Source organism: Dipodomys spectabilis, unplaced genomic scaffold, assembly GCF_019054845.1.
Source record: "Dipodomys spectabilis isolate Male_0828 unplaced genomic scaffold, ASM1905484v1 ptg000712l, whole genome shotgun sequence".
NCBI classification, from domain to species: Eukaryota; Metazoa; Chordata; class Mammalia; order Rodentia; family Heteromyidae; genus Dipodomys; species Dipodomys spectabilis.
The window spans coordinates 72,199-140,000 of record NW_024871389.1 but is presented as its reverse complement, the minus strand read 5'-3'; the positions used below and the strand labels follow the sequence as shown (position 1 = coordinate 140,000).

Sequence of the window (67,802 nt, the reverse complement as noted above, 5' to 3'; positions counted from 1 at the left end):
CCCCTTAGTGCTGAGCCATGCCTCCAACAGTTTTTTGCCCGGCCTCACTTCCTGCCGGGGTGCAGCCTGGGAGTGAGCCCCGTGTCCAGCGTCCCATTGTAGGTGGACAGGAGGTGCACTGCCACACCCAGTCTCAGTGGGAGCAGGGTCTGGTGGAGTTTTCTGCCCAGACTGGCCTCCAGCCTCCCAAGTCGCTGGGCCACAGGTACAGACTACTGGCATCCGGCTCCTTGCTGGCTCCGCAGTCAGGAGAAGGCTGGACGGCAGGGCGCTGCTTCTTTGTGGCTGGGGCTGTTTCCAGGCTGCGTAGCCACAATGATGAGGGCCTAGCGCCGAGCCCCGCGCAGGTTGCTGTGATATCTTCTAATTGTGGCCCCAGATGGTGCCGGACAAGGCACACCACCTCTCAGCTCTGCTCTGTTTCACAGGATAAGGTCAGCCGGTGTGAGAGGGTTCACTTGACTCCTTTCAGATACAAGATTCTGCTTAACCTGGGTGCCCATGGCACGACCCACTGCTCTTTCCGTATTTCCACCATCTGAGACAGACGGACGGCTGCGGAGAAGACAGACTAGAGCCCTGAACACGATGTCCAGTGCTTGTATCTTCCCTAATAAAATAATGAGCAGGCGATTCCTCCATGCGTAGGGTTCCCCTTGCTGGGGTAACTGAGCTGGTGGTATTGTACCAGCAGGAGGAGATGGTGGGACTCCACGTCCCCCCTTTGTCTGGCTGGCCACCTCTACCCTTTGGTAGCCATAGCAACAAGGATGCTCCATGATACTGAGGAGGGAGGCGGATGCCCACCGTGGTGGAGGAGGGCTCAGGAATGTCATGGGGCTAAAGTGAGCTGCGTGCCGGCCTCCTGCCTCCTCTGGGCACAGACACCTGCACGGAGGAATGCCGGCCAGCGCCTGGCAGTGGCATAGAAAACCAAGATGTTCACCGCTTGGAGAGCCCAAGTCTCTCAACTTTGGAAAATAGCACATACGAGCCCCAGAACCCACTTAAATAAAATAGAACACTCAAGCCCCAGAACCAGCTTAATAAAATAATAGCACACACATATCACTTTATTTTGTTGTTTTTGTTGTTCGGCCATGGGTCTTTTGAACTCAGGGCCTGGGTGCTGCCCCTGAGCTTTTGCACTCAAAGCTAGCACTCTATCACTTTGAGTCACAGCGCCACTTCTGATTTTCTGGTGGTTCATTGGAGATAAGAGTCTCACAGACTCTCCTGTCTGGGCTGGCTTTGAACCCAATCTGCAGATCTCAGCTTCCAGAGTAGCCAGGATTACAGGCGTGAGCCAATGGCACATGGCTTCTATTCGTTTTCTTTAGGGTTAAATGAGATGTTGGCAAGGTATCTGACAGTTTGGCTACTACAGACTGGTCATAAATACTCGGTTTATTACATAGATCATCCATTACTAGCATCTATACTAATAATATAATGACGACATCAATAACCCGTATCTTCTGTGAGGAAATTGAGTTAAACTTTTAACTCAGATCTAATCCGATTCATCACAGTGCAATCTCCCATGGGACAGTGGGGCTCCCATATCACTGTAGAAGCTGCCAGAAGGATTTTCTAACCTGGCCTGTTCATGCCGTGCCATGCCCCAACTCCCTCCAAACTTCTTGGATTTGCTTGAGTTTAATGGGACAAAACAACAAGGGCCCCAAGCAGGGCTGGGAGGGCCATGGAGCTGGGCCCAGCTGACCGGCCTCGCCAAGGGGCTAGCAATCAAAGATCTGTTTTGTTTTGCCTCATTTTGTGGTGCTGGGGGTTGGAGCCTGCGTCTCGGTCTCACTCACGCTAGGCAAGCAGAGCTACACACTCCCAGGCAGCAGCTCCCACTCACCGAATATTCCCATGGAGGCCGCAATAGACCGATGTCATCAGGGGTTCACGTCTGTCATCCTAACTGCTCAGGAGACTGAGATCTGAGGTTCACAGTTTGAAGCCAGCCCTGGCAGGAAAGTCTGAGACAAATCTCCAATTAACTCTCCCAAAAAGCCAGAAGTGAAGCTGTGGCTCAAGTGGTAGAGTGTTAGCCTTGAGCAAAAAAGCCCAGGGACAGAAGCCAGGCCCTGAGTTCAAGCCCCAAGACTGTCACACACAAAAATTTACTCCTGCCGGGCACTGGTGGCTCACGCCTGTCATCCTAGCTACTCAGGAGGCTGAGATCTGAGGATCGCGGTTCAAAGCCAGCCCAGGCAGGAAAGTCCATGAGACTCTTATCTCCAGTTAACCACTAGAAAACCAGAAGCGGCGCTGTGGCTCAAGGTAGAGTGCTCAACTTGAGCTGAAGAGCTGAGGGACAGCGCCCAGGCCCAGAGTTCAAGCCCCACGACCAACAAGAGAAGAAAAAATTACCCCTAACCCCACTTCCTGCACCCCTCTCCTCCCCCGGTGTCTGCGCCATCTCAGGTCTCATGCAGCCTGGCCAGAGCAGCAGTGTTGGCTAACCTGGATGGAAAATGCCATGAGGAAAGTGTCCAGAACGCACTCCACGGTATCAAGAGGCAGCCTCCCAGAAGCGGCCAGCTCTAGTCCCGGGAGGAAGGAAACTTCAGACTCTGCCGCTGGCCAGAGCCGCAGAGCCAGGCCGGCCCTCCGGGAAGCCTCGAACCCTCCACCACCTCTACTCCAACCGCTGCCCGGGGTGGCGTGCGAGCTGGGGAACAGTGCCGTTCTACCACCCCAGGCCGTTCCTCTCCAATTAATGCGACCCACTCCTGTTTGCCCCAAGAATTTGCACGTGCTTTCAAGTAGAAGCTCATTGGCACTCAACATGAAGCATGTCCTATCATCGCCCTGGCATGCGGCCTTCGTTTAAGTAGACTCATTTCAAATGGCGACTCTTCACGCTGATCGCCCACTGATGAGAAGGCGTTCACAGCCAAGACTGAGGGGCTTTATGAAACTGGAGCACTGTTAGCATTGAATGCTACCAAACATGGGCCGGTCACTGGCCAGCCAAGGCTGGATCTCGCAGACCAGGTCAGGGGTGACACTGTCAGTGCTAACTCCCAAGGCCGCCCTTGCGGAGAGCCCACACGGGCACACGAAGCAGACCCCTGCCCCAGCCCGTCGCATGGCTGACTTGCCAGCGTGGCGCTCCCCCTAAAAAAGGTCAAGGCTGGGCTCTGAGTCAGCACTGAACTCGGCTCTGCCTGGTGTGAATGTGTGCCACACAGCCAGTCTTCAGTAAGAATTGTGTGATTTAGATGCCAGTGTCCTGGTGTATTTCTTTGTCTCCTCTCTCCGGCAGCTCTAGGCAGAGCCTCTGGCTCAGGTAGATATTCTTTTCAGTGTTGGGAGCTCTTGATTGTCTAGAAGGTGTTTTCTAGGTGGGTCCTCCAGCTGCTGCTCCAGCCTCCTGTGCCACCTGTGCAGCCAAGCAAGTGCATGCTCTTGGCTCCCAGGTGTGTGGAGTCAGCTGGTGGAGGGACCTGCATGGGGCCTCGTGCAGCCCGCCCCAGGCTCTGATGGGGTGTGGGTGCAGCCAGGCTTAGGCAGCTCTTGGCTCTGTTCTCTTTGGTAGTGCCTTTAGTAGTGATGGTTTGTTTTTCCACAGGCTTTTTAAGTTCTTCTGTAATTCAGTCTTAAAGTTTCCTTCCATAGGGGCTGGGAAGGTGGCTCAGTGGAAGAAAATTCCTGGAGTTAAAGACTTAGCAATAGTGTGATTTCTATGTTATATAAAAATGTACGGACTGCATCAAATCCCTCTACACACTTGCATTCGTGCACAGTCCCACACACTCACATTTGGACACTCACATAAGTGCTCAGGCGTCTTCACAGTTCACACACCTTCAAGTGTGAGCACTGTTAGAAAGAGCCCTTATCTATTTCATTTACATGGCATGAAAATCTGAACCTGTGGAAGCACTGGTGGCTCACGCCTGTAATCCTGGCTACTCAGAGGCTGAGATCTGAGGATCATGGTTCAAAACCAGCCCAGGTAGCAAAGTCTATGAGACTCCTATCTCCAATTAACCAGCAAAAAGCCATAATTGTGAGCTGTGGCTCACAATTGAGCAAACAAGCTAAGGGACAATGTCCAGGCCCTGAGTTCAGGCCCCAATACTGACAGAGAAAATTTAAAACAGAGGTAAGGAAGGAGAGGACAGAGGGAGAGAAGGAAAGAAGGGAGGTAAGGAAGGAGGGAGGGAGGGAGGGAAGAAAGGAAGGAAGGAGGAAGGGAGGGAGGAAGGACAGATGGACAGACAATTTCTAACAAACATCTATAAACCCCAGTGCCTAGAAACTAAGGCCTGGCCAGGTATGTGCAAAACAATCACACACCAGGTGCCAGGGGCTCAGGGTGGCCATCCCACCTACCCTGGAGGCTGAGGGTGGAAGGACTGAGATTCTAGGCCAGCCTGGGAAGAAACATGACTCCCAGTGTCAAAAATAACCAACAGGGGCTGAGAGGGCGGCTCAGAGGTAGAGCGCTTGCCTAGCATGCATGAAGCCCTGGGTTCGGTTCCTCAGTACCACATACACAGAAAAAGCCAGAAGTGGCGCTGTGGCTCAAGTGGTAGAGTGCTAGCCTTGAGCTAGGAGTTCAAGATCAGCCTGAGCTACATAGCAAGACCCTGTCTAAGAAAGAAAAGAGCAGCGCCCAAACTCCCCCAGCCCAGTAGTGTCCTGCAGAAGAGGGAGGAAGCACGGGAATGAAAAACAGAAGACAGACCTCTAACACCACCCTGTCTGCCTCAGGATTTGAATGTGTAGGGGTTTCCTCTAGTTTAAAAAAGAGGGGGGCCGGGCACTAGTGGCTCAAGCCTGTAATCCTAGCTACTCAGGAGGCTGAGATCTGAGGATCAGCTCAAAGCCAGCCTGGGCAGGAAAGTCTGCGAGACTTATTTCCAAAGAACCACCAGAAAACTGGAAGTGGAGTTGTGCCTGAAGTGGTAGAGCACTAGCTTTGAGCTGAAGAACTGAGGGACAGTGCCCGGGCCCAGAGTTCAAGCCCCAGGACTGAAAAAAAAAAAGCGGAGGTGGGGGGAGAGGAGGGATATATTAGAGAGAGAACTTCATTTTTGTGTGTATGCCCATATTAGGCTCGAACTCAGGGCCCTGAGCTCTCGCTTGGCTTTCTCCACTCAGGCTGGTGCTCTACCACTTAAGGCACAACTCTACTTCTAGCATTTTGCTAGTAAACTGGAGAAAAGTCACACTGATTTTACCTACCCAGCCTGGCTGTGAGCTGTGTTCCTTAGATCTCAGCCTCCCGAGGAGCTAGGATTACAAGTGAGCCACCAGTGCCCGCAAAAGTAACTTTTCTTAAAAACTGAACCGAATGAATCTAATTACATAGAGAGTTGATGGTGTAATTAGGATAATTGCAACACAGAATTATCTCAAGTGGTTTTAAACACTATTATTTTGACTGTGGACCAACAAAACACACGCAGAAATACAGAAGTACCTTTGCTGGCACCGGCCTGAAAGGGAATGCTGGTATGTGGTATTTGCAAACTAGGATGTGTAGTAGAATAAAGAAATGAAGTAACTAGCTGGGTGCTGGTGGCTATGCCTGTAATCCTGAGGGTCGTGGAGGTATGGCTCAAGTGGTAGGGTGTCATTCTTGTGCAGAGAAAGCTAAGCAAAAGCTTGAGTTCAAGTCCCAGCACTAGCACCAAAAAAAAAAAAAAAAGGAAGAAAGAAAGAATTATATTGACATTGAAGACAGAGATTTCTTAACATTAAGACATTAAGGAAAAGCTAAGTATTCTAAATCTGTGATTGGAAATATAGCATGAATCGAGTATTTATTATTTCCTGTAGGCTAAGCATTCAGGTTTCCTGTCATCAACCAAGTGGACTGGCAGTGGTGACAGGCCAGCGCAGCCTCTGCCCGGGAGGAAGCATCTCTCTCTCACCCACTGCACACAAGGTCTGAACCAGACAAGCCCAGGACTTTTTGGATGCGTGAGAGCAAAAATTGTATGAAAGGGGAAATAAATAGGTCAGCCTGACAGGTTGCTACTGGCCAGAGTGCAGCTGGCCATCAACAATGAAATAATGATAGGACTGCACAGCTCTTGGTGAGTTGTATTCAGTGATGAAGCCCGGCCTCTTTCAGCTGGCATCACGTTCATGGTGCTTATCTTCATGGTTAATACTCCACGGTGCCGATGCACCACACTCCCTTTATCTGTTTGCTGACGCTTTGGGGTTGTTTCTGCCTCTTGACTGCTGTAACAAGGGCTGCCACCGACTTCCACACACAAGCGTCTGTCTGAACGCCTGTTCCTGTCTCTTGGACACAGGCCTCGAGGCTGGGTCTTACGGTCACCCACGTGTTTTGGGGGCATAAAACCTGCCCTATCAGTCAGCGGGGATTCCCTGCCCCTGGCCCATCTCTTCCTGCCCGCTCTGGTGTGTGCTGGGCTCACACGCCAGCACTAGGGCTGGAAGACACCTCAGAAGGCAGGTACTCTGGGCCCTTGACTTACCTGGGGCTGGCGGCTAGCTAACCCCAAGGCCGGCAAGGAGCTCATCAGCTCCCGCAGGAGACCTGCTCTGCTTTTGGACTCCTGGCATTGCCTGGTTACGTGCCTTCCTAACAACCATTTCGTGCAACCACTGTCCCTTAGGTTTTGCCCTTAGAAATCTACTTCCAGCCAAATCCATCAATATCGCCTGGGTTCCAAATGAGAGCCTAAATATGGACAGTGGGAGAAGGGGGCATCTCACTGTGTGCGCCTCAGAGCACAGGAAGCACTTACCCAGCGGCCTCACCGTCGTGTCCACGCAGCATGCTTTCTCTGCACCGCTGCCCACTGCCCCTCCCCAGACCTCCCAAGCAGACATTGCTAGATTTTGGAGATGCTTCCAGTGTCTGCTCCTGCCCACCAGAGTTCACTTCAGGTACCACCAAGCTCCCTGCACAAGGCTGCCCAGCTCTCACCCAGGACAGCTCCAAGCGGACCAAAGGCATAAACTGTCTATGTTGCACTAGGACTTCAGTGTTCTCCTGAAGGCAGGAACTGTGATCTTTACTCATGGCTCCTGTAGCTAAACCTGAAGCATCCCATGCCAAACCTACCTACCAAGAGCATGGGTTTCCCTTTGAGGTCCGCCTGGCCAGCTTCCTGACCGTCCACTCAACTCTCCTGAGACAGTAAGCTGGGACAAATGAGCAAGACAGTGTGAACTAAAACCCCCAGCATGTCCTGTCACCATGACTCAGTCACAACTTGGCTGGCACTGTCATCTTTCCAGGCCCCCACCCCACCCATCTCTAACCTCAGTTCTCTTCCTGAGGTCCACAGTAAGCACTGGGGATCGGATCTGCAGACATCAGCCAGGTGTGGAGGGATGGAGAAGCACTGGCAGGTTTAGAGGGACATGAAACCATTGGACCATAGATCCCACAAGCCCAAAGGGCAGGGGGCAGCTAAGCGCAGCTTAGTGCAGCTGTGGGGTGGGAATCTATGCCACGTGCTTCTGGAAGAAGCTCATCTCCTCACAACTCAAACCTGGCCTTCGTGTCATTTCTGTCAAAGAACCTAAAAGTCCCAACTGCTACTGCAGGTGTATGTAACCAGAACACGTCATCTTTGTGTCTCCACTTTCTGGAAAGCTCTATGCTTTCCTAAGTGTTGCATTCTACTTTACACCATAGATTCTCCCAACTGCTCCACAAAGCAAGACTCAAAGACTCCCCACTCCCCGAAGACACCATATTGTTACTAAAAAGTAGGAAGAATCTTTCCCACCTAACTGGATAAAATTCGTATCCTGCACACACCCAGGACCAACTCTACTAATTGGCCATCAGGTCTAACTCCCATAAACCCAAAGATCTATGCTCACAATTACTAAAGTCTAAGAGATAAATTAGAAAATACAGGCAAAGTAGAAGCATTATATTTTGCAACAATTCCTTCTTCCAATGGGACTTCAAAGTCCCTGCCCGCCCCATGTTAAAGGTGAGCAGCATCCCATAACTGTTTCAACATGTACAAGAACGCAAGGTACTTGCACTTACAGGTTACAAACACATTTGCTTTATATTGGAAGTAAAAGGTCTTGATGGGAGGTTTCATCTCTACAATGGGAAAAAGTTCAGATCATACAGACTCCTAAGACCTGCTTGTGAAGGTAGCAAGCATATACGGCCAGTCTGTTTAGGCCAGTACATACAGTAAGCTCTTCCTTGTGACTCCATTCTCTGTCCTGTAGGACCAGGAACCATGCCATCTCTAGGCATCCAAGCATGTATGATACAAGGGGCAAGTTGGATGGGGACACATCATACATATGGTAATGACACATGGAAACATACTATGCTAGAAAAAATGTTCTCTAAAAAAATTGGTTACTGCTGGGCGTCTGTCACGTCTGTCATCCTAGCTACTCAGGAGGCTGAGATCTGAGGATTATGGTTCTAAGCCATCCATTCCAGGCAAGAAAGTCTGTGACACTCTTACTCCAATAAACTACTCAGAAAAAGCCAAAAGTGGTGCTGTGGCTCCAGCAGTGGAGCGCTACCCTTAAGCAGAGGCTCAGGAACAGTACCCAGGCAGAGCTCAAGCCCCAGGACTGGCCAAGAAAAGAAAAAAATTGGTCACCATAACACACGGTGAGAGAGCGTCCATTCATTCTGCCTGTGGGGCGGTGGTCTCCCCTTTCTACACTGCTAAAAGAAAAACCCTTTCAAAAGCTGAAGGTCTCATTCTCAACACATCTTTGAAGGCTGAGAGTTCTGACTGGAGCCAGTGGCAACCCCAGCCATCCTCCCCGAATACTGACTTATTAGGCACCCCCCCCACACACACACGGAGATAAAAGCTAGTCTAGTACAATCCCCTTATGCTGTCTTTTGAGGAGACATTTAACCAACGGGGATCCCTTTTACCATAAACTTTAATCCTTAAGCTGCCAGTCAGATGTAAAGGTCAAATGTCACCACTACTAACATGACTACACTTTAAAGCAGCTCTTCCCTAGGGGACTGATTACCTGACCAAAACAGAGACGGGACAGACTGTTTTGTATTTACTCAGCTCAACTTCGGTCACTGGTGACAATCCCAACTGACATGAAAGTAAGACACAAGGAGGAACCGACGGAACAAGTTAAATCATCACCAGTGAAGGCAGCCTAAGCAGTCCCGTGGCACAAGCTTTCCTATTCTAAAACACATACAAACAAGGGATGAGTTCGCTTGCTTAGGTACTTGAAATACAACTTTATTCTGATTCTAAACGAAGGGAATGGGAATGACAGTAACAAACAAGGTTTCACCACTGGATATTGTGATGTGACTGTAGCAGTCTTATCTTTGAAACTCAAGAAGGAAACAACTGCTTTCCAAACAGCTAAGTATGCAAGTCCAAAAAATGAAGGTATTTAACTGCCACATTCATTCTGAAGCCCATTCATCTCCTTCAGCATCCCAAAGATGAAGCACATGTTCTGCTTAGCTAGGTAATAAAGTGGCACACGCGCGGCACCGCTGACATCACAGGACAGTTGCCTATAAAACTAGACTTCTGACGCCGGCTCCAGCTTCGCCTTCTCACAGGTCGTCATCCTCATCCGGGAGAGCGGTGGTCTGAGCAACCTAGGAGGAGACAAAGGGCAGCGCTCCAGAGGAAACCGCCATGACACCCGCGGCGGCCCCCCACCCCCACAACAGGCCATACCTCAAGGTCATGCTCATACTGCGCGGCCAAGGCTGGATCCATGACCACCTCCGGTGGGGCGAGAGCAGGCATGGCGACAAACTCCAAGTTAGGGTCTCCAATGAGCTTTCTAGCGAGCCAGAGGAAGGGCTTTTCAAAGTTGTAGTTACTTTTGGCAGAAATGTCGTAGTACTGTTTGAAACAAAAGGAAATGAACCTTTGCAGTAAGTCTCACAACTGAAGCAGTCATTATTGAGGGCATTTAAACCGACACATAAAACCCATCCGTCAGCTTCATGGAAAGGGTCGTAACTCAGCATGGCTCTAAAAGCTACACACCTGGAGATTCTTCTTCCGGTGGAAGACGATAGACTTTGCCTTCACTTTCCTGTCCTTGATGTCCACTTTGTTGCCACACAACACAATGGGGATGTTCTCACATACTCGCACCAGATCTCTATGCCAGTTAGGCACGTTCTTGTAAGTAACTCTTGATGTTACATCAAACATTATGATGGCGCATTGGGCTGAAAAATATACATATCAAACATTACGATGGCGCATTGGGCTGAAAAATATTTATAGCTATGTGAGGTTTATCACACCAAGAATGCATGTGGGTGTGCATTAGGCCCAAGTCATCCAAATCTAGCCACTCAAAGATCTGATGCTAAAAATGCTCAATTATTGTTGTTAATACAAAGCATTCACCACCATCACGCTTCTATTAACACAATATACTGATTCAAATGCACTTCGTATAAAAGCTTGAACAAGGGCTGGGAAGGTGGTAGAGCGCTTGCCTTGCATGCACGAGGCCCTGGATTCAATTCCTAAGCACCACATACACAGAAAAGGCCAGAAGTGGCACTGTGGCTCAAGTGGTAGAGCGCTAGCCTTGAGCTAAAGAGCTGAGGGACAGCGCCCAGGCCCAGAGTTTTGGTCCATGAACGACCAGAAAAAAAAAAAGAAAAAAAAAGCTTGAACAATCTATGCTGCCTATCTCAGTGCTTTTCCCAGTTCTCTAATACTGCCTCACCCCCAGGTAATCATCAGTTGGCTAGTTACCAATCATCAGGAAAGAGAACCTGCCTGTCTTCTTGTGAACGGGCGCCTATTCCTGAAGGGCCTAGGGGGCTGTACCGGGGTAGGCCACCTTGCTCCAGACTGCTGGGGATGGCCCACAAGAGCAAGCCGGAGAGCACGCAGCGCGTGGTGTTGGCCAAACGCCTCGGAGGAGGTTAGTGAGCCCGCGGTACAAACGGGAGGCCCCCAGCGGGCTTCTGGGACTCTCCCACCCGGCTTGACAATGGGAGTGCCGGCCACCGCGGGCAGCCTTCCTCCGCGTGAGACCGCACGGCCGAGGGCTGCGGCCAGCGTGCTCGCCGCCGCCCCAACGTGACACAGCACGTGCTCCGCGTGTCCCCGGGCCCGCGCGGCCGCCCGCCCCCCCCCCCCGCCCCGGTGCGGTGCCCGCCCCCCCCCGCCCCGTGCGGTGCCCGCCCCCCCCGCCCCGTGCGGTGCCCGCCCCCCCCGCCCCGGTGCCCGGCACCCCCCGCCCCGTGCGGTGCCCCCCAGGCCGCCCCGGCGCACCTTGGATGTAGTAGCCGTCCCTCAGGCCGCCGAACTTCTCCTGGCCGGCCGTGTCCCACACGTTGAACTTGATGGGGCCTCGGTTGGTGTGGAAGACCAGGGGGTGGACCTCGACGCCCAGCGTGGCTGCGGGGACAGCGGCCGTGAGCCCGCGCCCGGGGCCCGCGCCCCCGCCCGGCCGGCGCGCACCTACCTACATACTTCTTCTCGAACTCGCCCGTCAGGTGACGCTTCACGAACGTCGTCTTCCCGGTCCCGCCGTCGCCCACCAGGACGAGCTGCGGGGGGGGGGGCACGCGGCCGTGAGCCCGGGGGGGGGGGGCCGCGTCCGCCCGCCAGCCCCGCACGCACGCCCCGGCCCAGCCCGGCCCAGCAGCCCCGCACGCACGCCCCGGCCCGGCCCGGCCCAGCAGCCCCGCACGCATCCACCCGCCCGGCCCGGCCCAGCAGCCCCGCACACGTCCACCCGCCCGGCCCGGCCCGCCGGCGTCCGCACGCCAGCCCCGCACGCCCGCCCCGGCCCAGCAGCCCCGCACACATCCACCCGCCCGGCCCGGCCCGCCCGCGTCCGCACGCCCGCCCCGGCCCAGCAGCCCCGCACCGCCCGCATCCACCCGGCCCGCCGGCGTCCGCACGCCCGCCCTGCCGCCCGGCCCGCGCGCGCTCCCGCACCGCCCCGGCCCGCACCTTGAACTGGACCTGCGGCTCTCCCTGCGCGGCCATCGCGGCGATCCTGCGGGCGGACAGAGCGGGGCTGCGGCACGTGCGCCGTACAAAGGCCGCGGCGCCACGGCGGCGGCGGCGCGGGGCCGCGGCCCGGCGGGACCCGGCCGGGGGACGGCGCGGAGGAGGGCGGGGAGGACGGCGGGGGAGGGGAGGAGAGGGGAGGACGAGGACGACGAGGACCCGGGGCCCGCTCCCCGGCCGGCCCGCCCGCCGCCGCCCGCCCCTCCCCTCCCCGCGCCCGGCCCGGCTCCCGCCGCCCGCCGCCGCCCCGGGGTCCCTGCCGCCCGCCGCCGCCCGCGCCCGGCCCGCCCGGCCCCGCCGCTACCTTCCAGAAGCGTCTCCGCGCCCGTCCGACTGAGGCTGGAAAGATGGCGGAAGCGCGATTCAAATGCCGGAGACGCAGCCGACGCCGGCGCGCGGGAGGCGGAGCCTCGCGGGGCGGGGCAACGGCGCCGCGCCCAACCACGCGGCCGGCGCGCGCGCTCACGCGCGTACGTACGCAGTACGTACGCACGTACGCACCGCCCGAATCCAGCGGCCGCTTCAGCGGGCCAGCGCCGGGCGGGGCGGCGCGTCGGGTCACGTGCTGCTGAGCCGGCGCGGGGACGCGCACGCACCGACGGCGGTGAGACCTCGTGCGCCGGCTCTCAGGGCGGGCTCGAGGCGCGCATGCGCAGACGGCGAGCGGCGCGCCCTGCTCCCGCCGATCCCGCGCGCCGCGGTCTAGCTGACCGCGCCTGGGCGGGAAAGGCTGGAGCCGCCGTTCCCTCACCCGCGGCTACGTCCGTTCGGCGCCCACCCAGCACCTGCCCGGCCGCCGCCGGTCGCTGCTCGCGGTCGGGTCCCCAGACCCGCGGGACCTCCGGGGCGGGGCCGTCACGTGGTCGGCGCCGCGCGCCCGCAGAATGAATGGGCGAATGAATGAATGAGTCGTCCGGCGGAGCCCGGCCGCGGCCGCCGCGTCCCCCGCACCCTCCGCACGCCGCGCCGCCCCGCCCGAGGGGAAGGCCGGGGAGCGGCGGGCCCTCGGCGCCCCCGGGCCTGGGCCGGACCCCGCCGCCGGCCTTGGCGGCGTCTGCTGAGGACTCGAACCCAGGGCCCGTGCTCGCGGGGCGAGCGCCCCGCCGCGAGCGCCGGTGAGGCTGACGCACCGTCGGTCCGGCCGGCAGGCCCCGCGTGCGTGTGCCCGGGCGCACGCTCCCGACGGGTCACCCCTCCAGGGACCCCCCCCGCGTGTGCCCGGGCGCACGCTCCCGACGGGTCACCCCTCCAGGGACCCCCCCCGCGTGTGCCCGGGCGCACGCTCCCGACGGGTCACCCCTCCAGGGACCCCCCCCGCGTGTGCCCGGGCGCACGCTCCCGACGGGTCACCCCTCCAGGGACCCCGCCTGTGCCCCGGTGCACGCTCCCGACGAGTCACCCCCGGGCAGCGTGAAGCGCAGAGGGCTTGGCACCCCGCCGGCCCGAGGAAGCCCTCCACACCCGCTCGGTGTGTTGCGGAAGTGGGCGCCGGCATGTGGGCCGTTGGGAGAGGTCCGGACCCCAGCCCCACACCGCCGGCCGGCCTGGGACAGCGTGCTTCCGTTGGCCAGGTGGCTGTTCCCGGGGGTAAGGAACAACTTCCCAGCCACCTCCGTCCGCTGGCAGCCCTGCTTCCCTTCTTCACACTTATTTCTCAGCACAGAGCATTTTTAATACACTCATTGTAGAAAGCAAACTGACGGTCTCCAGCTTACCACCAAAAAGCCAGAAGTGGCCGGTGCTGGTGGCTCCTGCCGGTCCCTAGCTACCTGGGGGGCTGAGATCCGAGGATCACAGTTGGAGGCCAGCCCAGGCAGGAAAGTCCCCTGAGTCTTTATCTCCAATTAACCACTCAAAAACTGGAAGTGGTGCTGTGGCTTCCGCGGTAGAGCGCTAGCCTTGAGCACAAAGAGGCTCAGGGACAGCACCTAAGCTTTGAGTTCAAGCCCCACAACTGACCAAAAAAGAAAAAGGGCAGAAGTGGAGTTGTGGCTCAAGTGACAGAGTGCTAGCCTTGAGTAAAAAGCATCCGGAGGAGAATTCTAGATGGCATAGAGTAAAGCTGAGCGGGTGTCCGGCTCAGCGAGGAGCCATGCCAGCCACCCACAGTCCTCACATCTGTTTCCTGTTGTGATTTCAGAGGACGTGCCGTTGTGCCCAGCTCAATGTGGCTCCTGCTATGTGGGAACTAGATGTATGGCTCCTTTATGCAGCTCATGCCTACCACCAGCAGGGCTCTGTGCTCAGGGCAGGAGCTGTAAAGGTGCCCTCTCTACTCATTCCCCGCCCGCCCACAGTTCTGGGGCGGGGTATGTGTCATTATGGATGCCATAGGCCCTAGGCCCAACAATATACCCATAGTCTAGGAGCTAAATACCTAGTTGCCTTCAGTGACTCCACTTTTTGTTCCGTATCACTGGGGTTGCACTCAATTTTGTGCTTGGTTGGCACAAAGCTCTACCATTTAACTCACACCCTCAGCCCTGCACCTGTGCTTTGACCCTGCTACTGTGATCTGTGTTCCAAAGACAACTTGACCACGTATGTATTGGTGGAGACACGATGATAAACTATCAGTGTTCACAACCTCCTTCCTGAGGCAGGATAAGGACAGTGTTGGCTGTCAACTCAGCGCTGTCCCCCTGTGGCCCTTTTACCCTGCACGTTGGAAGCGTTGATGGGGGCGTGGAGAAACCAGGTTCGGGCCCTGGTGGCTGGAAGTACTGGTCAGGGGGGTGCAGGCCTGTGACCCCAGCATCGGGACACAGGTAGGAGGATTGTGAATTTGAGGCTAGAGTGAGCTACATAGTGTGCTCCTGTCACAAAACAAGGATTGGAATGGCTTCGAGGTGCGTTTAATTGATTTGAACGAGGCCCAGCTCAGGCTCCCAGAGAACATTTATGACCAAATGTATTTGGTCAAATGCACATGGTAGCAACAAGTTCTCATTAAGTGAGAACTTTAGAGGAATCTTCATAAGGCCCTAGAAGATTTCTGCACAGGGCAGTAGAGAGGGTCCATGTCTTCCTCATAGTCTGCTGAATTGCCCTTTTCCACACATCACTGTGTTCCCTTCCCTGCCAAGGCCTACCCTTTCCCACACCATCTCCGATCCAGGAGTTATTCTGTTACAGGCCAGCGTCACTTGGGTTATTTGGCCCAGGTCTGACCTGTTACAGCCCACCAATCCCCTGACCAGGGATTGGCTACTTGCTAGGCTTACCTAACAGAGTTGAAACCATTCATTTGGTGGAATCTGGGGGGCAAAGCCGTAGCTAGCTGGAAACCAGGCTTCTTTCCGCTTTCCTTGGGACTTAACAGAGAACGTGAGCCTCCTTATACCTCCTTATATATCTGTCTCCATCCCTAGCTCAGGCTCAGTAACTACAGGGAAACCAGTTCTTTCCTGTGTACATTTTACAGCAAGTTTTCATTCAGGGATGGGTTCATCAGTCAAACCCTAATTCGTTAGGGTTTTGAGCCTGGAGGGGTGTTCAGCTGTGTGCAGGTTGATGCGCTTGCACTGTTCTAGTCTTTCATCAGCTTTTAAAGTCCACGCTGATCCTGCAGCATGCAGTTTTACACATAGTTAATTTTATATTGTTGATTCTTTCCTCCAAGTCTGATTTTCCTAGGCAAGTTTTCTTGTTTCTATTACTAACACGCTATAACTTTCAATCTATTTTTTAAGTTTGTAGCAAGCTTAAGCATGTGGAGTTGAACTGTTTTTAAATTGTACCTTATTTCTAAGGATAATAGCCATAAGTTGATTAAGAACTAGTGATTTGTATCTACTGTTTGTAACTGAGAGGCCACAGTAATAGGTAAATCACAGCCTCTGAGCACAATAAGGTTGAAGTGGAAGAGTCAAGAGTCTTTCAGACTGAGGGCTTGATTCTCACCACTTCACAAATTGGGAAAGCTGAGGCCAGAGAAATGAATCTTCAACTGAAGTTATACAGAGTGTTACTAGCAGGACTGGGATTTGAAGACAATCTGAACATCCATTCTCTCCTATAAATACTTATTGAGTGCCTACAATGAACAAAGCAGACTAAAACCCGGGTCCCTTGGGCCTTACAATTTACAAGTAGCCTACTCACAGCCTGTAATCTGTAATGTTGTTTATTTTTATACCCACAGCAATGGATCAGAGCTTTTTTATTCTAGATAAAAACACTAAAAAAGAAATTTATTGGCTAATAAAAATCATGGGATGTGTTGGTTTCAGAAACTGCTTGACACAGAGGTTCAATGCATTTCAATCCCTCCATTTTACTTGTTTATATTTAACACCAATCTCAGGTAAGTTTGGTAGCTGCTGCTCCATTTTCGTAGCTTAGTCAAAATAGGAAATTTAACTCACATCCATCAAATTATATTTGGTTTAAATTACAAAAACTTAAAGTATGGCTGAGAAGGTAGCTCAGTGGTAGAGCGCTTGCCTTGCATGCATGAGGCCCTGGGTTCCATTCCTCAGCACCATATAAACAGAAAAGGCCCGAAGTGACGCTGTGGGCTCAAGTGGTAGAACACTAGCCTTGAGCTGAAGAGCTGAGGGATAGCACCCAGGCCCAGAGTTCAGGACCCACGACCAGCAAAAATAAATAAATAAGGTAATAAAGTAGAGAAAGGCAAGTATGCTTCTAATATACCCATGTTCAAGACATTACCTCTTGTCTCTTAGTATGTCTGGTCTCTGTTTTCCTGACTCCGTAACTTTCCTGTTATAAACTGATTTGTGTCCTCCCAAAGTCTTAGGTCGAAGTCTTAAGCCTCAGTTTTCAATGACTTTGGGGGGCTTAGTGCTCCAAATGTAGATGAGGACTTATGGAGGTTAAATGAAGCCATAACTCTTGAGGTCCTCATAAGAACTGGTGTCCTTAGAGGCACAGGAAGAGACACAGTCTCTCTGTGTCTGTCTGTCTCTGTCTTGTCTCTCTTGGTAAAGAGAAAGACCATGTGAAGACACATTAAGAAGCTGGCTAGCTACTATGTTCACTAGAAACCAAGTTTGCTGTACCTTGATCATGAACTTGTAGCCTTTCCTGAGAGTTCCCCCTACCTGCCTGTTCTTCCTCTCTCTCTCTCTCTCTCTCTCTCTCTCTTTGTGTCTCTCTCTCTCTCTCATCGTCTTTCCTGCCCGGGCTGGCTTCAAACCGAGATCCTCAGATTCCAGCCTTCAGAGAAGTGATAATTTAATTAAAATAAAATGAGCTATGCCATGCGGTGGTGGCTCACGCCTGTCATCCTAGCTACTCAGGAGGCTGACATCTGAGGATGGAGGTTCCAGCCCGGGCAGGAAACCGTGAGACTCTGATCTCCAATTATCCACTAGAAAACTGGGAGTGGCGCAGTGGCTCAAGTGGTAGAGTGCTCGCCTTGAGCTGAAGAGCTGAGGGGCAGCGCCCAGGCCCAGAGTTCAAGCCCCACGACCGACAAGAAAAAAAAAAGTGAAAGGTCAGAAAACAAAGGCAAAGGGCACGACCCCTACGCCTACCTGGTGGACCTGTCCGAGCGGCCCCGGCCCGGCCCCGCCCTTCGGCCCCGCCCCCGGAGCATGGCTCCGCCCCGGACCAAGGGCCCTCCGGACCACGCCCACTCCCTCGCCCCGCCCCGGCACCCCGGCTTCCCGCTGGAATGCACCAATGGGAGAGACGGGGAGGGCTGCGGCGCGCATGCGCCCAGGGCTCAGGCGCGGTTGCCTTGGCAGCGCCGGCCCGAGGGAGGGCGGCGGCGCCGGGCCGGGACCCCGGCTGGCTGAGGCGGCGGCGCGGCCACCGGAGAGCGTGCGGTCCAGCCGGAGGCGGCACCGGGCGGGCCTGAGCGTCGGGGCGTGCCGCCCGGCGGCCGGCGGGGATGCGGGACCGGCTGCCGGACCTGACGGCGGTGAGCGCCGCGCCGGGTAGCGGTCCGGGCCGGCGGGGCGGGGCGGGCGGCGCTGCGGGCCGGCGCGGCCCCAGGGCGGGGCCTCCGCGCCGTCTCCGGGCGTCCTGAAGGGGCCGGAGGGGAGCGGGCTCCGGACGGGGTCCCGGGCGGGGCGGGGCTGCGCGGTGGGGGGTCCCGGGCGGGGCGGGGCTGCGCGGTGGGGGGTCCCGGGCGGGGCTGCGCGGTGGGGGGGTCCCGGGCGGGGCTTCGGGGGGGGTCCCGGGGGGGGTCCCGGGCGGGGCGGGGCTGCGCGGTGGAGGGTCCCGGGCGGGGCTTCGGGGAGGGTCCCGGGGCGGGGCTTCGGGGGGGGGGTCCCGGGCGGGGCGGGGGCTGCGCGGTGGGGGGACCCGGGCGGGGCTTCGGGGAGGGTCCCGGGGCGGGGCTGCGCGGTGGGGGGACCCGGGCGGGGCTTCGGGGAGGGTCCCGGGGCGGGGCTGTACGGTGGGGGGTCCCGGGCCGGGCTTGGGGGGGGTCCCGGGGGGGTCCCGGGCGGGGCGGGGCTGCGCGGTGGAGGGTCCCGGGCGGGGCTTCGGGGGGGGGGGTCCCGGGGGGGTCCCGGGCGGGGCGGGGCTGCGCGGTGGAGGGTCCCGGGCGGGGCTTCGGGGAGGGTCCCGGGGCGGGGCTTCGGGGGGGGTCCCGGGCGGGGCGGGGCTTCGGGGAGGGTCCCGGGGCGGGGCTTCGGGGGGGTCCCGGGCGGGGCGGGGCTGCGCGGTGGGGGGACCCGGGCGGGGCTTCGGGGGGGGGTCCCGGGCGGGGCGGGGCTGCGCGGTGGGGGGACCCGGGCGGGGCTTCGGGGAGGGTCCCGGGGCGGGGCTGCGCGGTGGGGGGTCCCGGGCCGGGCTTGGGGGGGGTCCCGGGCGGGGCTGGGGCTGCACGATGGAGGGTCTCGGGCGGGGCTTCGGGAGGGGGGGGGTCCCGGGCGGGGCGGGGCTGCTCGGTGGAGGGTCCCGGGCGGGGCTGCTCGGTGGAGGGTCCCGGGCGGGGCTGCGCGATGGGGGGGGTCCCGGGCGGGGCTTCGGGAGGGGGGGGTCCCGGGCGGGGCTTGGGGGGGTCCCGGGCGGGGCGGGGGCTGCGCGGTGGGGGGTCCCGGGGCGGGGTTGGGGGTGGGGGTGTCCCGGGGCGGGAGGGGGGGGTGTCCCGAGGCGGAGCTGCCGGGGCGGGCGGGGGGGGGGGGTGTTCCGGGGTGGGGGGCTGCGAGGTGGGGGGGCTGAGGCTTCGGGGCGGGTGGGGGGGGAGGGTCCCGGGCGGGGCTGCGAGGTGGGGGGTTACCGGGCGGGGCTGGGGGGGTCGGCTGGGGCTGGGGGGCGGGGGGTGTCCCGGGGTGGGGGGTCTCCGGCCGAGGCCCACCTTGTGTCCTGTGCCCGCCCTGGCGCCAGCTGTCGTGGCCCCATCTCGCTGCAGGTGGACTCAGGCGCTGCAGGTCAACAGGTGGACACCAGGCGGTCGGGAGTGTCCGGGAGTGGCCTGGACCTCCTGTCCAGAAACACCGTCCACCCCGCCCCGGGACCGCTGCTGCCGAGCAGACATGGGGCTGGGGGCTGGGTGCTGGGGAGCTGGGTGTTGGGGGCTGGGGAGCTGGGTGCTGGGGAGCTGGGTGCTGGGTGTTGGGTGCTGGGTGTTGGGGGCTGGGGAGCTGGGTGCTGGGTGTTGGGGAGCTGGGTGTTGGGGGCTAGGGAGCTGGGGGCTGGGGAGCTGGGGGCTGGGTGTTGGGGAGCTGGGTGTTGGGGGCTGGGGAGCTGGGGGCTGGGGAGCTGGGGTTGGGTGGGTCAGTCTTCAGTGGCATCCTGAGTGTTCACCTAGTAAAAAACCCTGGGCAGGCACTCAGCACTCATCCGTGGTACCGACCCCAGCACTGACAAATGTATTTCAAAACGTATTTCCATTGGTGACTGACACCTAGTCACTGAGCTTACTTTGGGGTGCTGTGTGACTTTATATGCGTTCACTATGTAGTCATCAGAGATGTCCTCACTCTGGAGGTTCGCCCTTTGTTTGTGTTGGGAACACTCAGCATCCTGTGTCATGGGTGTTTAGCACTGTCACTGATACCTCTCCATGCTCTAAGACAGAGGTTCCTCTCCTGTCAGACTGAGCCCTCAGCCCCTTCATCCGTCCTCATCACTCTTTTGTCTACTCCCCTGTGCTTGTGGGCACCTGCCATTTCTCTCTGTGCCTGATGTAGTGACCCATTCTACCCACATTGCTGCAGGAGACAGCATTTCATTCTTTCTAAGGCTGAGTAATGGTAAAAGTGGATCCAGTTTTGCTCAGTTTTACGTAAATGAGGCAGAGATGGTGACATTGTGGATGTTTGCAGAATGTGTAAGGGTGCAGGAGTCATGACCCTTTTGCCCTTAAAAATACAAGTCCTAGCCAGGCTTGGTGATACATGACTGCAATCCCAGCACTTGGGAGGTAGAGACAGGAGGATCACGTGTTGAAGGCTATCTGGGCTAGTTACTAACTTGTGCTGGGTGTTTATGGTTTTGTTTTTCTAGCACATAGCTTAGCCTCTGACCTACTGCTCCAAGGTGTCGTGCATGTGATGAATTCTCTTCCTTCCTTGGCTCTGTACTTGGCCTTGGCACTGTGATTAGGGGTCAGAAAAAGCTATGAAATGTTATGAATTGTCCCTGTTCTGTGTGTATGGCAAGGCCCCCTGGTTGAGGAAGACAGTGCAGTCTCAGAATTGTGAGAATTATACTTTATATTTCCCCTACTTCAGCTTTCTCTCCCTCAAGTAATAGAAGAAATGCTGCATGTCCCAGAACACAAAACAGCTTTTTTTTTTTTTTTTTTTGGGTCTGGTCGTGGGGCCTGAACTCTGGGCCTGGGCGCTGTCCCTCAACTCTCCAGCTCAAGGCTAGTGCTCTACCACTTGAGCCACAGCACCACTGCCACAGCACCACTTCCTGCTTTTTTCTTTTTTGCTTATATAGTGCTGAGGAATTGAACCCAGGGCCTCATGCATACAAGGCAAGCACTCTACCACTGAGCCACCTTCCCAGCCCCACAAAACAGCTTCATATTAAGAAGGATGCCAGCAGGTAATACCATCTTTTCTTTTGCCATTGGCAGAGAATGAAGGAGTTATCTGTTATTTCCTATCTCAACCCTCAACTAATAAGAACATGAACGTTGGTTTCATGATAGAACTTTGGTTCTAGGAGTGACTTACCTAGTTCCCTGTCCTCTGTTTTTTTTTTTTTGGTCCGGTCGTGGGGCCTGAACTCTGGGCCTGGGCTAAGCTCTTCAGCTCAAGGCTAGCGCTCTACCACTTGAGCCACAGCGCCACTTCCGGCTTTTTTCTTTCTGCTTATGTGGTGCTGAGGAATCAAACCCAGGGCCTCAAGCATGCAAGGTAAGCGCTCTACCACTGAGCCACTTTCCCAGCCCCCCTGTCCTCTGTTTTAAATGAACAGACTGACCAATCAAAAGGGTTTCTGGAAATTTCTACCAGGGAATTGTCTAATCTTGGGCAAATAATTTGTAAACCTTTCACTACTCTGACTTTCTGGGATGTAAAATGGAATGTTAACGTCTCTCTTGCCACCTCACAGAGGGAGTTGTGAAAGTCATCTAACAGGCAACACTCTAGGAGAAGGTGGGGGAAGCTAGTGCTATGCAGGGGCTCTGAGTTTCGCTACTTTGTGTTCTCTGAGCCAGGCCTGCCCTTCTTCCTGGTATTCAGTAGTCAACAGCTTTCAGTATTAAAAGCTACCACATGTAAGTTTATTTTTAACTTAAGACATTTTTTTTTTCTTCAGAAATGTGTCCTGAGGACTGGGAAGGTGGCTCAGTGGTAGAGGGTTTGCCTTGCATGCATGAGGCCCTGGGTTCGATTCCTCAGCACCACATAAGCAAAAAGAAAAAAAGCCGGAAGTGGCCCTGTGGCTCAAGTGGTAGAGCGCTAGCCTTGAGCTGAAGAGCTGAGGGACAGCGCCCAGGCCCAGAGTTCAGGCCCCATGACCGGACCCATAAATAAATAAGTAAATACACAGAAATGTGTCCTGAGTAGCTTTTGGTAGTTGAATATTTGTTCATAGCTATGTTTCTATACATATCTTTTTCTGCATATTTTTGTAGATGAAGTTTAATTTGAACCATTAAAATGGCTCTCTGTGTTACACACACTAACAACCAATGTTCGATTCCTCTAGGAAGTTTTATTAGCAGTGCTTTTTCCTGAAGAAAAAAAGAAGACACCACAGATAACTACTTGGAAAGGTCTTAAAATTAGTTTGCCTAAATGGGTGTCTGAGGCCAGCTTGGCTACATAGCAAGCCCCTGTCTAAACCAATTAATTTAACCAGTGCATGTCCACAAATTATGTATCGACAGATTAACTGCTCCTAAGCTACAGTTCTCGGTCCAAGCAGCTGCTCTCTGACCACATGGGCTTAAGTAGTTTGCCTAAGAGCCAGATGAGTGTAGAGCCATATTGATTCTGATTTGCAAGAGGTGAGAGTAAATCCATCCAACAAATAGCTTCAGTGCCACATCTCTGCCAGGTAATGTGCCGGTTGCAGAGAGATAAGACATAGTGGGTCAGAGCTCTCCCTTCTCAATGTGACCCCTCTTAACGGGGACCCCTGCTGGCCCCTGATTTGGCTCACATGTGGAGGTCCTGTGGGCAAGGACTTCAGCACCTGCTTTGGGGATATAGCTAGTCATCCCTGGCCTGTTACCACTCAGCACAGTAGGTTGTGTTCAGTAGCATCTTTCTCGGGGGAGAGCAGTGGTGATCCAGGGTGGTGGCTTTGCCTGGAAAGCCACCCCGTCGGCAAGACCGCCCTCACCGAGTGAACAGAAGGTGCAGTGGTCCTGAGGCCGGCCAGCTGCCCTCTGCCCTGGGGTGCACAGTCTCCCCCTTCCTAAGCGGGCCTGGCTGTGCTGTGTGTGGAGATCCACGCCCTCCCTTCCCTCACTATCTGAGCGCAGCACATGCCCTTCCCTGCCCTTAACTCGCCCAGAAGTCTGGGCGCAGGGGCACGCCGAAGTACATCCTCAGGGCAGGAAGGAGTTATTGTTGATATCTCGGCCAATTGGTTTTCTTAGTGACAGTCTAGATGTTGCAGAGGAAGGGAAGGTCTGCTGCTGTTGCTTGACACATTTGTGGAATTTCGCAGATTTTTCCTCGCTAAATGTTAGAATTTTGTTTCTAAATATTCCTGGGTGGCAGATCAGTGGCCCTGAGAGCTCCCGAGCTTCTTTGCCCATCAGCTCCTTTGAGGTTGGAACTGTGCTTACAGGCTGGCCCTGGGGAGAAGGCTGAGCTGTGTGTGTGTGTATGTGGGTGTGCCGCATAGCCAGTCTTCAGTAAGAATTGTGTGATTTAGATGCCAGTGTCCTGGTGTATTTCATTGTCTCCTCTCTCCGGCAGCTCTAGGCAGAGCCTCTGGCTCAGGTAGATATTCTTTTCAGTGTTGGGAGCTCTTGATTGTCTAGAAGGTGTTTTCTAGGTGGGTCCTCCAGCTGCTGCTCCAGCCTCCTGTGCCACCTGTGCAGCCAAGCAAGTGCATGCTCTTGGCTCCCAGGTGTGTGGAGTCAGCTGGTGGAGGGACCTGCATAGGGCCTCGTGCAGCCCGCCCCAGGCTCTGATGGGGTGTGGGTGCAGCCAGGTTTAGGCAGCTCTTGGCTCTGTTCTCTTTGGTAGTGCCTTTAGTAGTGATGGTTTGTTTTTCCACAGGCTTTTTAAGTTCTTCTGTAATTCAGTCTTAAAGTTTCCTTCCATAGGGGCTGGGAAGGTGGCTCAGTGGTAGAGCGCATGCCTTGCATGTCAGAGGCCCTGGGTTTGATTCCTCAGCACCACATAAGCAAAAAGAAAAAAGCCGGAAGTGGCGCTGTGGCTCAAGTGGTAGAGCGCTAGACTTGAGCTGAAGAGCTTAGGGACAGCGCCCAGGCCCAGAGTTCAGGCCCCATGGCCGGACCCAAAAAAACAAAGTTTCCTTCCATATTAAAGTTTTCACTAAACATAAACATGACGGGGAGAGGGGGTGCCTGCCCATTTAGGAAAAGTTGGAAGTTCTGGGAAAGTTCTCATGTACTCTAGGAAAGTCAGCTAGCGGTATCAGCATTTTAGTCTTTATAGGAAGTATAAATATGCAATGCAGGCAGTTTCAGAGCTGGAAGACAAAAGTTTGAACTTTAGTGACTTTCATGGTGAAAGTGCATGATTCTGAATTGTTCAGTTCTGAAAAAACCCTCCTTCCTTTTCCCAGAGCTCCACCTTCCCCTCAAGGCTTTTCCTGCAGCGCCCCTCCCCCGCCCTGCCTTACATTGTAGTTCTAGCAAGTGAAGATCTTGGGGGTCCTAAATTGCTTCAGGCTTCTTACTTTCCTACATAAGAATTTTAAAAATCTGAATTTTCACTTTATATTTCTATTCTAGTGTAGGAAAAATGATGATGGAGACACAGTTCTTGTTGTGGAAAAGGACCATTTTATGGACGATTTCTTCCATCAGGTGAGGTGAACACTTACACTTTCTTTCTTGAGCTTTGCTGTAGTCATGAAACCATGTTTCTGCCCGTGAGAAGGTGCAGCAATGGACACAGTCCCGGCCTTCAGTGCTGAGGCTCCTGCGGTCCTGTGAGTTGCTGGGGTGCTCTGAGCACACTTTGGGGAGCCCCTGAAGCCAATGGCCTCACATCTGAACTTGTCCTGCTGTGTGTGACTGTAGTTTTTGTTTGTTTTGAGAAAGGGTCTTGTTTGCTATGTAGCCCAGGCTGCCCTCAAACCTTTGATCCTCCTGTCTTTACCTCCCGAGTGCTGGATGACTGGTTTAAAAAGTTGCTTGGAAGATGTAAGTTTTCTGGGGCTTTCCGTATTGAAATGTTATTAAGACAGAGGCTTTTGTATATGTCTTCCGCAGCCTCACGCCGTTCCCCGCAAAGTGCTCTCTTGGGCCACAAGGTGTGCACAGCTTTTGAAAACCTTTCATTGAATGCCTGTGTGTTTGCCGACTTCTGGGATGTGTCACGGTGATGTGGCGGAGCACGTTCACGTTTGTGTGTGCTGAGGAGGCTCTGCCCGAGTCCCAGCCAGCGGGCCCTGGCAGCCACGCTGTGACCCTGCAGGTCTAGGCTGCGCTCCACCATCCTTTCCCTGGCCTCCTTTGCTGTACTCCCAGAGGCCGACACTGTGTTGACATATTGTGCTCAAAAAAAAATTTTTTTGGGGGGTCTGATCATGGGGCCTGAACTCTGGGCCTGGCCGCTGTCCCTCAGCTCTTCAGCTCAAGGCTAGCGCTCTACCACTTGAGCCACAGCACCAGTTCCGGCTTTTTTCTTTTTGTTATGTGGTGCTGAGGAATTGAACCCAGGGCCTCATGCATGCAAGGCAAGCTCTCTACCACTGAGCCAACTTCCCAGCCCCATGCTCAAATTTTTTGAAATTGATTCAGAACAAATGCTTTGACTTGGTTAAGCATGAAGAAAGGAAATGTGTTGGGTTTCTTTTTCATGATGAAACTTGATGTGTTGCTGGGCATGGTGGCACATGCCTGTAATTCCAGGTGCTCAGGAGGCTGAGGCAGAAGTATCTCACAGGCCAGCTCGGATAACTTAATGAAACGAGACCCTGTCTCCTGATAAAGCTGGGAATGATGCTCAGTGACAGAACACTGCCTCATATACAGGAGGCCCTGGGTTTCACCCTTAGCAAACAAAAAATAAAAATAACACAAAAAACCACCTTGTATGTAGAACTTGTATTGGTTATGCTGACTTTAGTGAATGCTTTCATTTAACTCCCAAACCACTCAATGCTCTGCGTATAACCATCTTACCAGAGCGTGGATCTGAAAATATTTTCAGTTTTCATTTGTTGGTTAGTTTGCCACTTATTTCTGTGAAATGACTTCTTAGGCAAATAGAAACAAATGGTACTCACTTTTAGAAGGGAATTTCAGGTGGTCTCAGTATCATGGATGTCATACTGCACAAGGTTGGGTTTTGCTAGTGACCCATGTTTGGCTAAAGACAAAAATAGTGCTCTTCAGGGCCTAGGAACCTCCCTATGAGATGAGGTAACAGCCAGGAAATGTCCCTGTGCAGCTCCACTGAGGGCTAGAGGAGTAGGGAGGAGAGGAGAGCTGAGGAGAGAGAGGCTCTCCCTTCTCTTTGGGAGCCTCCATGGGCTTCTGCTCAGTGATAGATTCTGGTGGAAGGCATCCCAGACCATACCCCCTGCTATCTGGCTGGGGTGCCATGGAATTTCCTGTAGGAATGCAAACAGCCACAATGTCAACTGTGTACTGACCTCAAGTCCTGTGACTTATTTCCTAATGACATAGCAAAAGTTGTAAAACAATCAATTTGCATTGTACGATTCTTACATGAGTAATGGAGTTAGTGTACAGAATAGCGAATATACTGTGTGTAAATGGAAATGACACACAGACCAGATGGAGTAGCCATCCCTGTTCTATAAAAGCAGAATTCAGTGTTGGACTGTACTTTAACATGTTTGGGGTGTCTCTGAGGCCTTTCCGTGAGGTTCATGTGGTCAGAACTACCCTCTTTATCCTCCTCTCCCCTACTCTCCTCAGCTCGTCCTCCTAAGATGTTGCGCGCCTTTTTTCTTTTGTCACCGTGAAGACCAGCAATAGAGGTTTCCAGAGGCAACACACCAGTCACCCAAGGGCATGTGAGAGTCACTCTGCCTTCCATTAGGCAAGAACCTAGATCTATAAGAAATGTAAATCATGGCTCCTAGTGCCTCTAATTTTTGGGAAAAATACTCTTTTCCATAAAGATGTTTGTTAACATGTAATAGTTTCTGTTGGTTGCCATGACAAGTTTTTGCAACCATGGGGACTTAAAACAGTGCCCGTCCATTACTGGAAAGCAAGAGTAGATGTGAGTGCAGGCCAGAATCAAGGCAGGACAGGGCAGGGCAGGGCAGGGCAGGGCAGGGCAGCACCCCTTGAGCAGCTGCAGAGGAGGGCGCCCCCCCAGCTCTGGTGGCTGCCTGTGCTCTGGACTCCAGCCTCTGGTTTCATCTTTCTCACATCAGCCCTCTCATACCTGGTTTACAAGGACTCCTGTGGTTGCCTCAGGCCCACCAGGATAATCCAGGATAATTTTTCATCCCCAGCCAGAATCACATCTGCTCTCTTTTGCCACCATAGGTAACATTCCCAGTGCTGGGGCTGGGATGTGGACCTCGACCACAGCAGGTTGTAATGGCTACTTGAAATGAGCGAAGGAGAAGCAGTCCTCAGTGGCCACTTTTCCTTCTGTAGCGAGATCTCCTCCACTCCTCTCGAAGACCCTTCTGATTGTACCCAGGCCAGCAGAGCTCATCTTAAATTCTTAGTGGATGGGCTGGGAAGGTGGCTCAGTGGTAGAGCGCTTGCCTTGCATGCTCAAGGCCCTGGGTTCGATTCCTCAGCACCACATAAGCAAAAAGAAAAAAGCCGGAAGTGGCGCTGTGGCTCAAGTGGTAGAGCGCTAGCCTTGAGCTGAAGAGCTGAGGGACAGCGCCCAGGCCCAGAGTTCAGGCCCATGACCGGAAATAAAAAAAAAAATTCTTAGTGGAGTCATGTGCAATGTCCTCACAGAAAGCAACGCTAATGGGAACCCAGTCTCCACTGAGATTGTTGAGAGTGTCTAGAATTTACCTGGAGAAACGGTGCAGCTCTATTGTGTTTTGAAATGTTGACTAGAGGTTTACAGCAGTGGTTTGGACAGCCCAGCCATGTGGGCGGTAAGCGCCCTGTGAGAACACTGCTGCAGCGCCTTCCCAGACACGCTGTCACCTCAGCGCCTTCCCAGACACGCTGTCACCTCAGCGCCTTCCCAGACACGCTGTCACCTCAGCACCTTCCCAGACACGCTGTCACCTCAGCGCCTTCCCAGACACGCTGTCACCTCAGCGCCTTCCCAGACACGCTGTCACCTCAGCGCCTTCCCAGACACGCTGTCACCTCAGCACCTTCCCAGACACGCTGTCACCTCAGCACCTTCCCAGACACGCTGTCACCTCAGCGCCTTCCCCCCAGACACGCTGTCACCTCAGCGCCTTCCCAGACACGCTGTCACCTCAGCACCTTCCCAGACACGCTGTCACCTCAGCGCCTTCCCCCCCAGACACGCTGTCACCTCAGCGCCTTCCCCCCCAGACACGCTGTCACCTCAGCGCCTTCCCAGACACGCTGTCACCTCAGCGCCTTCCCCCCAGACACGCTGTCACCTCAGCGCCTTCCCCCCCAGACACGCTGTCACCTCAGCACCTTCCCCCCAGACACGCTGTCACCTCAGCGCCTTCCCAGACACGCTGTCACCTCAGCGCCTTCCCAGACACGCTGTCACCTCAGCACCTTCCCCCCCAGACACGCTGTCACCTCAGCGCCTTCCCCCCAGACACGCTGTCACCTCAGCGCCTTCCCAGACACGCTGTCACCTCAGCACCTTCCCAGACACGCTGTCACCTCAGCGCCTTCCCCCCAGACACGCTGTCACCTCAGCACCTTCCCCCCAGACACGCTGTCACCTCAGCACCTTCCCAGACACGCTGTCACCTCAGCACCTTCCCAGACACGCTGTCACCTCAGCACCTTCCCAGACACGCTGTCACCTCAGCACCTTCCCCCCCAGACACGCTGTCACCTCAGCACCTTCCCAGACACGCTGTCACCTCAGCACCTTCCCCCCCAGACACGCTGTCACCTCAGCGCCTTCCCCCCCAGACACGCTGTCACCTCAGCGCCTTCCCCCCCAGACACGCTGTCACCTCAGCACCTTCCCAGACACGCTGTCACCTCAGCGCCTTCCCCCCCAGACACGCTGTCACCTCAGCGCCTTCCCAGACACGCTGTCACCTCAGCACCTTCCCAGACACGCTGTCACCTCAGCGCCTTCCCAGACACGCTGTCACCTCAGCGCCTTCCCCCCCAGACACGCTGTCACCTCAGCGCCTTCCCAGACACGCTGTCACCTCAGCGCCTTCCCAGACACGCTGTCACCTCAGCGCCTTCCCAGACACGCTGTCACCTCAGCGCCTTCCCCCCAGACACGCTGTCACCTCAGCACCTTCCCAGACACGCTGTCACCTCAGCGCCTTCCCCCCCAGACACGCTGTCACCTCAGCACCTTCCCAGACACGCAGTCACCTCAGCGCCTTCCCAGACACGCTGTCACCTCAGCGCCTTCCCCCCCAGACACGCTGTCACCTCAGCACCTTCCCAGACACGCTGTCACCTCAGCGCCTTCCCAGACACGATGTCACCTCAGCACCTTCCCCCCCCGCCAGACATGCTGTCACCTCAACAGGCTTCTTGCTGCCATGGCCAGCCTGATGTTCACGCGTTGACTGTAGGGATTTTTACAACCTTGCTTGTGAATGTTGACTGTTGCTTAAAAATAGGAATACTGATAGGGTACATTTCTCTCTTTTTTGTTTTGGTTGGTTGTGGGGCTTGAACTCTGGGCCTGGCACTGTCCTTGAGCTCTTCAGCTCAAAGTGATCACTCTATCACTTGAGCCACAGCGTCATTTCTGGTTTTCTGATAATTAATTGGAGATAAGAGTCTCACGGACTTTCCTGCCTCAGCTGGCTTTGAACCCTGATCCTCGGAACTCAGCCTCCTGAGTAGCTGGGATGACAGGCGTGAGCCACGGGCGCCCGGCTACATTCCTCTTTTACGATGATGTCAGTGTGAGAATGGGAAAGGCGCATTTCTTTATGAGGTGGTTATGTTTCCCTCTATTCTTCCTGTTTTCTTTTTTTTTTTTAAGATAATATAAAGCAATAACACATTTGAACTTCTGACTCTCTTACCTCTCCTAGGTGGAAGAAATTAGACACAGCATCGCCAAAATAGCTCAATATGTGGAAGAGGTAAAGAAGAACCACAGCATCATTCTTTCTGCCCCAAACCCGGAAGGAAGTATGTTGTCTGTCTATCCATCTGTCCATCTGTCTGTCCGTGTTTCTCTCTGCCTGCAGCACAGGTCATAACTCTAGTTTTATCCTAGATGGGCTGTCCAGTTTGCCTAGATGTTGTGCCTGGGGCAGCCCCTCGACCTTCCCAGCCTCCCATGGAGTGTTTTGTGGCTCCATGCACCATCTCAGTGTTCAGGCAGGGTGAGGACCACGAGGCACATGATTCTCGGGGCACATAGGGCTGACTTTGCAGAACTTTGGGAGATAACTGGTTAGCCAGAGCCATATCGTGTCTACAGTGTCTAAGCAAATGTCAGATTTGGATAGAGACTAGTACGAGATAAGCACTTGTTAGAGCTGGAGACAGACTGTGAGGTGGTCCTACCTTGCCAGGGAAAGTGTGTCGGTGCGCCGTGCGCAATGCCCGCTGTGGATAGCATGCAAGCAGATGCATTTGAAGGAAGCACGTGTGCAGTTGGGAGTGCGAGGCAGTTTGCTCAGTCTGGAAGGATGGACCTGGAGATCAGTGCAGGTTAGATGGGGTCTGCACCGCCAGGGTTACAAACACCTCAGTTGGGGACAACTGTTATCTTCATGTTGAGTCTTTTACTCCACGTATGTATGCGAATACATAACGTAACTGGGTATGATTAAGATATGTGTACATACAATATACTGGTACCCATGACATTGGTGGTTGAGAATTTTTTGTTATTATGAAGGTGATGTACAGAGGGGTGACAGTTACATGTCAGGTAAAGAGCACATTTCTTTTTGGACAGTGTCCACCCTTTTCTTGCTTTCTCCCAGTTTCCCCTCCCCATAAGCTGTAAAGTTCATTTTCAGTGTCGTGTCTGGTGAGTACCATTGTTGCCTTTGTCCACCCTCGGTCCCTCCCTTTCTGTGCCACCCTTATGCTCCCAAAGACATATAATGAACAGACAAAACAAAAAGGCAAGAAAAACAGCAAAAAATTAAAAAACCCTTGTTTTAGTACTGTTAATTTTACTCTGTGTCTGTGCGGGGTCTACAGCGGTGCGTTGGGGAGGGGGCCCTCTTCAGAGAGTGATGGGAACTGTACTTTGTTCCTCTAGGCTGGCGCTAGAGATAATGGTACTAGGATGCAGTGTTGGTTTTGGATCTAGTCAACTAGTTCATCAACTAGTTATAGTGAACCAGCAGTTCCCAAACTTGTGTGGCTCCCAGAATCACCAGAGGACAAGTGTTCAGTAGGGCAGGCCGCGGCTGCAGAGAGCTGCTGCCGCTCCCGTGCCCCACCTGCTGGTGAGGTGGGCCGGGGCTGCAGAGAGCTGCTGCCGCTCCCGTGCCCCACCTGCTGGTGAGGTGGGCCGGGGCTGCAGAGAGCAGCCGCCGCTCCCGTGCCCCACCTGCTACGCAGTTGGCTGCCCTGGGCCACACCTGGAGACCCGCTGGGAGACGCAGATTTCCTATGGAAAAAGACTAGGGTATTTGTGCTGTTTTCTTTAAATTTAGTAGACTACTTATATTGACAGTTATGGCTCAGATGCCTTATTTTTATCTTTTAAAGAAATAAAAGAAGAGCTTGAGGACCTGAACAAAGAAATCAAGAAAACTGCTAACAAAATACGGGCCAAGTTAAAGGGTATGACTTGTTTATTGATGGTAGGGATTTGGGAATTATTTTCTTCTTTATAGTTGCTATTCTCTAGCCTTTCCACATTTACTTCCTACAAATTCTCCATGTGTACTTGGGAGTGCTGATTCACATCCAGCAAGTGGGCTATCTACTGCCCTTTGACCCTGGGGACAGTGCTTCAGTGGTTGAGCAGGTGGAGTTGCTGTGCCCGCTGTCCTGCAGTCCCAGCCGGGAGGGTTTCATGCCGCTGCCAGGCGCCATGTGGAGCGCAGAGCGCGCTGCTCTGGCCTGTGCGCTCACACTCCACCTGACCCAGCTGAGACCCCAGAACATGCAGGCCCATCAGTGTGCTCCTCAAAGGACCATCCTCCCCAAACCCAACTACATTCACATCTCATCAGTTAATTACAATGATTTCTTTCTAGTACTGCAAAATATCTGGGGTTAGGAAGTGGCGCTGTAGCTCTAGTGGTAGAGCGCTCGCCTTGAGCAGAAGAGCTGAGGGACAGCGCCCAGGCCCAGAGTTCAAGACCCACGACTGACAAAAAAAAAAAAAAAATCTGGGGTTTATGTTTTCCCAGTGAGCTTACAATTCTGGGGGGTCTTGGGCCCCAGTTTAACCCCAAACCCTGCAGTTGGTGGCTGTGTGTCTAGACTTTTTGGGTCAGATCCTCAATATCTCTTCCTCTAGCCCTTTTTTCCTTTGGTTGAACACCCAGTTCTTTCATCCTGTAGAATCAGCATTGCTGATCAGACCCTGTGGGTTTTAAGCAGGCCTGCTGTCCTCTGTGTTTAATATTTTGCTTGAAAGATCCAGATTTTTTTTTTCCTGCTCATTGGATTTGAGCTCAGTGTCCTCTTACTCAGTTTTCTTCCATCATGGCTGGTACTCGATCACTTGAGCTGTGCCTCCTCTTCAGCTTCTTGCTGGTTAATTGGACAGGACAATCTTTCAGATTTGTCTGCCTAGGCTGGTTTCTAACTTTGATCATCAGATCTCAGCCTCTTAGCTAGGACTGAAGTCATGAGCCATCAGCACCCAGCTCCACCTGGTTTTGTGGATTAAGATAAGAAGCTGGTCTCAGGTGCTATGATGTCATAAGGTTGCATAATATGTAGCCAAGTGCTTTTTTGTGACACCATCAACAACTGATGACTGTTGCCACGATCCAAACCCTCCCTCTTCACCTTGTTGCCCCAGGTGTCTTGGCCTGGAGAGATAGGGTTCTGTTCTTGTACAGTTTCGTGGTTGGTTCCCGAGCACTCCAGAGGTGACCAGCGCCAGTGTTGCTGTTTCTTGTTTGCTACCTTGAACACCTGATAGGGACTAGCTGCTTCTCTGAGGACGCTTTCCATAGATAGTGACGTTCAGAACCAAGACATCCACATGTTGCTATCCATGGCAATGGTGTGGTGACAGAGCAAGGCCTTTGGCACTTTTTTCTTTAGGGTAAAATGAATCATAATGTCTTTTTTTTTTTCATTGTTTCATGTAATTTTATTTTATTTTTTTTAATTTTAATTTTTTTTTATTGTGAAAATACTGTACAGAGTGGTTACAATTACATGGCAAGATAATAAGTACATTTCTTTTTCTTTTTTTTTTTGGGGGGGGGGTCCGGTCGTGGGGCCTGAACTCTGGGCCTGGGCGCTGTCCCTCAGCTCTTCAGCTCAAGGCTAGCACTCTACCACTTGAGCCATAGTGCCACTTCCGGCTTTTTTCTTTTTGCTTATGTGGTGCTGAGGAATCGAACCCAGGGCCTCATGCATGCAAGGCAAGCCCTCTACCACTGAGCCACCTTCCCAGCCCTAATGAGTACATTTCTTATCAAGCATTGTAGCCTCCTCCTTTGTTTCCCCTTCCCATCTCTTCCCATCCTCCCACCTAATCCTCCCCCCCCCATAATGTCTTCTTGATACTTCAAACTAAGAACTAAGAAAGGATTTGATTTACTTAGTCTAAGAAACAATTCATTTTTTTTTAATGTCTTGGGGGGTATTTGAATTCAGGGCCTCATGCTTTGGGAGATATTACATCCTAAACCCCTTTCTTCCAGCTGTGTTCTCAATCTTGGTTCTTCCTGATGCACTGCTTGTGGACACTCTGGCGCTCCAAGCGGCCTATCAGTACTGGCATGAGAGCACAACTTCCTAAAGCAGCTTACCTTTGTCCCTCAGTGTAACCCAGCTGTACCTTCAAACTTTGGGTCTCAAAGTCAGTTTGACTAGTTCTTATTTGTATAGTTATACCATTAACTCACTTAATCTGTAGGAAGTTTCTTCCTTTTTTTTAATTTTAGAGATTGCTCTTTTCAGTGTCTGATTTTGTATTGTAGTTCTGTGAGACATTTCTGTTACTCTAAAACAGAACATACTCAAAAGCTTTGGCTTCTTCCTGTGTCTATCCCCATCTTACAGTATCGTCAGCCCCTCACAGTCGCCTTCCATCTGCAAAGTTAGTGGATTATTTTTCCATTTTCCCTAAGAGTAAATAAATATATGTGTGATTCGTTAAGATCAGCAGAAGAACCCTCGTGATGGATGGGCTTTCAAGAGGATTACTTATTGACTTGAGGTGTGGCTCTGTAAACTTCGGTTTTTAGATTTGAAAGGTAACTCTGTCCTGTTTTTTCTAGCTATTGAACAAAGTTTTGATCAGGATGAGAATGGGAACCGCACTTCAGTGGATCTTCGGATACGAAGGACCCAGGTTTGATTGGCAGTTTCTTTCAGACTGGAGTATTGGGGAAGAATAAATCTTTTTACTTATTCCAAGTTTAGAATGATTGCATTTTTTACTGTCATATCTGTCTACACGATGTTCCTTCATGAAAGGACATTGTATTTGTAGATTGCCTCTCTTTCCATGAAGAAAATATCTATTCATGCCCTCCATAGAGTTCTATTCTGAGGAGCAGAGTAACAGCTGTATTAATAAGGATGGGATGGGGACCCTGGGACAGGGACCCCAGATTGCCCCCTTATGCTGGTGTGGCCCAGACCTCCTTGTGCTTTGTGCTATGGTAAAGGCAAATGCAGAACACTTAGCTCTGTGTGGCCATGGTGACTCATTGTGCAGCCCGGGAAGGCTGCTGGATCCCCATCCCAGGTCCCTGTCTCATCCTTGCTAATAGAGCTGTTCCCGGAGTCTGGCCCACTGTCAGTCATGGGTACAGATGGCCGAGGAGGTCACTGTGGCCGAGGAGACAGCGATGCCGGGGGCTTGCATCCAGGACTTATTTCCTCCGCACAGCCATTCTTGCTGGCCACTGGAGAGATAGAAGTTTATTAGTCTGAGATTGAGGACTGTAACCGTGGTGGAAGCAGCGTTGGAATGTGTGCTAACGTCACCCTCTCCCATGTCATTAGCATTCAGTGCTGTCTCGAAAGTTCGTGGAAGTCATGACGGGATACAATGAAGCACAGACGCTCTTTCGGGAGCGAAGCAAAGGGCGCATTCAGCGCCAGCTAGAAATAAGTGAGTACGAGTCTCCGGTTTCTTCCTCGGGCCTCCCTCTGTGCTGTAGCGTCACACCAGACATAGTGTTAGCAAAAACATCTCTGTCTTACCAGTGTTGTAAAGAGTCAAAGTCTCTTATAGCATCAACCTTGAGTGAACCAAAACTGTCAGTATTTATCTCCTAGAAAAATTCTCAGTGAGGGGCTGGGAAGGTGGCTCAGTGGTAGAGCGCTTGCCTTGCATGCCTGAGGCCCTGGGTTCGATTCCTCAGCACCACATTAGCAAAAAGAAAAAAGCTGGGAGTGGCGCTGTGGCTCAAGTGGTAGAGCGCTAACCTTGAGCAGAAGAGCTGAGAGACAGCGCCCAGGCCCAGAGTTCAGGCCCCACGACTGGACCAAAAAAAAAAAAAAAGAAAAATTCTCAGTGAGGTGACTTGAAGTTACCAGACTTTCAGACATTCCTTCTGTACCCTGTGGCCTCTGCTGCTGCCCTGGTCAGGAGATGGTCTCGCATTCTGCTCATTGATACGTGCCATGCCAGCTTACCAGGTTTAACCTTTTGTCCAGAAAGCAGGGTTATTTTTGTAGGTGTTCGTGTTAATACCGTGTCAGGTTTGATGACTTGTTCTAGTTACAAGGTGTCCCTGGCACTGTCAACCCTTCTTGCCACTCAGCTTCTTTCCTAGCAAAAGTATATTTAGCAGGGAGAAAACATTGTTTAAAACATTCACCACTCCTTTGCCTTGTAGTTGATAACTTAGCGTCACAGAGCTCCGGTTGTAGACGGCGCCCTGTCCTCAGTACAGTTTGCTTTTTGTCCTCAGCTGGAAGAACCACCACGGATGAGGAGCTGGAGGAGATGCTGGAAAGCGGGAAGCCCTCCATCTTCACCTCCGATGTGAGTGCCAGCGCTGCACACGCGCTTACGCAGAGGACCCTATCTTTCACTTCCAAACCAGCAGCAGCTCAGTAACGGTCTTGTGCTTTTGTATTTCACAGATTATATCAGATTCACAGATTACTAGACAAGCTCTCAACGAGATTGAGTCACGTCACAAAGACATCATGAAGCTGGAGACCAGCATCCGAGAGCTGCATGAGATGTTTATGGATATGGCCATGTTTGTTGAGACACAGGTAATTACATCTCCATGTAGATGCCAGCCATGGGGAAAATCATACACATGGGCTCACTGTCTAGAAAAAGTTAAAATTAAATTGTTGATTGCAGTATTGAATGTAACACTGAAATGCTGCGAAGTGCTTAGCCTCTCATCAGTCAGGGGCTGGCCCCGTTAAATGAGTCATGTGTATAGGTCAGCCAGGCTCACAGGCAGCCATGGGCAGCATGTATTTTTTGTTCATAGAAAAATTTTAGTGAACTACATATGTTTATGGTACAATTTTAGGTTAAAAGGCAATACAAGTTTTACATAGATAGCTGTACCTATAAACAAGTGCACACAGAAAACACCTATGGAGTGGGCTCAGCTCTTTTCCCAGAGAGGGAAATACACGCAACATTGTATTCATGGTGGGGCTACAGGACATTACTTTTCCTCTGTCTGCTTTCAAGTTCCCTACAAGGGAGAATATTCCAGTAAAGACTGGGGGGTATCCCGGGGGCGAGCCTCCAGGCCTCCATGGCTCTGACACTGGGGACAGGTGCTGCTCCTCCGTGGCACTGTCAGGGAGGCCTGGGAGGCTCCACCATCACAAACGCACAGATGGTGCGTGATCTCCTGTGTGGGCTAGCTCAGCCCCGCCTTGCTGTGCAGTCCTGTGTGGGGGGGGGGGGGGTGCTGAGACTCTCAGGATGGAAAGGTGCTGGGGTCAGGATGATCTGGCTAGAGTTGGCTTCTGAGATGATTTTTGTGCTGCTTCTCTAGCCTGTAAGGCTGGTCAGGAAGTCAGCCCATGGGTGGATTTTGTTCCCATGGGCTTCTCTAGCCTTGTGAGAAGTGAGGCATATTTTGAGGAACTTCTTCATTCAGAAAAACAAGTCAACTGCAGCAGTTTTCTGGATGTGACTGGATGTGGGGGTGCTCCTTTTGGGTCTTGGGTGGAGTAGTCGCCCTCAGCGTGAGCACCCGGGAGCAGGGAGTCTGGTGGTGGCAGGAAGTGTCCAAGGGAGCCCAGGATGCTTTGCAATCCCTGAAGACTTTATCCCGTCCCAGGCTTTCATGGCAGTGTGGCAGCCCTGCTTCATTTGCAGCTTGGCCTCTCTGCTCCCTTCTAGAAGTCTCAGCGCCACCGTACATTGACTCCTCTGATCACATGTGTGTCCAGCGAAGGCTGGGAGAGTAAGTTTGTGAATGATAAGTTGCTTCTCTGTCCTCTTTGAATGCTTTGCTGCTTGGGCTGCAGACTGTCTCCTGGCGGGCAGAAGCCAGGTAATGTGTTTGCTCCCCCGCGCCAGGCACGGCGGGCCATCCCCTTGCACTCTTCTCAGTACAGTCACCCTGACGCCACCCAGAAGCTGTGGCGGCTTACTGACCGCTTAAAGAAATAGCAGTGACTGTGTACATAGGAGACAGGATGTCATCCTTTGTGTTAAATGCCTTGCACACGAGTTCAGTGCAGGGCTTGTGGCCAGCCTTCACCGTTCATCTGTCAGGTCTCCCCAAGGTGTCTGAGCACTGATGAATGTGCTCCCACTAACGCATGCCTCAGGACCGATGGATGTGCAGGTCTGTCAGTGCTGCCACCCATCACTTTAGCAGTCTTTAAGACACAAATTGAATTTCAGTTGCTTCCTGTTGGCACACCTTCCACCTTCCCACACAGGTGAAAGAAATTTACTACTCATTCCATGCCCATTATGTTTATATAAAAGCTTCATGTTGTGTTGTTGTCAAGATATGTCTTTAAATCATTTGAAAATGTCTGCTAAGGTTGAAACTTTTTGTTTGAAGGGTGAAATGATCAACAACATCGAGAAAAATGTTATGAATGCCACAGATTATGTAGAACATGCTAAAGAAGAAACTAAAAAGGCTATTAAATATCACAGCAAAGCAAGAAGGGTGAGTTTGGCTTTTAAGAATTAAGTGTTTTTCCTTAGTTTGTTTTCAAGTTGTCATAGGCTAACATAAGCCTGTTGGAAAGATAGTACCTCCAAATAAAAATTGCTTAAATGTTTCATCTTAAAACAAAAGTCATTCTTTTTGCCTAATAAGTTGAAGGCTTTTCAGATCAGTTGACTAAAAACCACTTTGTATTCTAAGTAGTCAGACCCCTTCACAGCCTCCAGTCTGTGCTGTTTCCCTGTTTGGTTTGGGGTTCTGTTCCCAGGGGGCTGGTGGATGGGGACGTTTCCTGAAAACAACAGGCTACCTATTTTATGCAGTAGATGTTTCTGCTCTGCTTATTTGCTGGTTCTTTGCTTTGGAGAGGGAAGGGAAGTCACTGGAGGTGGGGACCTGGCGTCTTCATGTAGCACCCACGGAAAGGCATGTCCCAAAACAGGAGTCGTGTGCCCTATGACTGTGGACTGTGTGTGCACACAGAGAAAGGGGCCTAAACACAGGAGTCAGCGCAGGGCATGTGTGTGTGCCCTGCACGCACGCGTTTGTGTGCAGCAGTGCAAGGGTGACAGTATGAACAGCTCACAAGGACGGAAGCTCTTCCAGAAGATCACGGGGCAAGAGGGGGCAGGGCTGCCGACAGCAGACCGGAGGTGAGAGGCAGGGCCTTCCCACCCCTCGTTCTTGCTTCCCAGTCACTGTGCGGTGACACACCTCAGTCCCTCGTCATGTCCCCCTGCGCCCCACTGCTGAGACACATGCTGTCAGTGACCCGTCACCTGTCCTCCGGGCTGACCTTGAACACCGAATCACCCTGAGAACGCAGGACTCAGCATGTTGGCCACAGGGATGGCCCGTGTTATTCCATGACAGATGTCGTCTGTGGCCTGGCGCTATTGGCCGCTATAATCCACTTGCTTTCCTTTGACAGAAGAAGTGGATGATTGCTGCTGTGTCAGTGGCTGTCATTGCCCTGCTTGCTCTAATTATTGGCTTATCCGTTGGCAAATGACGGTGTGGATGGCGCTGGGTGCTTGCCGCTGACAGGGCAGCAGTAAGTAACTAATCAACTAATTTACTTGTTAACTTTTTCAATCAGCCAGGAGGAGTGTTTGCCCGGTTCTTCTACACTTAGCGCTCACTCACTGAGCCAGTCCCCTGAGCTCTGTGTGTCGTCTACGCTCGTCCCCTGAGCTCGATATGGCACTCACCCAAGCCAGTCCCCTGAGCATGGCGGGTCATGTTTACTGAGAGCCACACTGGCCTGTCTGGCTCAGTTTCTCCAGCAGCCAGCCCTCATGCCCCGCAGTGTGGCTTGTGACAGGCGGCGCCCTGGGACACCCCAGTGCACAGTGAGGGCTCAGAAAATGCCAGTGGGGGGTCAGTGGGGCACACCCTCCATGAAGAGGCAGTGTTTGGCACGGCCGTACCTCTGCAGCTCACCTTCAGTGTGGTAGCGAGCGCTGCTCTCCTCGGGGTTCACTGGGGGCAGCGTCCACTCTCCTCATTGGATGGATGCCTGCGTGCATCCGGTGCTGCCGGCTGGGAGCTGGTCAGCTGACAGGCAGCATCTCCGTCTGTGTCTGTGTCTGTGGTGCCCCCCCCAGACTCTGCTTGTCTTGTGCATGGAAGCACCTTCTGCATTAGCCGTAAGTTGGGGTACCGATCCCCGATACTGCTTCCCAGTGCTTGTGGAGAGAATGTGTGAGGTGCTGGGGCGCCTAGAGCATTAGGGCAGCCCTGCTGATCGCGTTCTGTTAGGCAGAGCCTCATACCAACAGCGCTTGCCACCTGCACACTCTGTCCTGGGGGCAGCGCCTGCCGTGCTTCGCTTCAGTCAGTGGTAGTCAGGTGGGGGCGTCCCGACGCCCGCGAGCTCCACAGGCTTGGGGGGCAGCCCGTCACCAGCGAGCGCCCATTCCCGGGCACTTCTGCACGGGACCTCCAGCCCTGGGGACAGGACCTCACACCCTCTGCCCGGCAGGATGTTTTCGGTGTCTCTTAGCGTTTTCCTCTTAACTTTGCTTAACTGAAAATACAGCTTACGAGGTTACTCACTGCTGAAACACGGTGTTTCTCAGTGCTTTTCTAATCCTCTCTAAAATAAGCCTTTTCTTTGTTTTTTCTAGTGGCCGTCACATGGCCAGTGCAGTGGTAATACCAGAGGTGGAGTTGCATTCAAAGCTGGGGCCCGGTGGGGTGTGTTGCTTATTGTGGTGCTGCTGGGTGTTGACATTGACTGAGAGAAGCCTCCCTGTGCCGTACCCAGGGAGCACAGGGTGCCATGCTCGGTGCCTGCGACGGGTCATCTTGGTGCCCATAGACACGTGGGAACGACCTGTTTTTGTAAAACCAAAGTACATGCCAACTCCTCTTGAGCCCTGCTCCCAGCCCCTTCTGCTTTTATTTTTCAGGTAGGGTCTCCTGTTTTTGCTTGGGGTGGCTTTGGGCCTTGAGCCCCCCACCTGTGCCTCACAGACACGCATTCCCACATGTGGATCAAGATGCACTTTCTCTCAAGGCCTTGTCTGGCCTCCTGAGTAGCTGGAGTCCGGCGTGAGTCGCTGCTTTGATCACACTCTGACAGACGCACTCTTTCAGGCCAAAGCAGACCTGTGCTGCGTGTCCACTGTGCTGCAGCTGCGCTCATCCTCGTCCCCAGGACGCGGCTGTGCACAGGGCTCCCGTCTTCGTGAGGAGACGCAGACCCAGGGTTGTGCAGTGGTTGACGGTAGAGCTGTCATCACTCGATGACTTGAGCTCATCCAGCTGACTCCACAGACACCTTTACTACGGGAGAGGGTGGTGGTCAGGTCTGTGAAACATGGGGTGCAGGCGTGACACCCTACATGCCACATATCCCACAGTTCTGGAAGCTGCTGAGTGAGGGTCACGCACTCAGCGGGGAGCACGGGAGCAGGAGCGGAGTGGAAGGGCGGCTGCTGATGGCAGAGGTCCTGATGGGCCAGGAAGTCTGGAGGAGGCACCTGGACCGCAGGGAATCAGTGCTGTGGGGATGAGGAGTGAAGACGCTGACCCAGGACTCACCTGGAAGTCACCAAGGGCCTGCCCCTCTGACCTGAGTGAGGCCGGTGTCATCGATGGGGCTCTCAGTGCGCAGCTCACAGAGGGCAGTCTAGGGCCAGGAGGCAGAGCCCTTGCCTGTCTGTGTGCTGGGGATAGGTCCCAGAGCTCACACAGGCCTGGCAAGTGCTGAGCCACAGAGCCCCGCCACGGAGCCCCTTCTCAGGACTTCTTGACACACGCGCGTCATGGCTCGAGATTGTAGCTGTCACCCAGAAAGAGAATCTCTGCTTTTTAGAAGAGAACTTGCAGCCAGCAGCGTGGCATGCCTTTTGTCTTCCTGGATCCTTTCCTCCTCCTTTAGACAAGAATCCCAGGGAGGCAGAATGTCTTCAGCTAGACGCCTTTAGTGGAGCTGGGATGTTGATAGCGAAGCCTCGAGAAGCAGCCAGTGCTGGGCCAGGCCACGCCTGCTGCGGGGCGGGGCGGGGCGGTACGAGGCAGAACTTCGATGCCACTCGCCTTAAGTTATTAAGAGTTATTATGTGTTCCACACATCTAGGATGTAAAAAGTACACTGCTTTTGGAGGTTTTCCTTTTCTGTACTTTTCTATGACCTTGTAGTTGTCTTTTAAACTTAAGTTTCAGAAAGATTTTGTTAGGAAATGATTTTGTGGATTCTTTTTCTTTGATACATTGCAAATTAACGTTTTTCTTTATCTTGCAGAAAATGATGTTCATGATTATTTGTGTAGTTATTTTGATTGTGATCCTTGGAATTATCCTAGCAACAACATTGTCATAGCAACCACGTCCCAAAGAGCCATTTGTCCCTGGAGACCCAGACTTCATCTGCAGCAGAGTCCGCGTCCCGTCGCTTCAGGAGTGGACGTGGACGCTGCGGCTCCATGTTGCATTCACTAACGAGCTCTGTTGGTGAGTGGCAGGGCCGAGGCCCCGCTGCCAGTCCACCCCGCAGATGCCCAGTGGATATGACGCACTGCCCGTGGCCCGAGGCTTGGCACAGACTTAACCGTGTGAGTCTGCTGAAATCTCAGTGGCCTGGGAATAAGGAATGATTGAAAATTGCAATTTTTAAAAACTATTTCAGTGTTAAAATGTATGTGAAGTTTAATTAGGAATAATTTTATGTTATGAAGCTATTTGATTGCTGGTCTAAGCCTAGCTTTCTTCCCCTCCTCCCAGCTGATATATGCTAATTAAGAGCCTTTTTATACTAGGTTTAATTCATGTTTATATTTTATTTGCAGAAAGAGTTTTTATTATCACAGGGCTGTTTTGTAAGATATTTGTAATTTTGAATGTTTATGGATTGTTTAATATATTAACATCTAATTGACCCCTTTTTATATGCTAGATGTGGCCCTGCTAAGGACCTGGACCGGGTTGTGATACTGGTCCTTGTTAACTGGGGGCGGGGGAGGGGGGCTCTGCAGCTTCCTGTGGTCACACAAACACCTGTTGCATAGCCTCACGGGCCTTCTGCTGACGGTGACTTAGGGAGTTTGAGCATGCCCAGTACTGCTCCTGAGAACTCCGGGCTGTTGGAGCCAGCTCATTGCGGCTACCTGCCCCAGTACTGAGGTAATAAATATTCCTGTCATAAAGAGCACGGTCTCCTCTGCTCGCAGGCAACCAGATGGTGTTTCTGTTTACGTTGATAGAGTCTGAACTTGAGATGGTGATGAGACCAAGATTTAGTGTTCTCTAAACTCAAGGAAATGTGTCCCAGATATTAAGTAATCCTGGTGAATTGAAATTCTTGAAACCTAGATGTTAAGTACTTAGTATTCTACTGAACTCTTAATTCCCAAAGTTTATGAGTCTGTGATGCTTATTGAGGCTTTTAGTTTCAGACTGTGATTTATTTTTGCCTTGGGAACTGTCACTCGCGTTAGCAGAGTCCTCGGAGCGGCCCTTCCCGACTGCTGTGAGGGCCTGAGACTGGACTCTGACATTGTCTGCTCTGAATTAACATGTTGCTGGTTTTGTCGCTCACTAAGTGTGAGCAGCATTGAACGCTTTAGAAACCATGTTCCTTGTTACACGTAATTACGAGTTTCACAGCCTGGCTTCCCATGGCCATGCGGTGTGCTCCGGGGTGGCGCGGGAGCGCTGGGCTGGGGCTGTGTGCCGGCTTGTTGTCAGAGGCACCGGAGTCTTTAGGATAAGCTAGCGAACAGTGTGTGCGGCGGCGGCTCTCTGCACATGGGCATCGTGAGGCAGTGTGGACGGATGCCCGTGCGCTGGCAAGAGCCCCTTCCCCTCACCTTTCCCTTCCAGCTCCCCTCGGCCCTCAGTTCCCAGCTGCCTCCTGCCGTGTCTTCTCCGGAGGCGCCCAGGCACCTGACGGCGCCCTGGCTGTGCTTTCTGACGGGACGGCGGTTAGCCCCTTGTGTCTGGAGATGGAAGTCAGCGGTCAGTGCCTTCCATGCCTTCTGAAACTCCATCAACAAATGTGTTTACACACTCACGCACCAGCTCTTTCGGTCGTTTCTTCAAATATTTTGTGTTTGTATTAAAGATTTCAGAGAAGCAAAACAATGCTTTGTACCTTGTCATTCTTGGGAAGATTTTTGGGGAGGGACGTTATCACATGTCCATGAATAAATTGTTGAACCAAGCCCTTCCGTGCCTGTTCTGCTGCCTCCTGTGAGCTGGGCATTGGAGACATTTTTGTTCACATCGGCTTGGATTCTTTGTCAGTGCTAGTGCCAGGCTCTCCGGCCAGCGTCCCGGGGGGCAGCGCTGTGTATCAAGGGCTGGCTCCCTGCTGTCCATAACCAGCACTGCCGCAGCGGACACAGGCAGAGGCGTGTCTGCGTGGTTTGCCAGCTCTCAGCACCACGAGCTCACGGGGGCACACCCCCGGTGCCTCCAACCTCACCGATTGCTGATTGAGACAGGTCTCTAGATCTTCCCCAGGTCTGGCCTCAGACTTCAATCTCTCAATCTCTCCCTCCCACAAAGCAAAAACCAGAATTGGTTTGTTTTTTTTTTTTTGGTTGGTTGTAGGGCTTGAACTCTGGGCCTGGACGCTGTCCCTCAGCGCTTCAGCTCAAGATGAGCACTCTACCACTTGAGCCACAGCACCACTTCCAGTTTTCTGGTGGTTAATTGGAGGTGAATCTCATGGTCTTTCCTGCCTGGGCTGGCTTTGAACCATGATCCTCAGATCTCAGCCTCCTGAGTAGCTAGGATGACAGGTGTGAGCCACCAGCATCCAGCTTCAGAACTTTTATTTAAAATAGGTAAGTTGGTACTGAAGAAAATTAATTCAGATGGTCAGATTTCTCCTACTTTAGTCTCCCCTTCCAATGTGAATTACTTTAAATCACAGTCAATCACAGGCACACTCACTTAATTCCTTTGTTCATACTTTGAAAATAGTTTATCCCCCATGAGTTTTTTTTTTATGAATTTCTTTAATAAATTGAAGCCTACATTTCAAGTGAAATGAAATGGGATGTAAACTATGGGTTGTCTTGACTTGGGAGAATACCTGGCCCCTGACTCTGGTCCTGAGGCCAGCAAGCAACAGAAGACTGGCGTGGAGCATGATCTCAGTACCATGGCCACGGGGCCCTGGCCGTGCCTGGCTCCCGGTGACTGAGCTTGAGGATAAAATTCACTGACTGTTGGCACCCAGGCAGGCCTTCCTAATGGTAGCACCTGACCGCAAGAGGGGGTTCCCGGGCGGGGCCTGGGTCCCGGGGAGCGGACCGTGGGGTGCCTGGGCGGGGTGTGGGGGCCTGGGGAGTGGGCTGCGGGGTACCCGGGCGGGGCACCGGGGAGCGGGTGTGATTTGGAGCTAGGTGATGGGACTGGCCGTGGCGTGATTGCACTCGATCTCACCATGGGGCTGTGAGCTGCTTGGGCACCCTACAGGTGCCGCGTTACGTCCCGATACTGGCACCAGGCTGTAATGACCAAATTGGGGCAGGTAGCGTTCCCAGCTCCTAGACAGCTTTACATTACAAAACAATGGGTTTTGTTACGATATGCTTTTGCACATGGATGCCTTGTACTTTGGTCATGTTTGCCCCTCCCACCGCCCACTCTTGTTTATCCCCCACCCCGCCCTGCCGCTGCCCACAGCAAATAGTCTTCTGTATGTATAGTCATAACCTTTTTCTTTGTTTCTTTTTAGGTCTAGATTCTGCCTAAAAGAGAAAATATGATATTCAGCCTTTGCAAAATTTAGCTGAGGATTGAGCTCCGGGCTCAACCTTGCTAGCCAGGAGTGCTGTCACTTGAACAACTTTTGTCTTGCTTTTTGCTGGTGATTTTGGAGATGAAGTCTCATGGGCTTTTCTACCATGGCTGGCCTCAGACTGAGATCCTCCAGATCCCAGCTTCCTGAGTAGATAGGAATAGAGGCGTGAGCCGCTGGCACGCGGCCCACTCCTGCTTCTTGATCATGCAGTCAGGCTGGGCTGGTTCCATGGCTTGGCTGTGTTGAGCAGCGCTGCTGCCAGCCGTGGGTGGTGTCTGCCGACTTACATTCCTTGGAGCGTGTGCCGGGAGCGGTGTGGTGGGGCAGAGTCCTGCGGTGGATCGCGCTCCCTTCCCTGCGGATTTCCACAGCACTGCGCTGCTCTGCGTGCCAGCCGCACGGGAGGCCCTGCTTTCCCATGCGCTGCTGGTGCTTTGCTGCTTCACGGGGTATGGCTGCATGTGCATGCTGCGTGGTGCTGTTGGATGCCTCTTCGTTACTCACAGGTACCACTGCAGCTGATGGTGGGCCGTGGCTTCCCTGCCACGGCCAAAGGACTTTCTGTGTGCTGTCCTCCTCCTGGGGGCTCAGCAGGGCCCAGCGCTGGGGCTTCCCTTTGCCATGGCTCTCATGGCCTGCGTGGCCTCTGATGACCAGCAGAGGGCGGCCCTCCGCAGTGCCTGAGCCCAGGCCTCGGCCCTGTGCTGGAGCATGGCTTCTCTTTCCCTTTTGCAACTTTTCTTAAAAAACCTTTAGTCCATAGAAAATGCATCAATCAGATCCCATCTTCTCACTGACCCATGCGACCCTTTAAGAGCTGAAAGCCAGGCCCCTGGGGCCCTCAGGCTTCTGGAGCCAGCAGAACATGAATAATTATCTACAATGGCTACCTGAGTGGCATCCTCCCGCTGTGATCCCAAGGAGGGCTCACGGATGGCCTCCGTGCAACAGAGCCCATCAGAGGTCCGTGAGGGGCCCAGGGCAGCAGGGTGCCATCCTGGTCAGTGGGAGCCTGCAGGGCTGGCCTGGGCTTCAGTAAGCAGGAGAAGGTCCTGGAGGAGATTCCCACAATTCCTAGTGGCTCTGCACAGCCCTGCTGGCGGCTGGGGCCGGGGTGAGGAGGGGCAAGGGTCAGCTCAGTAGGGACAAGTGATGGGAGCTTGTCCAGCAGCACTGTGGGCTCCCAACTGCTTTGGAACTTCCAAGATTCAAATCAAGATAAAAGCAAGCCACCTGGACCCAGCCCTGGCTCCATACCCACCCATCACCATTGAGGAGAGCTGGCTGGGAGGCTAGGGTCCACCGGGCCCCTGAGATTCAGGCTGGCTCTCAGTGGGTGACTGAAGACTGGGGCCACCTTGCCCAGGACACCAGCACTGCACTCTGGGTGTGTGCACGTGCATGTGTGTGTGTGTGTGTGTGTGTGTGTGTGCGCGCGCGCATACGTGCAGGTGTGCAGAGGGCTCAGGCCCTGGCTAAACGAGGGTAGGCTGGGCGGACATGGGTTTGGGAGGCCAGAAGGGCCCTGATTCCGTCCCAGGATATTCCCGGGCCTGAGCAGGTGCATTGGGAGCCTGTGGTGGAGAGTCTGCAGCAGCAGCAGGAGGGACTGGGGGGAGGGCTGGCCCAGGACAATGGAGCCCAGAGCCCAGAGTGCTAATGCTTCCTGGAAGAGGCAAAGCTATGAACTGTCCGCATCCCTGTGGACAAGCTCTCAGATCTCACTGCAAAGATGGAGCGCCAGTGTGGCCAGTGGGTAGAGAATGAAATAATGTATTAACAGCTGACCATCCAGTCAGCTGACCTCCAACTCAGGGCCCTTCCCAGCTGTTCCCCAGTTTTCTGAATGCCGCGACTATCGCCATGCATAGCATGCTTAGCAACGACTTTTTTTTCTTTTTCTTTTTGGTGTCAGTGCTGGGGTTTGAATTCAGGGCCTGGGTGCTATCCTTGAGCTTTTGTGCTTAAGGCTAGTGCTCTACCGCTTGAACCACAGCTCCATTTCTGGCATTTTGGTGGTTAATTGGAGATAACCTCACAGACTTTCTTGCCCCAGCTGACTTTGAACTGCTAGGATTACAGGCTTCAGCCATTGGCACTCAGCTCCCAGCATTTTTTTTTTAATTTAAAGTCATTTTTGTTTATTTTATTTTTTAATTTTTAAATTGATACTATAGAGGCCATATACAGAGGGTTACATTGCATAAGCCAAGTAAAGAGTAAATTTCTTCTTGGACAGTGTCACCCTTCCTTTGCTCCATTTTCATTCTTATCTGGTGCATATGGGTGGGACACAGTGCGATCATTTGCTGTATGTATATACTGTGTAATGATCAAATTGTGATTAGCATTTCCACTTCCTTAAACGTTTATTATGTCCTTCAGCTGGGACCTTTGAGCCATTCTCTTCCAGGTCTTCACTGAGTGTCTGGGAAGTTGCTAGGACAGAGCTTCCCCTCCCTCCTCCCCCTCTCTCCTCCCCCCCCCCCCTTGCAGCACTTTGGTTTGAACTCAGGGTCTCATACTTTCCTTCCATCTGTCTGTCATCTACATTGTGCCCCTCCACATTTCACTGTGGCCCTGCTGTGTGCCGGTGGCCCTTCTTCCCAGCTCAGGCGGCCCTTCCTTCCCAGCCCTTCCTTCCCAGCTCAGGCAGCCCTTCCTTCCCAGCCCTTCCTTCCTAGCTCTTCCTTCCGGGCCCTCCTTCCCAGCTCAGGTGGCCCTTCCTTCCCAGCCCTTCCTTCCCAGCCCTTCCTTCCCAGCCCTTCCTTCCCAGCTCAGGCAGCCCTTCCTTCCCAGCTCTTCCTTCCTGGCCCTTCCTTCCCAGCTCTTTCTTCCCAGCTCAGACGGCCCTTCCTTCCGGGCCCTCCTTCCCAGCTCAGGCAGCCCTTCCTTCCCAGCCCTTCCTTCCCAGCCCTTCCTTCCCAGCCCTTCCTTCCCAGCTCAGGCAGCCCTTCCTTCCCGGCCCTTCCTTCCCAGCTCAGGCAGCCCTTCCTTCCTGGCCCTTTCTTCCCAGCTCAGGTGGCCCTTCCTTCCCGGCCCTTCCTTCCCAGCTCAGGCAGCCCTTCCTTCCCAGCTCAGGTGGCCCTTCCTTCCCAGCCCTTCCTTCCCGGCTCAGGCAGCCCTTCCTTCCCAGCCCTTCCTTCCCAGCTCTTCCTTCCTGGCCCTTCCTTCCCAGCTCTTTCTTCCCAGCTCAGACGGCCCTTCCTTCCGGGCCCTCCTTCCCAGCTCAGGCAGTCTTTCCTTCCCAGCTCTTTCTTCCCAGCTCTTTCTTCCCAGCTTAGACGGCCCTTCCTTCCCAGCCCTTCCTTCCCGGCCCTTCCTTCCCGGCCCTTCCTTCCTGGCCTTTCCTTCCCGGCCCTTCCTTCCCAGCCCTTCCTTCCCAGCCCTTCCTTCCCGGCCCTTCCTTCCCGGCCCTTCCTTCCCAGCCCTTCCTTCCCAGCTCTTCCTTCCCAGCCCTTCCTTCCCAGCTCTTCCTTCCCAGCCCTTCCTTCCCAGCTCTTCCTTCCCAGCCCTTCCTTCCCGGCCCTTCCTTCCCAACCCTTCCTTCCTGGCTCAGGCAGCCCTTCCTTCCAGGCTCTGGCGGCCCTTCCTTCCTGGTACTGGTCCTTTTGGCCCTGTTCTTCCATCTCTAGTCTGAAACGGTTTCTAGTCTGCTTCCTGTCTGCAGAGCCTGGCCAGCTGATGTCCTTGGTGGAGGCTGGCCTTCAGTGACCCTCAGCTGTCTGGTGACTGCTCAGGGCGCCTGGTGGGAGACGGGTCTGGGCCTGCTTGCTGGCTTCTGGTAAGGGCAGAATCCACAGGAGTTCTAGGTCACTTTCCCGGGATGAGCGGCACGTGGGGGAGAAACTGAAGCTACATCAGAGCCTGGTGTCTCGCGGTGGGGGAGGGGTGTTCTGTCATAGTCTTATTATTAGAAAGCTTTGATGAAAATCAGACAAGCAAGTGAACAAGCAAAGCCTTTGACCTTCTCTCCGAGGGATGGTGAGTACACGTCTCAGGTTTGCAAGCCAGTGGCTAGTCCTACTCAGTGCTACAGTGATGGCGCAGGGAATGTGGGTGGCCCGGGTGCCAATAAAACTTTATTGACAAAACAAGTGGCCATCCAGCAAGAGGTCAGGTGTGCCATCCCAGCCATTCAGGAGGCAGAGGCAGAAGTATTTCGAGTTTGAGGCCAGCTTCAAACCGGGAGGGGAAAAGGTAAGGTGAGCTCCTAAACAAAACACGAAAGTCAAAAGGTCCAAGGCTGAAATGGCAGGGTACTGAGCTAGTATGTGAAGGCTCTGGGCTCAATCCCTAGCACCCCAAAACAGCAAAGACGCAACAGAAGACGCAGTGGTGGACCGGGGTGTGTTCATGTACCTTAGAGCACTATCTTGTCTCTGACATTCTAGAACCTTCCCTCCTGCATGGTTTTCCTGTTCTACAGGGTCTGTAGAGTCTTCATCCTTGACCTGTGGATTTTCAAAAGAGGACCCGGGTCCTCAGCTGCTGTGCAATCTTGGGGTTGCTATGATGTTACCGGGGTTCCCATTACTACAGGCTGGGGAGGAGGAAGACCCAGCCAGGGCCCTGGAGTGCTGTGTGGTTCGTGCAGTTTGACGTGAGCCTGAAGAGCAGCAGCCCCCTCTGCGCAAGCCTCCTCCCCTCCCCGGCCACTTCACTTCAGTGAGTGCCCCAGGGTCACTTTGCAGAACTCCTGTCTCCTTTACCAGGATGTGACTTCCCGGGGGGGAAAATTAACCCAGTCAGGATGTTTATATTTAGTGCCCCAATTAGCCACATTCCAAGAGAAGAGCTTTGTCACTGCCAGATAGGCTCTGGGGGGCGTCTGCAGGCTGTGGTTATTGTCAGTTTACAGGGCTGGGGGGGGGTCCTAGGGGGAGTGGGTTCTTGGGGGCCTGGGTATCTGGTTCCATGCACTAGGAGAGCAGCTCTGGAGGGAGGTGTGATGCCTGTTGGTGCCATCTGGGCTGTCGGCATGGGTGTGCAGGGGAGGATCTGCTGGCGTGTGTTCTTGGGGACCGTGGTGTGGGCCGACTCTGCCTTGGGGATCATTCTCCTGGCTGAGGCCCCCGCCGGCAGGTCCGCAGGGGTGCCCTGCTCCCCAGTGTTCCCAGCACGCTCCCCCCCAGCGCGCTCCCCCCCAGCGCACTCCCCCCCAACATGATCCCCCCCAGCACGATCTCCCCCAGCACGCTCCCCCCCAGCACGCTCCCTCCCAGCACGATCCCCCCCAGCGCGCTCCCCCCCAGCACTATCCCCCCCAGCACGATCCCCCCCCAGCGCACTCCCCCCCAGCGCACTCCCCCCCAGCACGCTCCCCCCAGCACACTCCCCCCCAGCGCGCTCCCCCCAGCGCACTCCCCCCCAGCGCGCTCCCCCCCAGCGCACTCCCCCCCAGCGCACTCCCCCCCAGCGCACTCCCCCCAGCGCGCTCCCCCCCCACCACGCTCCCCCCCAGTGCGCTCCCCCCAGCGCACTCCCCCCCCAGCGCGCTCCCCCCCCACCACGCTCCCCCCCAGTGCGCTCCCCCCCAGCGCGCTCCCCCCCCAGCGCGCTCCCCCCCCAGCGCACTCCCCCCCCACCACGCTCCCCCCAGTGCGCTCCCCCCAGCGCGCTCCCCCCCAGCGCACTCCCCCCCAGCGCGCTTCCCCCCAGCGCACTCCTCCCCAGCGCGCTCCCCCCCAGCACGCTCCCCCCAAGCGCACTCCTCCCCCCAGCGCGCTCCCCCCCCACCACGCTCCCCCCCAGTGCGCTCCCCCCCCAGCACGCTCCCCCCCAGCACGATCCCCCCCAGTGCACTCCTCCCCCCCAGCGCGCTCCCCTCCTCTGTGCGCTCCTCCCCAGCACGATCCCCCTAGCGCGCTCCTCCCCCCTTGCGCGCTCCCCCCCAGCAAGATCCCCCCCAGCGCGCTCCCCCATCCCCTGTGCGCGCTTCCCGGGGTCTGCCTGCCAGCAAGGCCAGGGATGGACAGAGGCCTGCGCAGCCACTGCTCTGACTCTTGCCCAGGAGAACCGAAGGACAGTTTAGAAGTTGACCTGGTCACCTAGGACGAAGGCCCCCGAGTCCGAGTCCAGCGTGGAGGCATCGTTCTCTTTAAGGGGTGTCCTTCCCAAGCGTGTGGGGACCAGAGTCCATAGCCCTGGTGTGCCTGAGGACTGCAGCTTTCAGAGGGCAGCTGGTGGAGCCCAGGTACGGCCCCTCTCAGAGAGGCGGAGGCCACAGCTGGCCATCTCAGTCCCCCTGCTTCGGGCCACATCCTTTTGCCTGTGGTGTCTCCTGACTGCACAGGGATCAGGCCTGGGATGTGGAGCCGCGATGGGTCTTCAGTGAGCAGGGTGCCAGCCTGGCGCTGCTCCCATGAGAAGTGTCATTTCTGTGGCTCATCAGGGGCCATTTTGGTGGAAGGCTGCTTATGTGGAGCCTGGAGATAAGCATTTAATGTCTAGTATATATTGAACAGTAGGCTTTGCTACGTTCTGAGTCTTAATAAAAAGTACCTTGAATAGGACAGCAATGGGGTCTGTCATGGTTAAACGCTGCATCCCTGTCCTCTGTTCACTGGACGCAGCTGCAGCTCCTAGCAGAGCAGGTGTCCTCAGGTACAATCTCCCTCTCCCTCCCTCTCCCTCCCTCTCCCTCCCTCTCCCTCCCTCTCCCTCCCTCTCCCTCCCTCTCCCTCCCTCTCCCTCCCTCGCTCTCTGTTTCTCCACCCCCCCATCTCTATTTCTGTGCTAGTCCTGGGGCTTGAACTCAGGGCCTAGACTCTGTCCTTGAGCTTTTACGCTCAAGGCTAGTGCTCTACCATTTGAACCATAGCTCCACCTCTGGCTTTTTGATGAGTTAATTGGAGATGAATCTCATGGACTTTCCTGCCCAGGCTGGCTTCAAACCATGATCCACAGATCTCAGCCTCCTGAGTAGCTAGGATTATAGGTGTGAGCCATTGGTGTCAGCCAAGCATCTTTTTTATATTCATGTTAGATGATAGGTACATTATTTGATTTAAAAAATATGTTTTGGAAACTGTAATGTAGTAATCTCATTTTTAAAAATTGGGAGATGCTAAACTTTTATCTTAATTTTTGCTAGTTTTTCTATTGTATTGGTGGTCTTTTTTGCTTATTAATGTGTAAGAGCTCTTTATATATTAAGCAATGTGATTTTGGTCCCACAAAGCCATGCATAAAACAGAGCTAGCTGTGATTTTCCCAGTGGCCTTCCTTCTCATGTAGCTTGAGGGTTTGATCTAGAGCCTCCGGTTTGCTTGGTGGCATTCTACCACCTGTTCCATGCCTCCTGCCCTTAGGGTTTCTATATTGGTTACAAAATCCTTTCAAATTCTACAAAAGTGAAGAAAAAATGGTTCTTATACAGTATCTAATTTTTCCCTTCTAAGTTTAAGTATTTGATTTATACAGACTTGACTTTTACACAATAATTTTTCCTTTATTATCAGATTTCCTGGGAATCATTTAATGATTATATGTGTGTGCGTGTGTGTGTGTGCGTGCATGTGTGTGTGTGTGCATGTGTGTACGTGTGTGTGGGTATATGCGTGTGTGCGTGTGTGCGGGTGTGCGCGTGTATGCATGTGTGTCTGCGCGTGCGTGCGTGCATGTGTGCACGTGTGTGCATGTGCGTGCGTGCGTGCGTGTGCGTGTGCGTGCATGTGTGTGTGTGCATGTGTGTACATGTGCGTGGGTATGTGCGTGTGTGCGGGTGTGCACGTGTATGCATGGGTGTGCGTGTGTGTATGCGTGTGTGCGCGTGTGTGTGCGTGTGCGTGCGTGCGTGCACGTGTATGCGTGTGTGTGTGCGCGTGCGTGTGCGTGCGTGTGTGCATGTGTGTGCGTGTGTGCATGTGTGTGCGTGTGTGTGTGAGGGCACTCAGGCAGGCAGGCTCGGTACCACTGACCACTCTCCAGCCCTCTCCTTCCTGGTGCTGATGCTAAGTCATCATGTGGCTGGGTTTACATGTGGGGACAAGCCCCTGTGTTCTAGGGACCCAGCTGCTCATGCGCAGGAAGTGGAGGATTTACACGTTTATCACAGCGCTACACTGCTCAGGAAAAGTCCTGCTTTCCCTGTAGGGCTTATGTTTATTTACTAAGATTCTCATAGGCTTTCAGAAGTCTTAAAAAATCTGCTTCTCTGTCTATCGCGATCTCATTCAGTGTAGGACTCTTACACCAGAGCCATGCGGTGTCCACGGCCTTTGGTGTGCTGCCTGGAAGGCCGGCCAGGCCCACCAGCCACTGGCCCTGGAGTTGGCAGGGAGGGAGGGGAGGTGCTCGGTGCCCACCGGTGCGGCCGGGCGGCTGAGGGCTGCACCTGTTCTCAGTGGCACAGAAAGGCAGATCCGCTCAGGCTGAGCCCTCATCCTCCACGGCCACCAGGACGACTGGCATCTTCTCAGGCAGAAGTCCTGGTGGGGTCCCCGCGCTGCCTCCATGGTGGGCTGCGGGCTGCAGGGCAGGTTCACCGCTGTGCAGCTGCCCTTTCTCTAACGTCTGGTGACAGTCATAGCACCCAGGACCAGATGGACGCATGGCGTGTCTCTGACCCTGGTCTCGCACAGCCTCGGGGTTGGGGGCGGCTGGGGCGGCTGGGGGCAGCTGGGGGCAGGCCTGGCTTGCAGGGCAGCCTGCCTTCCGCTCAGGAGCCTGGGCCAGCATGGAGGGGCGGCGGCAGCTCTTGGGTGTCACTGAGGAAGCTGGTCCTTGACCTGTGCTCTTCCTTCAGACCTGGGCAGTCCCTCTGCTGCGGTGACTGCATCCTGTCTGGAACACCCTGTCTTCCTGGCACTGTTACACGCCCACAGAGCTCCCAGTCTGTTTGTTTCTGGGATGTTAGTCACAAATTCACCCCATTTTTGTGGCATTAGATGACACCAAAAAATAGAATCATGCATTCTTTCCCTCCCTTCCTCCCTCCCTCTGTTTTGTGCCATACCAGGACTTGAACTCAGGGCCTGGGCAATCTGTGTCCCTTAGCTTTTTTTTTTTTTCTTTCTTTTTTTGTTCCGGTCGTGGGGCCTGAACTCTGGGCCTGGGCGCTGTCCCTCAGTGCTTCAGCTCAAGGCTAGCGCTCTACCACTTGAGCCACAGCGCCACTTCTGGCTTTTTTCTTTTTGCTTATGTGTTGCTGAGGAATCCAACCCAGGGTCTCAGGCTTGCAAGGCAAGCGCTCTACCACTCAGCCACCTTCCCAGCCTGTCCCTTAGCTTTTTTGTTCAAGGCTGGACTCTAACACTTGAGCCACAGCTCCATTTCTCTTTTTTTGTGGGTTTTTTTTGGTGGTTAATTGGAGATGGACTCTCATAGACTTTCCTGCCTGAGCTGGCTTTGAACTGTTATCTTCGATCTCAGCCTCCTGAGTAGCTAGGATTGCAGCTAGTATTAAAAGCTATCTTTATACCGTTATGAGTCTTCAGAAAAGGAGAACAGCTTTATATTCCTCTCACATATCATCTTTTACCCCAAAGCCCCATGAAGGCACTGTGGTATTATAAGCAGACAGCAGTTTTGTGGGGCCCGAGAGGCCCGCCTGTGGCCACGTGACCAGGTCGGGTGACCCTGGGTGACAGAACGTAGGGTGAACTGATTTAAAGTGAACATCTCCACAGCAGCACTGGGCAAGGTCTCGGTCCAGTTGCATATTTCCACCACCCAGAATCAACCCATATCCACTCAGCGGCCCCCAGCACCACTGTCCCCTGCTGGCTCCCGGCTGCTTTCTGACCCCTGGGCTCAGCTGCTCTGGACCTGTTGTCCACATGGACCTCGTGGCGCGTGTGTGGCCCGCTGTTTTCCAGGTGCGCGGCTGCGGTGTGGGCGTGGTGCTTCTGTGGCCGTTCGGCCATTTCCACCCCCGTGGCTGTGGGGCGTGCTGCTGCCAGTGTGTGGTGGCTGGTGGGGCTCCAGTCTCCGCCATCGGGGGTCCGCAGAGCCGGGCCGTGGCGGCTGCCTGGGCACGTTGGTTCCCTTTGGTCCTTCAGCTGGTCTTTGGAGACCAGCGGCCGAGCGGCTGAGGCTGTGCGTGGTCTCCCCGGTTCACCCGAGGGCTCCAAGGCCACCAAGAAGCCCCTTTGTTTTCTAGAAAGGACACGCAGGTGACATGCAAATGTCCATATAGTTCTGTCATTCTGATCTTCCTGAGTACCCTGACCAGAGTCTTACACAGCTCCAGCCTTGCGCCTGCAGACCTTCCGATGAGCTGAGCTGTTTAGACATCATCCTACAACAATGGGCTTCTTACCCCAGGGGAGTACGCGTGGGTGTGTGCGCACATGTGTGTATGTGTGTTGCACACATGTATGGACAGCCATGTGTGCACCTTTTCCTGGTCTAATTCTCTCTTGTGCCTCTGTTGCTTGGTGTCTGGTGCACAGAGTGATAGATGGTTCTCGGGGAGGGTGGTGGGCAGCTGGCTGGGGGCCCTGCTGGCCGAGGGGAGGGACCAGGCAGCTCATGGGGTCAGCCTGTCCTGGCCAGGCTGCAAAGCTCCCAGTGGCCTGCAGGGGGTGGTAGCCCTGCGCCGCCGGGGGAGACCCCAGGCTGCAGCAGCAGCAGCAGCAGGGCCTCCACCTCCATTTCCATCCCTGCTTCTCACCGGGGCTCCGGGAGACACGCAGCAGCCGGCAGTGAGGGGCCAGAGCCATCTTGGGCGTGTGTGTGCACGTGTGTGTGTGTGTACGGGTGTGTGCGCATGTGTGTGTCACCACACTGACGTTCCTGGCTCTGTCTCCTTGATGCATGCAGGAGGATGCCTTCCCCTCCTCCTCCTGCAGAAAACTAATGAATCACTTCTAGCCGAGTGCAAGCCGCGCCGACACACCAGTGCCCTGCGATGTAGACTGGGCACCGCCCCCCACCGCTCCCGCTCTCCTCCGCCCGCCCGCCCTCCCCCGCCCCCAGTTTGTAATCTGACACAGTGCACTGCAGTCTCCGCGGCAAGTCAGAAGCTCGCCCGCCAGCGGCTAAGGTAGGCTGAGATTTATTTATTTTCCCCTAAAAATAGCTTCCTGTTCCCCTCCCCTCCGAGCTGCAGGGCGCCAGGCTGCAGGGTCGCGGGTCGCAGGTCGTGAAGGGCTCGGGGAAGGAACTCTTCTCCCGGCAAAGTTTATTTGCCAGCGGAGGGCCGGAGGGGCCTCTGGGGTGGGGGTCGGCCCCCCAGCCCCGGACGCAGCACCTGCGGTGGCCGCCCACAACCTCAGCCCCATCCGCCTTGTGGTTTGCGTTGGATGAATCCATCTCAGGGGGAAGGGCTGAGCGGCTCCGCTCGCCCCAGCCATGGCAGGGGGGCTGTGGGTCCGTCTTCCCCAGCTGTTCTGAAAAGCCCCTCCGGGCCAAGTTTGACATCACGCCACGCAGAGCCTTCCCAGCCGGCTGCCCAGTCGGTGGGAGGTCCCAGACAGAGCTCCTCAGGCCCTTGGTCCCCGCAGGGCCCTCTGGGGCCGGGTGGGAAGGCTCGGGAGGGGAGGGAGGGAAGGCCAGGGAGGGGAGGGGGGCCGAAGCACTGGAGTCGCCCCTCCACGCCCGGCTCTGTGGAAGTGCACTTCAGGAACGTGACAATTCACATCCACGGCCTGACCGCGGTAACTGTGTGTCAGACAGGAGCTCCAGCAGAATGTGTCTGTGTGCTTGTGCATGCATGCTGCTCACAGCTTAGACTCCCCTGAAGAACTGGGGTTCACAGGAAATGCAGCATTTGCAGAACAACCAGCCTATGGTCTCTTGGTGTGGGTAGAGCCTAGAGGGGGTGGGGCTAGCCGGGACTCTCATACATGCACACAGACGTGCACGCACACGCACACATGCATGCACACACACACACATGCACACACACGCACACATGTACACACACACTGCCCTTGAAGCTGGCCTGAGAGCTGAGGTCTGGGTGGTGGGCTCATGGAAGGAAGAGGGAGGGAAGAAAGGAAGGAGGGAGGGTAGGAAGGAGGGAAGGAACAGTGCTTCATCCAGGCCTCTGTGCGGGGGCAGGGGGCGTTGCTGGGGTCTGTAGAAGCCACCCAAGACTGCGTGCGTGAGGAGGGAGGGAAGGGCGGGTGGGCCCGGCCCCCAGCCTCACGGGCATCCCTCATGGAGGGCTCTGGGGGGAGGGAAGGGGGAGGGAAGGACCGAGTTGGATGGCCGAGTGGAGGAGGAAGGACTGGCCTGTGAACAGTCCAAGCACAGAACCACTTCCTTCTGTTTCTCCAGTTTTGAGCTCAGATCCGCCTGGGATCCCAGGGCCAGGGGTGTCTCAGAGTGACCCAGTCCAAAGGGACAGCTAGGGACCCCAGAAAGCAAGGCCTCCGGCCCGAGCCCCCGATCCCGGCTCCCCCAGCCTGGCCAGAATGCCCAGGAGTTTCTCCCAACTCGGCAGCTGCCGGCCCGATGCCCACAGCTTCTGGTCATGGCTGTGGCGTGGCTCGTGGGCGGGACTTCCGTGGGAGGAGGACAGTCCTGCGGGTGGCGGGCTGGGGCCAGGCCCGGGCCGTTGGCTGGCCACGGGGCACCTCACCCCGGACCTGGCGTGAAACCTTCCCGGCGGATTACAGGAAGGGCCTGCAGTGCGCACTTCACCTCCTGACCTTCTTTATCATTATGATTTTTTTAATTTTAAATTTTTCTGTGCTGCTCTGGGGCCTGAATTCAAGGCTGGGTGCTGCTCCTTAGCACGCCCATCCGATGCTGGCACGCTAACCAAAGGCTCCACTTCCATCTTTTGGTGGTTACCTGAGGACCTTCCTGCCAGCTGGCTTCAAACCGTGCTCCTCAGATCCCAGCTCCTGAGTAGCTAGGATGACAGGCGTGAGCCGGGGACCCTTGTTCCTCTTCCCTTTCCTAGAGGTAAAGACGCAGGTCAGGAAAGGGCTCCAGCCAGCAGCCCCGAGCTTCTCCGGCCTGTCTGCCCTGGGCCAGCCCCGAGGCCCTGGGGCAGGGGACTCACCCCACAGAGGGGAGAACAGGAGAGGTCTTGGCCCTCAGCAAAGGCCTGTAGGCCATCCGGCCGGCTGCCCACCCCAGCCCTACTGGTCAGCTCTGCTGCGTTGTGTGCGGTGGGGCGAGGGGTGGAGAGGGGTGGTGTGGCCGGCTGCCCTGGGCTTCCTTCCTTCTCCACTTGACCCCCGCATGTGGAGCATAGGCCGGGGCTCTGACTCCTCTGCGTAGCCCTCCATGGCCTAGGCGTCTGGGACTTGACAGCCCAGGAGGGGCTCTGAACTCGTCTCTTCCTGGGGTGCGAACTTGGGGCCCCAGGCCTTGGGCATATCTGGCGTGCTCTCTGAGCCTTGTTAGCGGCTGGCTGGCGTTGGGCGTGGCCACAGGGTGGGAGGTGGGCGGGAGCGGAAGGGAGCTCAGGGGCCCGCCCTGAATTCCTCCGTGCTGAGCCCTGTCCCAGGTGGCAGGCGGGTTCTAACAGCAGCACCCCCATGGGGCTCTGGGGTGCAGCAAGGAGCTGGGTTGGCTGCCAGTCACTCTTGGAGCAGCTGCAGCCAGGAAAACTGTCCTGTGCACACTAACCCTGTGGGCTGGGCTGGGCTGTTCAGGGCCTCCTCCCCTGTCCCATGCCCCTTCCTGGTCCCATGTCCCCTCCCTTGCCCCATGACCCCCCCCATCCTGTACCCCCTCTCCAGCTTCTCCTTGGCCGCCGCCCATTGGAAGCCCGGTCCTGGGTGCGAGGGCAGTGCAGCACTCACGGTCCCTTCCCAGCCCCCACCCAGCTCCGAGCTCGCACAGTTGTACGGGGATCTCACTGCTACCGTTTCCCGTGTCCCAATCAGCCCCACCTGCTCCCCGCTCTCCCGGAGCAGTGCCAGCTGTGTGCAGACCCTGCCACACCCAGTGTGCGTGTTGTGATGAGGCCTCACTCATTTTCCACCTAGGCCGGACCGGAATGCTGTTGATCCGTGACAGGTGACTTCCCCTTTCTGGGGGCCGTGGGTGGGGGGGCTTGCTCCCGGGAAGAGTGGACAGCAGTGGCCGCTGTCACTGTCTGTGGACCACTAGGATGACAGTGGAATCATTCAGGAAGGATCAGCAGTCTCAGAAGGGTCCATGAACTGAGGCCCTTTCTGGGCTCCATGGCCGGGCTGTGCTGAGCTTCCTCTCTGTGCAGTCAGTGGGCAGTGGCCGCCCTGCACCCAGAGACTGGGCCGCCCGCAGCCTGGTGAGCCGTGGCCGGGCCCGGAGCCTCGCTGGCTGATGCCCATGCTCGCTGGCCACGGCTCTTGGAGAGATGGAGCTGTTGTGTGAGGCCAGCCAGACCCCAAAGTCCCTGCGGCCGGGAGCAAGGTGTCGGCTTCGGTCCCTGTGCGGCGTGTCCCAGACCTTCTGTGGAGGCTTCCTGAGAGTTTTGTATTTTTCTTTCTTATACGCTAAGCTGTCCCAAGTGTACTGTCCAAAGCCACGCGGCCGGGGAGGCCATTGGGCTGGGGTGGGGGAGACCTCTTGTTTGTCTGAATCTACCCTGAGCCTGGCCTGGGCATCTCCCTAGGCTGGGACTTCCTCTGTGCTAGTGGGAAGCCGGGGTGGGGGGTGGGGGGAGGGAGGGCTGGGCAGCATCGTCTCACGTGAGCCTGGTCCCGTGCGGGCCTGGGCTGGTGTTTTTGAGACAGGACCGGGCTGTGGGGGGCTGGCCATGCCAGGGCATAGCTGTCCTTTGCAGCTCGCTTTGTGGCGAAGGGAGAGTGGTGGTCACCAGGGCTCTGGCCTGGGGCCGGCTGAAGCTGTCCGCGTGGGTCCCCGAGCTCCACGCAGGAGTCGGGGTGGGAACACTCCGGGCCTCCTGGCCAGGCTGTGAACACCCCCTCCTGCCCTGGACCTCGGTGCCCACACCTGGGCCCGCTCACCTGCACTTTATGACTTAGTCTGTGTTTGAAGGCAATTGCACAGGTTAAAAGTAAGCAAAATTAGCTGGGTACTGGTGGCTCACACCTGTAACCCTAGCTACTTGGGAGGTTGAGATCTGAGGATCACAGTTCAAAGCCAGCCTAGGCAGGAAAGTCTGAGAGACTCTCATCTCCAGTTAACCACCAGAAAACCAGAAGTGGCGCTGTGGCTCAAGTGGTAGAGCACTTGCCTTGAGCTGAAGAGCTGAGGGACAGCGCCCAGGCCCAGAGTTCAAACCCCATGACTGACCCAAAAAAAAGTAAGCAAAATTAGAAGCAATGACCAGACACAGTCGCTTCACGTGGTCATAATGAATGATCTGCAGTGGTATGGTGTGGTGAGCAGCCCGGCTGGCATGAACAGAGGGCCTGGGGTGCTGAGCGTGAGGCTGGGGTTCAGGCAGGGGCCAAGGGTCATGGCCTGTCTTCCCCAGCCACCACTCTGCTCAGGATCTGGGCTGACCCTTCATCATCCAGACTTCTTAGGTCAGGGGTAGAGACAGTTTTTTCCTTTCTTCTCCATTTTAGAACGAGCCCCAGGCCCTCTGAGCATTGATGCGGCTGATCCTTTTTCCAAATGTGGAAATCTGTATGAAAACATCATGACCACGTCCATGAAAATGTGGGCTGGATGGCCCTGGCCATGGCGGAGGCTGGGCGGTGTGGGGACAGTGCTCACCGCAGGGCTGGTGGGGTGAAGTCACGTGAGGGCTAAGACTCCCATCCATCCGATTAGAGGATCTGATGGCGGCCAGGGCCAGGCCCCGGGCTGCCCAGCCCAGCTGGACAGCTGCCACGGCATCCCTTCCCAGCCTGGGCACCAGGGCAGGGGAGGGGCGGTGTGTGTGAGGAAAACACGCTGGTCAGTTAGAAATCTTTTTCCTGCCGAATTCTAAATCAGACCCTGGTGGGGCTTTGCATGTTAGTGAACGGAGACTCTTTGGCCAGCTGGTATTATGAGCTGACCCCGGAGCATGCTGGGAGAGCAGGGCCTGCCTGGAGATGAACCAGGCAGTAGGAAGCGGTGGAGGGGGGGAGCAGGCATCTCTGGTAGTCCCTGCCCCCCTGGAGGTGTGACACTGTCAGACACCATTGTTTTGGCTCCAGGAAGCTGAGCCCCCCCAGTGTGGGGTAGGGGGGGGAAGGGGGGATCGCTGGGTAACCGGAGGCCTTGCCTGACCTCGCTGTGGCCATTGGCGTGGAGGGAGCAGCGGTTTGATAGAAACAGAGCCAGGCTCCCGGTCTGGACCCCTGGCCCTTGTTGAGGTCCTGCCTGCTCCCAAGCTTGTGGCTGCTCAGGCTCTCCACGCAGCCTGGATTCATGCCAGCTGGGTGGAGAGGCTAGACCACTTGACTTGTCTGAAATTGCAGGGCTTGGAACTGGGGACAGTTGTAAGAACCAGGACTCTAATATGGACACACATGCACATATGTGTACACACAGACGCACTCACATTCATTCATGCATGCACACATACACACATCCTTGTTTACTTCCCGGAACAAGGTAATTTGGAAACACATAAAATGCACACATTCACTACACATGCACACACATGCATACAGATACACAGCGTGCCCATGTGCACACATGAACACATCAGTGTATACACAGAGACATGTATGTGCACGCAGCACACACTTTACACGTGTGGGCATGTGTGCACACATGTTCACACGTGTATGCAGGCACACCCCTGTTTATTTCCTAGCATACAATGCGTACATGTACCTATGCACCCATACTGCACGCATGCACACACACACACAACTTTGTTCACTCACTCTTGGCTCCTTGCTCATATTTGCAATTATGCCATTGTTACTTGTGAAGCTGGAGGTAGAGAATGTTCTTAAACCATCACAAAAGCTTTGCCTGTGGATGAGCTGAGGGGTCTCCCCGTGAGAGCCCCCTTCTTTTGTTACTTGGGTGTCTTTGGGTGGGTGGGGACCACGGACTTCCAGTGGTGGACTGTTGGCAGCTGTTGGCTGGGGTGCTCAGTGTCCCTGCTACTCCGTGGTTCGAGGTTGGTCTTGGGCCTGCAACACCCTTTCCACCCTCCACCCGGCGGGGTGCAGGTGCCTGTCCTGCAGATCACCCGAGGGCTCACCCAGGGCCTCACCGTTGTCATTGGCGCCACTTGCTCAGGAAATGCCCCCTCCCCACCAGCTCCTGTTGAGCGTGGTCTGCTGTGACCCCACAGCGTTTTCAGGGGAGTGAAGTCCGCGCCCAGGAGGTCTATAGCCAGGCTCACTTCCACTGGGAAATACTCTGCCCTCTCCTTGCCTGTGGTTTGGGCTTGCGGTCTGCGCTGGGCTACTCTGGGGACACACAGGGGCTTCTGTCTCTAATCTCACCCGTCAGAAGGCTCAGCGGCTTGAGGGCTTCTAGACAGGGAGGGTGGTGGGAAGGGGCCTGCAGCAGGTCAGGGGGAGAGAGTGCTACAGCATTCCTTCCTCTTCCTAACGCCAAGAGCAAGCGTGAAGGGGAGAGGGGTGAGGAAGCAGGGGGCGTGTGGGTCTGCAGCCTGGTGGGCGGCGTCTCCCCGTTGGCGGTTCCGTGCTCCGGTGTGAGTGTGTGCTCAGGGCCTGGCTGGAGTTGTGGCTCTGGCCAGGCCGGGAGGAGGCCGTCCTGTTTGGAACCTGAGGAGGGCTAATTGCTTTTACACTGCGCTCTTCATCCCCAGCGTGAATTCTCTCAGCTCTCGCCTGGTGGCCAAGGCCATTTGGGTCTTTGGACCGGTGCCACTGGCTCTCCTGGCAATAACTTCCTAAACTCATGTGTTCCTGGGAGCCATGTTTTAATTTGCCTGGGGACACACCAGGGACTCATAGCTATGTTTACTGGCTGAGGATGCTTCTGCCCCAAAGCATGCTGGGTGCTCAATACATGTTTAAATCGGTGAATTAAAAACAAATGATTGCTTTTATTCTGTGCTAGGAAAAGTCTGCCCTTGTTTCTATGTACATACGGGGAGGAAAATGGCTGAGCCCCTTCCTTCCTTCCTTCCTTCCTTCCTTCCTTCCTTCCTTCCTTCCTTCCTTCCTTCCTTCCTTCCTTCCTTCCTTCCTCCCTCCCTCCCTTCCTCTTTCCCTCCCTCCTCTTTCTCTATTTCCCTTCCTTCCTTTCTTTTTCTCATTCACATTTTCTTTCTCTCTTTCTCCCTTCCTTCCTCCCTCCCCCTCCCATCTGTCTGTCTGTCTCTCTCCTTTTTAGAAGTACTGGGGTTTGAACTCGGGGTCTTGTCTCTCCAGGAGACAATGTCACACAAGCAAAGGGAGAACCTGCCTGTGGCTTGGGCCGTGGAGGGCTGAGAGACACAGGCGGAGACACGGGGTCCCTAAGCCACAGCTCAGAGGCCAGCTGGCCGCCCCGGCCTCCCCTCGAGGGCGTCAGGGGTGAGCCAGCCAGCCTCCATGCGAGGGCGTCAGGGGTGAGCCAGCCAGCCTCCCCTCGAGGGCGTCAGGGGTGAGCCGCCCGGCCTCCACGCGAGGGCGTCAGGGGTGAGCCAGCCAGCCTCCACGCGAGGGCGTCAGGGGTGAGCCGCCCGGCCTCCACGCGAGGGCGTCAGGGGTGAGCCGCCCGGCCTCCCCTCGAGGGCGTCAGGGGTGAGCCAGCCAGCCTCCACGCGAGGGCGTCAGGGGTGAGCCGCCCGGCCTCCACGTGAGGGCGTCAGGGGCGAGCCGCCCAGGCTCCAGGACGCTCACTGCAGCTAACACCAACTTTTCAGCCACCGGGGGGCCTGTGCAGCAGCAGAACCCCATCTGCCATCATGTGTTAGGACAGACTGGTTTAAGCCACGTCAGGGGACAACTGAGGCAGGAACAGTGTTCTCTTAATCAAAGCACTGGTAATTAACTCACATAACCTTTAGTTCACGTGAAGTTGTTGCTTAGGGGCCCAGTAATGTGAAATGTGTGATTGGCCATGGGAAAAATTTAAAAAAATTTTTTGTAGAATGGGAAGGTAGATCAGAGATGCTCATGGTGCTCAGAGCAGGGGCTGGAAGTGGGGAAGCTTCTGGAAGCAGGTAGGGTGAGGGGAGCTGGGACCATGATGCTTCACCATGATGCATGGTGTCCGGGCCCTCGGGGAGAACCTGGCTGGGCTCTGGGGGTTTCTGCTTCTTACTGCTAAGTGGGGGCTCCAGGCTGCTGTCCGCCCCTTGGGATCCGGCGTGGCCGCTCATGAGCTCAGTTGGGGGCCTTGGGTGCCAGGGCGGCTGCAGGGGGGACTCATGTTACAATGTGTGGGGACACCGTGCCTGCACCCACTTTGCACACAGCGTCCTCGGGCTCCGCCTGTTCCCCTGTGGCGTGCTGGCAGCTGGGGTGGGGTGGGTAGTGGCGGATCTGCAGGGTGCAGGGCGCTGGGTTTATAAATGGGGAGGATGGACCCCAGCTCTCTTCACCCCTGCGCCGGCCTCCTCAACCCTGCCTGCCAGTGCCAGGCCTGCGTCTTGCAGGGTCTGCAGCTGGAATCCACATCTCTGCTCCTTGCTCAGCCGGTGGCTGGGCTGGTCATTGATGATGGCTGTCAGCTGTGTTTCCTTTATACAAGGGTCCTGTGGCCAGCGGCGGTCTCCAGGGCTAAGTTCCAGAGCCAGAGCATCACGCAGGCATCCGGGGTCTACATGGCTCCATGAGGTGGCCAGGGCGGAGGCCTGAGACCACCACCAGAAGTGTAGAGATCGGCCAGCATTGGTGGCCAAGGACATGCTAAGTGAGTGACCCCTGGAGCTGAGCACGGGGTCTCGGGGTGGGCAGGATGCCTCAGCCTATGCCTGGCCGCGAAGCTGGTGTTCACTCCTCAGGGACACGCCGAGGTGCCGGGGGTCCCCACCGATGCCACACGCAGGCGGAGCCGGGGGCCAGCCACCGATGCCACATGCAGGCGGAGCCGGGGGTCCCCACCGATGCCACACGCAGGCGGAGCCGGGGGCCAGCCACCGATGCCACACGCAGGCTGAGCCGGGTCTGGCGTCTCGTGCTTGAATGCAGAATCAGAGTCCAGGCGGGGACCGGCTCCGGACCCGAGGGGCAGGGGTGCAGACGCTGGCGCTGGCTCTGTGCTCAGAAGAAGAGGCAGCTTCGCAAACACCAGGACTCCCCTCCTCGCCGTTCCCAGAGCCTCCTGTCCTGGGGCAGCCTGTGCTCCTTCCCCTCAAGCCTCCCCCCCCCTCCAGTTCCTCAGAGATCCGCCACGGGAAAGCTTCTGTGAGCTTCTGTGAGATGCTATAGTGGTGAGGTGCTGGGAAGGCAGAGAAGTGGTTTGAGGCAAACTCTGGGCGAATTTATTTCTCAGTCACCCCGTGTGTGGCGGCTGCGGGCTCCATGTCTGTGTGGCTCCCCAGTCACCCTTGTGTGGCGGTGGCGGGCTCCGTGCTCTGTGTGGCTGTCCAGTGCGGGCTCCGTGCTCTGTGTGGCTCTCCGGTGCGGGCTCCGTGCTCTGTGTGGCTGTGGGCTCCGTGCTCTGTGTGGCTGTGGGCTCCGTGCTCTGTGTGGCTCTCCAGTGCTGGCTCCGTGCTCTGTGTGGCTGTGGGCTCCGTGCTCTGTGTGGCTCTCCAGTGCTGGCTCCGTGCTCTGTGTGGCTCTCTGGTGCGGGCTCCATGCTCTGTGTGGCTCTCCAGTGCTGGCTCTGTGCTCTGTGTGGCTGTGGGCTCCGTGCTCTGTGTGGCTGTGGGCTCCGTGCTCTGTGTGGCTCTCTGGTGCTGGCTCCGTGCTCTGTGTGGCTCTCTGGTGCTGGCTCCGTGCTCTGTGTGGCTCTCTGGTGCTGGCTCCGTGCTCTGTGTGGCTCTCCGGTGCGGGCTCCGTGCTCTGTGTGGCTGTGGGCTCCGTGCTCTGTGTGGCTCCCCAGTGCTGGCTCCGTGCTCTGTGTGGCTCTCCGGTGCTGGCTCCGTGCTCTGTGTGGCTCTCCGGTGCTGGCTCCGTGCTCTGTGTGGCTCTCTGGTGTGGGCTCCGTGCTCTGTGTGGCTCTCCGGTGCTGGCTCCGTGCTCTGTGTGGCTGTGGGCTCCGTGCTCTGTGTGGCTCTCCGGTGTGGGCTCCGTGCTCTGTGTGACTCTCCGGTGCGGGCTCCGTGCTCTGTGTGGCTCTCTGGTGCGGGCTCCGTGCTCTGTGTGGCTGTGGGCTCCGTGCTCTGTGTGGCTGTGGGCTCCGTGCTCTGTGTGGCTGTGGGCTCCGTGCTCTGTGTGGCTGTGGGCTCCGTGCTCTGTGTGGCTCTCCGGTGCGGGCTCCGTGCTCTGTGTGGCTCTCTGGTGCGGGCTCCGTGCTCTGTGTGACTCTCCGGTGCGGGCTCCATGCTCTGTGTGGCTGTGGGCTCCGTGCTCTGTGTGGCTGTGGGCTCCGTGCTCTGTGTGACTCTCCGGTGCGGGCTCCGTGCTCTGTGTGGCTGTGGGCTCCGTGCTCTGTGTGGCTGTGGGCTCCGTGCTCTGTGTGGCTGTGGGCTCCGTGCTCTGTATGGCTGTGGGCTCCGTGCTCTGTGTGGCTCTCTGGTGTGGGCTCCATGCTCTGTGTGGCTGTGGGCTCCGTGCTCTGTGTGGCTGTGGGCTCCGTGCTCTGTGTGGCTCTCCGGTGCGGGCTCCGTGCTCTGTGTGGCTGTGGGCTCCGTGCTCTGTGTGGCTCTCCGGTGCGGGCTCCGTGCTCTGTGTGGCTCTCCGGTGCGGGCTCCGTGCTCTGTGTGGCTCCCCAGTGCTGGCTCCAGCCACTGCTCTTTAGGGGGGGCGTCCGTCTTCTGTCCACCCACCCTGCCTGCCCAGCCTGTGCCCCATAGGCTGTGGAGCACTCAAAGGGGGCTGTCTGAACAGAAATGTGCGCTGGGTTTGGAAAACTTATAAGATAAGCAGAGGTGTCTGTGTGGGCCCAGCTTGGGGCTTTGCACTTGATAGGCACCCGACTCACTGCTGGGGGACGGCTCCAGACCAAGAGCTGTTCCTACGTTAGGGTTCCCATTGTAACTGGGACAATTGGCCTGGCCTAGAACCTTGATCCTCCCGATGTCTCCTCCCACGTGGCTGGGGTGGCAGGCCACCTCACCGTGTCTAGCTGTTCGTTGAGAAGGGGCCTTGTAGGCACGTACGGTCTAGCCTTGCATTGAGACCCTGTAGGTAGGTTTGCAGGGAAGAGCCACAGGTATTTGGGTCTAAACATATTATTAAAACTAATTTTATCTGTTACTTTAACATGTTTTTAAAGTGACCACTGGACAAGTGAAGGTCATGCATGCAGCTGACCTTGGATTTGCCCCTGGAGGGGGGGGTAGAGGGGGAGTGCTGGATGTCAAGGTCCTGCCTCTTGGGTGCTTTTCTGATCCTGCCAGTGCAGACCTGCCAGCCACCTGCAAGGTGATTGGCAGGAGCTGTGGCCAATGCTTGTGCTGGGGTTTGGGGGTGGGGGTGGAGCCTGAGCCAGGGAGGACGATGGGGAGCAGAGGGCGAGGAGCACTTCACTCAGGCGGGTGCTTGCGGCCTCCCCTCCCGGTCTGCAGGCACCCAGGACGGGGCAGGAGAGGCCTCCTGTTCCTCCAGGATTCCAGGAACCGTGTGAGCCCTCCGTGGACCAGCCCGCTCCGGTGTGGGCTGAAGCAGTGCAGGCCGCAGTTTCAGCCTCACCTATAAATATTTAAATGGCAGTTTAGCTTTCAGAGCAAGCACATCAGCAGCCAAGATCAAGCTTTTTGACCTTTTGTCAATTTACTCAGTGAAATATGATTCTGCCGGTCTTCTGTCCTC

The 67,802-nt window shown here is 55.3% G+C and overlaps 2 protein-coding genes across 6 annotated transcripts; one reads left to right on the top strand and one right to left on the bottom strand.

Annotated features, from left to right (window-relative positions):
• Positions 1-9,197: 9,197 nt before the first annotated feature.
• Positions 9,198-12,463, bottom strand: Ran (RAN, member RAS oncogene family). Its single transcript, XM_042672422.1, has 7 exons — positions 12,298-12,463; positions 11,934-11,979; positions 11,440-11,524; positions 11,247-11,372; positions 9,993-10,180; positions 9,675-9,845; positions 9,198-9,592 (listed from the first exon to the last, which is right to left on the bottom strand). The coding sequence occupies exons 2-7, from the start codon at positions 11,967-11,969 to the stop codon at positions 9,548-9,550; spliced, it is 651 nt and encodes a 216-aa protein (XP_042528356.1). The 5' UTR covers positions 11,970-11,979; positions 12,298-12,463; the 3' UTR covers positions 9,198-9,547.
• A 5,251-nt stretch (positions 12,464-17,714) lies between these two features.
• Stx2 (syntaxin 2) lies at positions 17,715-43,512 on the top strand. 5 transcript variants are annotated; one of them, XM_042672423.1, is made up of 11 exons: positions 17,716-17,883; positions 24,313-24,387; positions 29,715-29,814; positions 31,360-31,434; positions 34,065-34,138; positions 34,798-34,906; positions 35,712-35,785; positions 35,887-36,024; positions 37,803-37,913; positions 38,845-38,967; positions 41,665-41,751. In XM_042672423.1, exons 1-10 carry the CDS (start codon positions 17,854-17,856, stop codon positions 38,923-38,925), a joined length of 867 nt encoding a protein of 288 aa, XP_042528357.1. In that variant the 5' UTR covers positions 17,716-17,853; the 3' UTR covers positions 38,926-38,967; positions 41,665-41,751. The 5 variants fall into 5 exon arrangements, 4 of the variants coding, with proteins under 4 accessions (XP_042528360.1, XP_042528357.1, XP_042528358.1 ...); XR_006146435.1 differs by lacking the exon at positions 38,845-38,967 and adding an exon at positions 43,242-43,511 and having other exon boundaries at positions 17,717-17,883; positions 41,665-41,974; XM_042672424.1 differs by lacking the exon at positions 38,845-38,967 and having other exon boundaries at positions 17,717-17,883; positions 41,665-43,512.
• Positions 43,513-67,802: the final 24,290 nt, after the last annotated feature.

Excerpts from the sequence above, each read along its gene's own strand:
- Ran (XM_042672422.1), bottom strand. The coding sequence starts at position 11,969 with ATGGCCGCGCAGGGAGAGCCGCAGGTCCAGTTCAAG. Across the intron at positions 10,181-11,246 it reads GGACGGCTACTACATCCAAG|CCCAATGCGCCATCATAATG; the intron begins GTGCGCCGGGGC and ends TATATTTTTCAG. Across the intron at positions 9,593-9,674 it reads AGTATGAGCATGACCTTGAG|GTTGCTCAGACCACCGCTCT; the intron begins GTATGGCCTGTT and ends GTCTCCTCCTAG.
- Stx2 (XM_042672423.1), top strand. The coding sequence starts at position 17,854 with ATGCGGGACCGGCTGCCGGACCTGACGGCG. Across the intron at positions 36,025-37,802 it reads CCATGTTTGTTGAGACACAG|GGTGAAATGATCAACAACAT; the intron begins GTAATTACATCT and ends TTTTGTTTGAAG. Across the intron at positions 37,914-38,844 it reads ATCACAGCAAAGCAAGAAGG|AAGAAGTGGATGATTGCTGC; the intron begins GTGAGTTTGGCT and ends TTCCTTTGACAG.